Genomic DNA, 72,089 nt, shown 5'->3' with positions numbered 1-72,089 from the left:
GTCCTTACAATGCAATTCAACTGAAAAACTATGCTATTACATATTTCTAATCAATCTATCCTAACTCTAGAGTAGCAGCTCAAAAAATCTGATCTTCGAATCCATGCGATCGAAATCCATTTCTTCATGATCAGATTCAGCATGCTTCTTCCTTAAGCTTCCTCTCTTTTCTTCGATCCTGCAAAACATCAAAATGTAATCTTATCACATCATGTATTAAGAACCAAAAAATAGGAACTTATAGAGTTAGTTAATGGATTTTACCTGAAGTAGAGCCATACGTCTTGACTCTCCCATCTCTTAGATCTCTCAGGTAAACAGGGCAGCTTCGTCTCCAATGCCCCTTCTCTTGGCAGTAAAAGCAAATGGACTCCTTTGGTACATAGCAAGGGACAATCTCAGCCTTTTCTGGACTTCCAATATAGCCAGTGTCCAATGAAGTATGGGAGTATGATCGACCAATCAAGTTTGCTTGACCAGTGTGCCAAATCATCGTTGATTCAGTAGCAATAAGCAAATAGGTCAAATCAATGAGGGTCACGTCGTGAACCATCGCATAGTACTCTCTTACGAACTCACTATACGAATCAGGAAGTGACTGAAGAACCCAGTCAACAGCCAACATCTCTGAGATATCGACACCCAACATCCTTAACCTATCAATGCGTGACTTCATCTCTAAGACGTGTGCACACATAGGTTTCCCATCTTCGTGCTTACTTGCCAATAGGGATTGAGTGAGCTTGAACTTTTCAAGCCTTTGAACTTGTGGGCCAGGGAGAACAATTGGAGGAGGTGGAGGAAGTGAAGCATGACTCTCATTTCCTTGATCGTATCTTGGAACGCCATCTTCATTTGGAAAGCTTGTTCCAATGGATTTAGGAAGACCATTATTAGATTCAGACATCTACAAAACGGGAGAAAATTCAATTTAGTTGATAAGAATCCTTGATGTAACACCCAAATGAAACATCAAGGCTAGGATCCAACACAATACTCTACAACCTAGAAGAGGGATGTCGTAATCTAGTTGCAGAATATTTGAAGGTAGGTAAATGACGATTTACCAATTTCCACCATGAAAAACGAAAAAGAAATTTAAGTTTTAAATGAATTAAAACTCCTAGATCTTTTGAGATTCATTGAACTCTTCAATGGCGTGTTTAATCTCGATTATGCCCTTCAGGTTTGCGACTGGGATGCCGAGGATCACAAACAAGGTGTGAATAACCATACGAATCACGTAGTGCACCCAATGCTACTATCACCTAATCAATGTGCCGGTTAGCCACACACGCTCCATTGATCTATGATAAACATCGAGCCACCCTTCGCCACCAATGTCAATCCCAAATTAGTGTGCCGGTTAACCACACACGCTCCACTAACGTTTTACAAGGGTACGGAGTGTAATTTCATGGATTAGCATACAATTTCATATTTTGCCCAAAGTAACTAGAATTTGGGAATTTGTAAAAGCATGTAGTTACTTTGTACTTCATTATACTTTTAATGGAAGGTTTCGTCCTATCCTACCCGTTCGGCTAACGACCCTCCACTAGTCAAGAGTGTGGTGGGTAAGAGTGGATACCCATTCAATCGCCATATTATAGGCAATTTCCTTAAACACCCCTTATAGACTAGCTTCGTGAATGAGGCCTACTAACGGTAAGACTGACTGTGTACTCATACATATATATAATATTAGACTTTTAATGTTATATATAGTATAGGGTGTATTTTACACTTTTAAAATACTAGGTGGTCTAATTTAATAAATTATACTTTTAATTTAATTAAATGTAAACCAAAACTTTATGGGTTTATAAAATCTCCTTTAATTATACATCTCAATTAATAAATAAAACCATAAGGGTGTAATTTGAACTTTTTCAAAATACGAGGATTTTAGAATTTAACATTTCAAAATTAATCTTTTAATCAACTTTTAAATTCCAAAACTTGAGGGCAAGTTTTGAACTGTTCAAAACATTAGGGTTTAGAATTTAAATATTTCAAAAATTAACTTTTAATCAAAAATTTAAATTCCAAAACTTGAGGACAAGTTTTGAAACCTTTCAAAACATTAGGGTTTAACAATTCAAATTTCAAAAACAAAACTTTTAAGTTCAAATTTAAACTATAAAACCTAAAGGGGAAAATTGAAACTTTTTCACAAGATAATTCAAATCTAAATTACAAATAATCAATCTTTATCTAATAAAACAAAAGATTATCTAAATTTTGACAATTATCTTCTATTTTGGCCAGGATAATCATCATATATACATAAAATTCGGATTTTATTGATAAAAACTGTTTTGGTAATTATCCCACAGCAAAATAGGTAAGAAAATCGCAAAAACAGGCTGCCAGATCCATCGACTCGCCGAGTCAGGGACTGGACTCGCCGAGTCGGCCTGACTCGCCGAGTCAGAGATGCAGATGGCAAAAAACTTTGTTTTTTCATGCAAAAATCGATCAATCAAGCATCAAATTCACTAACAAACAGCCCTAGGCTCTGATACCACTGATGGGTTTCGAGCAATACATCATTCCTATGGTGTACATGCAAACCCTAATAGCTTTTGGATCTAGTTTGTCTAATGAACATGCAATTGAATATCCAAAGCTATAAACCCTAGATCTATCATATAAGAACTGAAATAAGGGTTTAGTAATTACCTTTGTTTTTATATAGTAATAACAATCAATTCCTTGCTTTGATTTGCTTCAGAAAGCTTAGTGCCTCAAGTGTTGCACCTCTAATGGAGTCACAAACACCACTAAGCAATTGGATGAAGGAGAGAAGAGAGAGGAGGCACCAAAAACGGCTGGAAACCCTAATCCAAGTGTTAGCCACGTTTTTGGTGCCCAAGGGTTCCTTGTATACTTAGGCTATTAGGGTTATCCAACAAGGAAACCCTAATTTGACTGCTTAAGCCCTAAGCAGCCCATGGACCCCTTCTGGAACATGCCTTGGACGATTTCTAATAGGCTTCACCATAGAATTCGTCCAACCTATTATTCCAAGGTGATCCATAGCCCAATTGCAATTATCCTATAATTACAATTCCAATCCCCTAAGTTTAATTAATCTCTTTTAGCCACAAAATTAATTCTTAATTAATTCTTGACTAATATCAAGTAAACATTATGATTTCTCCTTTAATATATTATTCTTATAATATATTAATAAATCATAATTAAACCTTTCTCTCCTTAATTCATCCTACATATTGCTATGGTGAAGGCAACCCAAAAGGACCATGCTCATAATCGGGTCAAGTACATTCGAAAATAGTTATGGACTTAGACACTAATCCAACATGTAACTATTGTCATGGCAAAAACCATCTTGCCAAGGAGTGTATGCTGCGAAGGCAGAATGAGAAGAATGAAGGAGAGGATGAGGAAGCTTACCATCTGAGAAAGCTATAGGAGATCAAAAGGAAGAAAACTAATGATAACTCTATGCATGTGTTAGTTGTGCAGGAAAATATAGCTGAAGGCGAGTTTGGAGGAGTGGAGGTCTGGTCGACAGATTCCGAGGATGAAGAAGTTCGTAAGCCCACACACGGAAGGGCATTTGTAGCAAAAGAGGCAAGTTTGCAGTTCTCAGGAAGATGCTTAATGGTGACTGGTGGAAGTTCGCAGATGCAGGAGAATGCTAGCGGAAGTGAGAAAAGGGATGATAGTTGTTTTGCCGCACGACCTGTTCCAAAACAAATCAATAAATGCGAAAAGTTGATCAATAAGGTAAATTCACCTTTTCAAGTATAGGCGATAGTTTAAAGCGAACCCGGTTGACAAACTATAACCTAACTAATCAATTGAGCAAGGCTACATCCAAGAGTGATGAGAGGCGTATGTGGATTCAGAAGATCGAGTCGGATTTGTCTAAGTCTAGGGATGAATCCATTTATTTGCAAAGGGATAATCTTATGCTTTTAAAACAGCGCAACATTTTTGTTTAATTGCAAAACGGCTTTACTTTAATATCACTCAACTGCACCTTGATTGTGAAATTGGTAAGAAAATCCACAAGATGATTTTTCCATTTCTCGAATTAAAGGAAGATGAAATAGACACAGACTGCTACAAATGCGAATCTATCGTTTCGTCTAAAGAAACCTCTGATGCGTACAAATATGGACTTGAACGAATCAAAAATTACATAAAGTCCAAGGACCACAAAAATATGTTAAAAAAAATCTTGGATGAGAATGATAAAAATCAGATTAAATCTGATACTGTATAGAAATTTGACTCATTGAATGCCAAGTTGAGTTCAGAAAATAAATTGAATGTTGAAAACACTTCTGAATTCGATAAGGATAGTGATATGAGTGAAGTTCGCAAGAATTTCTCAAAACAAACCAAAAATTTTGAAAGAAAAAGCAACTGTTTTTTCAAAGGTCCAAACTACTCCAAATCAAGTTTTTAAAGTTAATGGAGTGACCGAAACTCAAACTGTCGAATTAAAGTCCATTGTCGACGAGGATAACAAGGATGGTTGCGATGAGTTCTTCTGGTCATCCCCAATAGATAATGTTGATGAAACTGTTGGCTTATCTGAAAGGACCTCATGGAATGCAAAGGTAAGATACGTAGCTGAACCCTTAAACAATCACTCAACATTTGAAAAAGGCAGCCCAAGTGGTACCAAAGAAGTTCACAGCGAATCCAAACCAGTGAAGAGCGAATCTAGTGTGGCAAAACCAAACCAAATGTGAATATTCACAAGTCGTCTAAGCAATTTGCAGATCAAAAATGACAAAGAAATGAGAGATATAAAAGAAATCTCAATGAAAGGAAGCAATTTTGGCAATCCCAAAATTCTGGCTATGTTCGCAACGAAAGAAGGTTTAATCACAATGCGAAAGTACCTTCACATAGCATACCTGCACACAATAAAATGTTCATCCTTTTCACTAGGTAGGATGTAAATAAGTTCTTTTGTAGGGGTGTTACTTAAATAAGAAGAAAAGGACATTTAAATCAACATACGATGATTGTTTATAGGAAGAGTAATGAAAACTCATTCAGGAAATTCAACAAACACTTGGCAGGCAGCTACAAATTTGTATTATTTTTGAAAAAAGGAAAATCTTTTAAGGAACTCAGTTAAAGAAACGTACCAAGACGAAGTAACAAACACAATTACTCTTGGCTGGAAAGCACCAGGATCAAGTGAGATATTCTATCTTCAGCTTATGTTTAAAATTTAAATCATGACAATATAAACAGGAACCTCCAACAACTAAGCACCATCTTCTTCCTCAGAAGCGGACCTTGAAAACCCAGCAACTGAGTGAAGAATTTTAACAACAATTTTGAGAGAGGACTGACTTATATACAGAAGATAATGCAATCGAGTGGCATCAAATGGATGATTAAAAACGAATAGTTATATCACATCACGAACTTATAGAAACGAATTTTGGCTCGAAAGAATCTACTGCGTAGTTTAAATCGCAATAGCTAGCTCGTAAGATCAAGTCGATTCTCGTTAGAAAAGTCAGGTATGGTTATGCAGTTCTAATTGTTTTACCTGCACGATGAACAAAAAATACAGGGGATCGAGATAAATAGAAAATATAGAGGAAGTGGTGAATCGAGATGCTGAAATGGTGAATTCCCTGATGCTGAAGTGGTGAATCTAGGTCTTTTCCTCTCCAATGTATGTATTTCTTTATGAGAGATTTTTGAGTTGCCGATGAAGGTGAGGAAGAAGATGAGAGAGAGGGAGAGGGAGAGAGAGAGAGAGAGAGAAGGGGGTAGATGGAGTGATAACGTGGGTAGCGTAATTCCTTTTTTATTGATTTGAATTGAAAATGTATTAATATAAATTTAATAAATAGAAAAAACGAAATGAAAAGGGTAAAATAGTCATTTCAAATTGTTCATGGACTAAAAACACAAAAAAGCCTAGATTTTGGACCTTCTATGCAAGTGAGAAAGTTTTTGGACGTCATCAATTGTTTTTTGAATACCACAAGGACTAATCTTGCAGTTTTGTCTTAGTTTTTCAATAAACTAATTCATCTAATCATATTTGATTACAATTTCTAAAGTAGCTATGTATTCTTTTTTTTTTTTTTGTTTTGTAAACTGTGCAATTATGTTTTGCTTGGACCTCATTACAATAAAACTTACTCTTCATTGCATAATGAAATAATAATCCAACTATAATTCATAATTATTTCTATATGTTTTGAAGTCAGCATCTTGCATATCTCTTTAAATATAGATCTTCTTCTGAATTGATTATCTCACGTACATTCTCTTATTTCCTCTTGGGTACTCTTAGAATGTCCTTATAGTCATCAAGTGATGCAACATCCCAAAAATTAGACTAAAAATTTCGATTTTTAAATTAATAAGACCATTATCCAAAACAACATCATAGAAATCATGGTGAACCAAAGTATCCATAAACATCCAAGTACATAAGAATAATATAAAATGTGGAACAATGTGGTGTGTGCGTTGCAATCACCCTGAGCTCTTCTCTTTCGAACCAGAAGTACGTGAAATATAAACTGAAAACCATAAGCACAAAGCTTAATGATTTCCCCAAAATACCACATACCATACATATCAAGCATATAATGGGCCCCGCCCGGCATCGGGTCTCGCCCGACATCAAGCCCCGCTCAGAACAGATCTGCCAGTCATTGGGCCCAGCCTGGCATCGCTCCCTGCTCAGTATGCATACAACATATAAACACACACATAAAAATCACAAAATTAAATAGCATACAATATAATCATCAGACCCCGCTTGGCATCAGGCCCCGCCCGGTAAACATAAACACATAACACATGCAAGAGTCACGCAAACAACTAGCATCCTTAACATAATAAACCATGGGCCGACATTGGTGACTTCAACCCACTAAAAACAGTGTGGAAACTCACCTCTAGCTGTTGAGTCTCTCAGATAAAATCTCGGTCTGCTGATCTGGAAAATCCCCACGCTAAGATCATCAAATAATATCCAATTAATATTTGGATCTCGACCCATAATCCAAAATCTAAGTTTCTTTTCCAATATCTAGGGTAAAATACCATTTTACCATTTTCTTACTTAGCACATAACTAAGGCCCAACCCATTTGCTCAAAAGGCCCAAATTCCTAAATGGCATCCCAAGGCCTAATAAGGACCAACTTCCAAATTGGGCCCAAAAATCATCAAGGACCTAATCCCAAGAAAGTCCATAGTCTATACATGGGCCAAAGTCAGAAGTCTAATGGCCCAACAAGGCCTAAACCCTAAAAACCCAAAATATGGCCCAAACCCCATAAAGTCAACCCAAAAGTCAAACAGTTGAGTACTCTAGGCGTAGTCAGACTTACGTTTGGCGTACTCGACTTGGGGCCAGTACGCTTTGCGTACGAGCTGAGTACGCCCCACATACTCCGCAAACTACCAAACCAAGTCATTAAGCACTTATTCGGTTAAGCCAACATGCAAAAATCTCATATTTGATTCTAGAAGGTGACTTAACACGTAAAGTTGGCAACTTCACACCCATGCATGACTTAATAAGGCCCAAAATTTTAAAAAGAACTATAACAAAGAACCTAACTCATGCATGAACCAAAAGACCTCATAAAGGTTGCATTTTTATGGACAATGGACCTCATTTGAGTTATGATCTAGCCCTCATTACTTCTGGAGTAGACAATAAAGTCAACTTTAGCTCAAAAGGCCCAAAATTTCATAAATAACACCCCAAGTTGGATCTAGCATAAATAATCATCAAGATGGGAGCTTTTTACCTCAAATGACTTGCTAAGATGAAGATGACTTTAGATCTACAAGCTCAAGCTACTCCCAAGCAACCTCCAAGTCTTCTTCTTCTTCTACTACTTCACCTAAAACGCCACCAAAACACACTTTCAAGCTCAAAACTCACAAATGATACTTAGGGTTTCATTTTTATGGTAGAGAGTGATGGAGGATGATCAATAGAATGTCCAAAGGTGATATAAGTTGCATAAATAAGGTGCAAACCCTAAAAATTACAGTTTTTCCCTTGCATCACGTACGCCATTCGTACCCCTACGTACTCCCGTCGTACATGGGTGAACCCGTGAATCTGAAATGAGCTAGTACGCTAAGCATACTCATAGAGTACACCCCACTTAGTAGCGAAGGACCAAATTGGAAGAAATTTGCATTAAGGAGTTAAAAGGGAAACATACTAAATCTAGAATGTTATAATTCTCCCCCACTTGAATCAGACTTCGTCCTCGAAGTCTGCTCCTGCAAATAACTCTGGGTAGTGCTTCCTCATCTCGTCCTCCGCCTCCCACGTCCATTTTGAAACCTTGCGGTGCTGCCACTGAACTTTCACCAACTCAACAACCTTGTTCCTCAAGGTTTTCGTCTTCCTGTCAAGAATCGCCACCAGTCTCTCGATATAATTCAGGCAATCATGCACCTGAATATCCTCCAATAGAACCACTGTAGAATCATCCACTAATCATTTCCGCAACTAAGAGACGTGGAAGATGTTATGGATCTGACTAAGCTCCTCGGGAAGATCCAAGCGATAAGCAAGCCGGTCCACCCGAGCCAAAACCCTGAAAGGACCGATGTACCTGGGGCCTAACTTGCCTTTCTTCCTGAATCGGATGATACCTTTCCAAGGTAACACCTTCAGGAGAACCATATCCCCAACTTGGAACTCTAAATCTGATCCGCGCTTGTCAGTGTAGCTCTTCTGCCGGCTCTGTGATGTCTAGGGTCTACCCCGAACCTGCTGAATCAACTCGGTAGTCTTGAGTACTACCTCGGTAATCCCCATGACTCGTTGAACGACCTCACCCCAACATATCGGGGTACTGTATTTCCTCCCATAGAGCATCTCAGAAGGAGGTCGATTAATGCTGGCATGATAACTGTTGTTATATGAAAATTCCGCTAACGGAAGATATGTATCCCAACTCCCACCAAAATCCAATACACACGCCCAAAGCATATCCTCCAAGGTTTGGATAGTCCGTTTGCTATGTCCATCAGTATATGGGTGGAAGGCTGTGCTGAAATGCAGACGAGTACCCAACTCATCATGAAGCCGGACGTCCCTGTCAGAAACCACAGAGACCGGCACCCCATGTCGTGCCGCAACCTCCCTGATGTATATGTCAGCCAGATTATTCGTATAGATACTCTCCTGAATCGGAATGAAGTGGGCTCTTGGGCAATCAATCCACGGTGACCCAAATCAAATCCACTCCGTGCGCATTCCGATGCAAGTTTGTAATGAAATCCATGGTGATCTCCTCTCATTTCCAAACAAGAACGTCTAACGGTTGCATCTTTCCGTGAGGCCGCTGATGCTCGGCGTTGACTTTCCTTCAAGTCAATCACCTCTCCACGTGCCAAGCTACATCCCGTTTCATACAGGGTCACCAATAATCTGGACCAAGATCTCTGTACATCTTTGTCACCCCGAGATGAATGGAGAATCTCGATTTGTGTGCCTCTTCCATCAGAACCTGACGCACACCACCCCAATAAGGAACACACATCCTCCGATGGAGAGTCAATAATCCCTAGCTATCATAATCGAAGGAAGACACCTATACCACAACGCACTTACTCTTCCGGTGCTCTTCCTTCATAGCCTGAACCTGAGCCTCTCGAATCTATTCCAAGAGTGGAGTAATCTCTATCATCCTTATACAAACATCGCTGATTAGAGTCGCGACTAAGAGCATCGACAACCACATTGGACTTCCCCGGATGGTAAAGGATCTCACAATCATAATCCTTCACCACATCCAACCATTGATGCTGCCACATATTCAGATATAGTTGATCCATCAGATACTTTAGGCTATTTTGATCTGTGTAAATACTACATCGGACCCCATAGAGGTAATGTTGCCAAATCTAGAGGGCGAAAACCACTACCCCCAGCTCTAAATCATCCGTCGGATAATTCGTCTCATAAGGCTTCAGCTGCCTCAAAGCGTAAGCAATCACGCGACCCCTCTGCATCAGAACTGCACCCAAACCTGTGATTGACGCATCACAATAAACCACAAAATCCTTAACACCGTCTGGTAGGGTCAAAATTGTTGCCTCACACAGTCTCTGTCTCAGGGTCTGAAAAGTTGCTTGCTGCTCAGGCCCTCAGCGAAAAGTGACAGTCATCTTCGTTAACCGAGTTAGAGGACCGCTACCTTGGAGAAATCATGTTAGAACCTCTGATAGTAACCTGTCAATCCAAAGAAAATTCGAATCTCAAAATGAGACCCTGGAACCTCCCACCTCATCACGGCCTCGACCTTGGCTGGATCGACCATAATACCATTCCAGTTGACAAGGTGCCCCAGAAATTGCAACTCGCCAACCATAACTCACACTTGGAGAACTTCACATAAATTATCTCCCTCCTCAGAGTCTCCAATACCCCCCTCAGGTGCTCCTCATGTGGCTCCTAGGTATTGGAATAGATCAGGATATCATCAATGAATATAATCACAGACCGATCCAGCATCAGCCTGCATACGCGGTTCAAGAGGTCCATGAACGCGGCTGGAGCATTGGTGAACCCGAAGGGCATCACCACAAACTCGTAATGACCATAACGAGTCTGAAAGTTCGTCTTCTGCACATCCTCCTCTATGACCCTCATCTGATCATAACCTGAACGCAGATCAATCTTGGAAAACCAAGATGCACCCTGAAGCTGGTCAAACAAATCGTCAATCCTCAGGAGTGGATAATGGTTCTTAACTGTTAGCTTATTCAGCTCCAGGTAATCAATACACATCCGATGAGACTCATCCTTATTCTTCACAAACATGATCGATTCTCCCCATGGTGAACTGCTCGGTCGAATGAACCCCTTGTCTAACAGCTCCTACAGTTGTGTAGACAACTCTCGCATTTATGGAGGAACTAACCGATATGGTGATTTGGCTATCGGAGCCGCATCCAAAACCAGGTCAATCATAAACTCTACCTGCCTCTCTGGAGGCACCCCAGGAAAATCCTCCATGAACATATCCGGGTATTCCCAAACAACCTGTACATCGTCCACAGTCGCCTTACCCTTCTCCCGGGTATCCATAACATAGGCGACATATCTGGAACAACCCTGATGAAGATAACGTTTGGCCCTAGCTATTGAACATAGAATTAGCCCACGCTGATCTCTCTCTCCCTGAACCACTAACTCTCACCCACATGGGGTCCGAATACGTACCAACTGATGCTCACAATCAATCACCGCCCCATTAGGTCTCAACCAATCCATCCCTACAATAACCTTGTTCCCGCGTAAAGGAATGTAAACCAAATCAATCAGATACTACTCGTTAAACATCTCTAGAACACAACCCCTATGAACCCTCGATACCCGGACATATCGATCATCTACAATCTCAACATCTAAGGGACAATACATCTCCCCTGGAGCTCCAACAGACCTCTTGCTAAGCGCAAGTGATACAAAAGATCGGGTAGCCCCCGAACAAACAATATCAATGCATAGATATCGTTCACGAGGAACGATCCAAAAATAAAACACACACATATAAGCAGGAAATTCAATATAAATAAATAGATAAAGAGAAGATACATACACGTCACCACATCAGGTACAACACGAGCCTCCTCGCCCGTCAACTGAAAAGCCCTGCTCCTCACCACAGTTGCATCAGTGTTCCTATGGCGGCCATCAGTAATCTATAGAGTCGTTGGAGTGCGTGCTACCACTAGTCCTGCTACTGCCAAACTCGGAAAACTGGACTTCTTGTGGCCCCTCTGATTGCAATGGAAGCAAATTAGATCAGATATCGGGGTGGTGGTGGTAGTAGCGGTCCAATCCCTACTAATATGACCCGTACGACTGCACTTGAAGTAGCCAGAACCATCCACCCTGCACACCCAATCGTGCGTCTTGCCACACTTGCCATAACGGTTTCGGCCATGTTGGGCTCTCGATATCGAATCAAATACCTTGGGCCTCTTGCCCGAACCCCATGAAACCTGAGCCTGATCCAGTTTCCTTTCATTGGCTCTTGCCATAACGGTTCCAGCCATGTTGGGCTCTAGATTAATTTCCCTCTTTTTGGTAGTAACAATCATATACTCCAGTTTCTTGCAACTGGATCGGCTCACGAACTACCGAATATCGCTCATCAACATCTCATGGTATCTTGCCTTCTTCATCTCCTCATCTGCCATATACTGCGGAACCAACAGTGCCTTCTCACGGAACATAGCGGTGATCTCAGCCACCGTCTCAGTAGTCTGGCGCAGGTCCTGAAACTCCCTTGCCAACTGTTGCACCTCAATCACCGGTCCAAACTCAGCTCAAAATCTAGTTACAAAATCATCCCATGTCATCGAATCAACTGCCTCATCACCCACGGAGCGCCCAACCTGATCCAACCAATCTCGAGCTCTGTCTTTCAAAAGACATGATGCAAGTTTGGCCTTTGCCCCATCGGGGTAACTACTAGTGCGGTAGGCGTTAGCGATATCCACTAACCATCGCTTGCTCGCGATCGGGTCCTTCTCCCCGAAGTACTCTGGAGCCCCATATGCTCGGAACTCTCAGAAAGTCAACGTGTAAGGTCCCATGAGTGCCACCATCTCAGACCAAAAAGCGCTCAAGCGCTCATCCAAAATCTCCGGAATGCCCTCCTAGACTGTACCAAAGATCACATGATTCTGCTTAAGTATGTTGCGGGTAATCTCAGATGAAATGAACTCCCGTGTCTGATCATCCAACTGCCCGACTGCAGAACCCGAGCCTGAACCCTCACCAGAACCAGAACCACTAACCGGTCTACCTCGAAGAGTCACCATACTGAAAATAGACCATACAAACCATCAGAACATGCACAAATATATATATCGAGGAGTTACTCACTCTACAAGCTTCCTGGTTTCATTGCAACTATCCTTGACTCGAGTACGGATCCTATGTTTCCAGTAGTATAGGCCCATACTACCTTCCATATCTATCCGTATTCACAAGGATCGCTTTGAATCCTCCAAATCACTTCCTAGGTTTTCCTAGGGCAACCTCCACACTACTCCTCACCATCAGCTGCAGAAGGAACTACCCCTAACATCCTCTAACTAGCGCACGACTATAATCATATATCACTGACATCAGATAATTCTTCAAATGAAAGGTCTCACACTACAATAGTTGGATTCAAACAAGAGCTGCACAATAGAGTTAAAACCTAATCTTCTAAAATTATTTAGTCTCGACAATATGTAACTTAGTATATTCTCTTACTAGTTAGTTAAAGCTAACGGGAACTCCTAAAAGCACAAAGCAAGCAACATTCGAGCATCGAGTAATCGGAACAAGCATAACTTTAACATGCCATCCTATCACTGACTGATTAGTACTAGCATGCAAGACTACAAGCTCATACAAGAGGCATAGAAAGGCATCTCTCCTAGCATTCTATCATGCAAATACTGAGAAGATCCTTAGACCTAACTAGCATACGATTCACAGATTCACACATCAAAGAATATCATAAACTATGTATGGGTATTTTAGGAAAACTTACTTGAGCTCAGTCGATTGCATGCACTACACCCTTTCTCTTTTATTAGAAAACTTTTTTTTATAAAACATTTCCTTTTGAAAAAAATTCTACCAAACACTCAATTTGAGTTCAGACACACCCGACAGTATGCCTGAATCCCTCAAACGAAGGCTCTGATACCAACTTGTAACGTCCCAAAAATAAGACTAAAAATTTCGATTTTGAAATTAATAAGACCATTATCCAAAACAACATCATAGAAATCATGGTGAATAAAAGTATCCATAAACATCCAAGTACATCAGAGTAATATAAAATGAGGAACAATGTGGTGTGTGCACTGCAATCATCTCGGGCTCTTCCCTTTCGAACCAGAAGTACCTGAAACATAAACTGAAAACGTAAGCACAAAACTTAGTGAGTTCCCCAAAATACCACATATCAAACATATAACGGGCCCTTCCTGGCATTGGGCCCCTCCTGGAATTGAGCCCCGCTCGAAATAGATCTGTCAATCATAAGGCGCGGCATCGGGCCCCGCCCGGTATGCATACAACATATAAACACATGCATAAAAATGACAAAGATAAATAGCTTACAATATAATCATCAGGCTCCACCCAACATCGAGCACCGCCTAGTAAACATGTAAACACATAACAAATGCAAGAGTCACCCAGACAACTAGCATCCTAAACATAGTAAACCATAGGCCAACATTGGTGCCTTCGACCTGCTAAACACAATGAGGAAACTCACCTCTAGCTGTTGAGTCTCTCAGATTGAATCTCGGTCTGCTGATCCAAAAAATCCGCATGCTAAAATCATCAAATAATATCCAATTAATACTTGGATCTCGACTCATAATCCATAATCTAAGTTTATTGTCCAGTATTCAGGGTAAAAGACCATTTTACCTTTTTTTTTACTTTGCCCATAACCAAGGCCCAACCCTGTTTATCAAAAGGCCCAAATTCCTAAATGGCATCCCAAGGCCCAATAAGGCCCCAACTTCCAAATTGGGCCCAAAAATCATCATGGACCTAATCCCAAGAAAGTATGTAGTCTATCGATAGCCCAAAGTCAGAAGTCCAATGGCCCAACGAGGTCCAAACCCTAAAAGCCCAAAATATGGCTCAAACCTAAGGAAGTGAACCCAAAAGTCAAACAGCTGAGAACGTTAGGAGTACTCAGACTTACACTTGGCGTACTCCATCCGGGGCCAGTACGCTTAGCGTATGAGCTGAGTACGTCTCGCGTACTCCGCAGATAACCAAACCAACTCATTAAGCACTTATTCGGTTAAGCCAACATGCCAAACTCTCAGATCTGATTCTAGAAGGTGACTTAACACGTAAAGTTGGCAACTTTACACCCGTTGTTGAGAGAATAACTTAATAACGAGATAATATGTTGCGAAAATGTAAGTTAATCTCAGTGGATCTTTTGTTAGCTCAACAATAAAAGTTAGATAAAGTTTGATTGCGGAAAAGTTAGGAATGTAAATAGAAGCAAGTTATATAAATAAGCATAAAAAATAGACATTTTGTTGAATCATAACATGGTTTGCAGTCAAACGCAAGTTAGTAAATGATGAACAACAAAAGTGAAAAGGGGCTCGGAAAATATGAAGAGGAAGAAACTATTTATTGAAGTCCAGGAGTTACAAAGAAATAATAAACAACTACAAAGCTACTGACTTCGGTGACTCTGAAAGGTACACCGGATAATACTATGTTTACACGCATAGCCAATAAAGGTAACTTGTCACAGTCTTCAAGTTTAAAAGTTGTCTTCGGTCTTCTTCTCGTCTTCAAGTTCCAAATGATGATAAATAGTCTTCGACATCCTCCTCTCCGGTTCAAAAAAGCTTTTGGGTCTTCGGGTCCTTCTTAGCTGCCAACAGTCACTTTCATTTATCAACACTCATGCATGACTTAATAAGGCCCAAAACTCAAAAAGAACCATAACAAAGAACCTAAATCATGCAATGACCAAAAGACCTTATAAAGGTTGCATTTTTATGGACAAGGGACCTCATTTGAGTTATGATCTAACCCTCATTACTTACGGAGTATACAATAAAGTCAACTTTAGCTCAAAAGACCCAAAAATGCATAAATAACACCCTATGTTGGATCTAGCATAAATAATCATCAAGATGGGAGCTTTTTCCCTCAAATGACTTGCTAAGATGAAGATGACTCTGGATCTACAAGCTCAAGCTACTCCCAAGCAACCGACAAGTGTTCTTCTTCTTTACTTCACCAAAAACACCACCTAAACTCACTCTCAAGCTCCAAACTCACAAATGATACTTAGGATTTTGTTTTTATGGTAGGGAGTGATGGAGGCTAATCAATAGAATGTCCAAAGGTGATATAAGTTGCTTAAATAGGGTGAAAACCCTAAAAATTAGGGTTTGCCCCTACATCACATACGCCATGCGTACTCCCATGTGCGTCCAGCGTACGTGGGTGAACTCGTGATTCTAAAATGAGCTAGTACGCTAAGTGTACTCATAGAGTATGCCCCACATACTAGATGAGGACCAAATTGGAAGAAATTTACATTAAGGGGTTAAAAGAGAAACATACCAAATCTCGAGTGTTACAAGTGACTTACCCATGTATCCAAATGGTATCTTATGATATATTCATAACATCATCATATACCTAGTCTTGTGCATAATATGACATAAATGATAGATTCATTTGTCAATGCAAATGGATAATAAATCATTGTATCTAGCAAAAAACTATGTGCTTGGCCCTTTTGAGGCAGGATCAAAATGGTGTCATGTGGCAATACCAAGATTCCTCTAAAGGAATCTTTAATCTTGATCTTTTTCAAGATATTGTCAGCTTATACAAAAGAATTTAAAACTTTTAACATTCATCTTTATCTATCTCTATAGATTTTATTGGGTTTTAGTTTAAAAATTGTTTCCAAAAATCAAAGGATGGCAAACAGAAGACTAGAAACTATCAAACCAAGATAAATATATTACACCCACCAAGGATTATCTTGCAAGAAATATAAATAAAACATCAATCATTAAAGGGTGAAAGTAATAACAAACTTTGTTGCCTTTGGTTCCTCCAGGGGAGGCTTGGAAGTTGATGGAGAAGGATTAACCTTTGAGACACCAACAAGAACCCAACTTAAGGTAATACTAGCTACAACTCTTAGGCTTTAAGCCAAAAACAAGCTTGACTTAAAGGGATAATGCAAGTAACAATAACTCTTTCAATTTTTCAAGATAGAAAAATAAGAGAGTGGATGGAAATGCTTACGACTTTGGTAAGGTGCAAATGAAGGCTTGTAATCCTTCATAAAGTAATTCAATTACACACAAGTTGTTAACCACTTACGCACTCTTGTCCCTAGACCAAGATCCCCCTCCCCCATGCTTCCAAGACATGTTTTTACTTTTAATTAAATTAATCAAATGTCTATACTCCCCATATCCATGGCAATCTATGGCTTTATACATGGAAAAGAATAATTTCTTTTATCAATCTGTAAAACTTGTTTATAAATATAAATAAAACTAACAATTTCTAAAAGAAAAAAGTCCTGATCTTCAAAAATGTTGTACATGACTTGATAAATCATACAATGTGATTTAATATGTTACTTAATATTGAAATGTTTACTAAAATCAATTTCTAATAAACAATCAATTGTATCAAGTTGTTGTTAGTGTGACCATTTAGGATCAAATGTTAATTAGCAAAATCCTTTTAATATGACTCTTGAGCATAAAAAATCTTTCATATATTACATTCCAAGAATCTATCTTGTCTTTCCTAAGTGTTTCATCTTAGAAATACTTTCTGAATCAAAGCGAAAGGGCCTTGTGAAAGAGTCATTATACAATGATATTGTTAATGATATTTGATCATATAGGGTCACACCATATAGCAAGTTACTACCATTACATTATTTATTAGCATAATTTGATTATTAATAAATATAATCAACACTGTATGTAAATAGAAAATTATTATTTTATGAAAATAATATTTTAGTAATTAGGGATTTATATATATATATATATATATATATATATATATATATATATATATATATATATATATATATATATATATATATATATGTGTGTGTGTGTGTGTGTGTATGTGTGTGTGTGTGTATATATATATATATATATATATATATATATATATATATATATATATATATATATATATAGAGAGAGAGAGGTAAGTTCAATTGAGAAAATAAAAAAAAGTTGAGAATGGGGAATCATTCTCAGTCAATCATTTATTTTTGTCGCAAAAGCCTCCAACGTACCGGCGGAAATGGGAAAGGAATACACATGTGTTTTCCAACAAAACATGTTTCCTTACACTATCCTAATCATTACCTTAATATATACAAAAACATACTTTTTCGTTTTTTTTTAATTTTTAAGGAACTGTTTTTATCGAAAAATGATTTTAAATACATCAAAATTCATAATTTTTTATTCTCTCTAAATAGACATCCATGTTTATATAGTTTAAATAAAATAAAATTTTTATTTTTTTTATAGTTTCAGCTCTTGTTATTCATAAGTGAATAAAAATGTATCAAAATTTTCCTACAGTACATTCGTTATTTACTTGTGAATAAAAAGTATGATTCATTTTTTTTAGAGTTTAAATATCATTCATATATAAATATAACATATATAAACTCTTTACAGTTTACATCATCTCTCATCACAAGTTAAAATCACATATGAATAAAACGTGTATTAGTCTACCTCACAAGTTATATTCATATATGAAAAACACATTTATCATAATTTTGTTACGGTTCATTAGGTATTTATATATGAATAAGTAGTTCAAAATTTTAAAACACGTCGTCTTTTATTAACATACTACTTATTCATATTCGAATACCAAATGAACTATAATAAAAATCCGATAAAGTTTTTTATTAATATATGAATATAACATATGACGACCATTAATACACATTTTATTCATATATAAATATAACGTATGACAAAAGATGATTTAAAAAAATTTAGGTAAAAAAGGTTTTATTACGTGTTATATTTATATACGAATGATACTTAAACTGTAAAAAAGTTAAACATACGTTTTATTCATAAATGAATAACGAATGTACTTTAATAAAAATCTGATCAATTTTTATTCACTTATGAATAACGAGAGCTGAAACTCCAGAAAAAATAATTTTTTTATTTTATCTTAAAACTATATCAATATGGATGTCTATTTATAGAGAATAAAAAATTATGAATTTTGATATATTTAAAATATTTTTTTTGATAAAAATAGCTTTCTAAAATTAAAAAAACAAAAAAAAAACTATGTTTTTGTATATATTAAGATAATGGTTAGGATAGTTTAAGGAAACATGTTTGGTTGGAAAACACATGTGTATCCATTATCCGTTTCTGTCGGTACGCCTAAGTGTTTTGCGACAAAACAAATGTGTGGCTGAGAATGATTCCTTCATTCTCAACCTTTTTTTTTCGCAATTGAACCCTAATATATATATATATATATATATATATATATATATATATATATATATATATATATATATATATATATATATATATATATATATATAGAGAGAGAGAGAGAGAGAGAGAGAAAGAGAGAGAGAGAGAGAGAGAGAGAGGAGGGTTCAATTGAGAAAAAAAAAGGTTGAGAATGAGGGAATAATTCTCATCCACACATTTTTTTTTGCCGCAAAACACTTACGCGTACCGACCGAAATGGATAATTGATACACATGTGTTTTCCAACAAAACATGTTTCCTTAAACTATGTTAACCATTATCTTAATATACACAATAACATAGTTTTTTTTTTTTTTTTTTTTATTTTAGAAAGCTATTTTTATCAAAAAGATATTTTAAATATATCAAAATTCATAATTTTTTATTCTTTATAAATAAACATACATATTGATATAGTTTTAAGATAAAATAAAATAAAAAATTTAGAGTTTCAACTCTCGTTATGCATAAGTGAATAAAAATCGATCAGATTTTTATTAAAGTACATTCGTTATTCATTTATGAATAAAACGTATGTTTAACTTTTTTATAGTTTAAGTATCATCATATATAAATATAACACGTAATAAAACTTTATTTACCTAAAATATATTGTTTTTACATCATCTTTCGTCATACGTTATATTTATATATGAATAAAATGTGAATTAATGGTCGTCATATGTTATATTCATATATAAATAAAAAACTTTATCAGATTTTTATTATAGTTCATTTGGTATTCGAATATGAAAAAGTAGTATGTTAATAAAAGACGACGTGTTTTAAAATTTTGAACTACTTATTCATATATAAATACCTAATGAACCGTAACAAAATTATGATAAATGTGTTTTTCATATATGAATATAACTTGTGAGGAAGACTAATACACGTTTTATTCATATGTGATTATAACATGTGATGAGAGATGATGTAAACTGTAATGAATCATAGTTTTTATTCACAAGTGAATAACGAATGTAATATAGGAAAAATCTGATACATTTTTATTCACTTATGAATAACAATAGCTGAAACTATTAAAAAAATTATTTTATTTTAAAATTATATCAATATGGATGTCTATTTAGAGAGAATAAAAAATTATGATTTTGATGTATTTAAAATCATTTTTCGATAAAAATAGCTCCTTAAAATTTAAAAAAAAAACGAAAAAAAAAATATGTTTTTGTATATATATTAAGGTAATGATTAGGATAATTTAAGGAAACATGTTTTGTTGGAAAACACATGTGTATTCCTTTCTCATTTCCACCGGTACGTTGGAGGCTTTTGCGGCAAAAATAAATGATTGGCTGAGAATGATTCCTCCATTCTCAACCTTTTTTATTTTCTCAAGGCAAAATTGCAAAAATGGTCCCTGTGATTTGCCAATTTCTTTGGGTAAGGTCCAAAAAAAAGTTTATTAGCAAAAAAGGTTCTTATTTGGTGGTTTAGTTGTGGTTTTAGTCCCTATTTCGTTAACTTTAACATTTGACTGTTAACGTTTTTAAAATGACAATTTTACCCTCAGGGACTATTTTTTGCAGTTATCTCTTTTTACCAAATTACAAGAACCGTTTCTGCAATTCTTCTTTTTAAATTTATTAAATTATTATATATTAATTCTTCTTTCTTTTTAATTTTATTGAACTATTATACATTAATTCTTTTTTTAAATTTTTATTGGATTAATTTTTTTATCTGATTATTATATATTAGTTAATTTTATTTTTAATATATAATATTTATATGTTAATAAATATTATATTAGTATATTATTAATTTCTTTTAACTATTTTTAAATTTTTTTATTGGATTATTTTATTTTAAAAAAATTATTAGGTTTTTTATTGGATTATTACATTTAATTTATTATATGCTATATATAATAAATAATATTTTAGTGGATCATTAATTTTTTTAAATGTATACTATTAATTCTTTTTAATTTATTGGTTCTACCACAAAGTCTTCGGAATACGCAAAAGCACCGCATCCCATTGTCGAAATTCGTTGGGACCACCGCTAATCACCTTCATCGGAGGTCCGACGGAAACACTACCAACCTGTTTCACCCAACGCCGCTATCCAGTAGCCACCTACGAAAACCTCTTCACAATCTGTCATAATCCTTTATATTTGCCACTAAGCCGATCGTTTTCCACTAGAACCATTACTATTTGAACCACCAAGAAGTCCAACCCAAACAGCCCTGTCAGTTCCTCCATTTGTTTCCTTTTACCAGCTTACGCCACAACTACCTGGTCAGTTCCTCCATTCGTTGCCTTCCACAACCCATGCACAGCCTTATAACATCGAAGCTTCAAGCCTGCACTACCTGAAAAGATCTAGCGGTGGATCTGGTGGTTTGAAAACCCTATATCTAACATTGTCGCCATTGATGACAGTGTGGGTAGTCAATTGGTGTAGTTTTGGTTGAGAATGACGGATTGTAGGCAACGATGGACGATTTCCGACAAGATGATGTGGCGGCGCAAGGTGGTAGAAAGCAATGAATGGAGGAACTGACCACGGGTGTTTGGATCGGACCTCCTGGTGGTTAACACAGTATTGGTTGTAACAAAAAACGTCCGACTTAATACATTATTGGTTGCCACTAAGTCGGTCGTTTTTCTGTTACAATAAATAATGTGTTAAGGAGGACCGATCCAAACACCCTTGGTCAGTTCCTCCATTCGTTGCTTTCTACTACCTTGCGCCGCCACATCATCTTGTCGGAAATAGTCGATCGTTGCCTACAATCTGTCATTCTTAACCAAAACTACACCAACTGACTACCCACAATGGCGACAATGTTAGATATTGGGTTTTCAAACCACCAGATTCACCGCTAAATCTTTTCAGGTAGTGTAGGCTTGAAGCTTTGATGTTATAAGGTTGTACATGGGTTTGTGGAAGGCAACGAATAGAGGAACTGACCAGGTAGTATGATTTTGTGGCGTAAGCTGGTAAAATGCAACAAATGGAGGAACTGACAGGGGTGTTTGGGTTGGACTTCTTGGTGGTTCAAATAGTGATGGTTCTAGTGGAAAACGATCGGCCTAGTGGAAAATATAAAGGATTTTGAAGGATTGTGAAGAGGTTGTCGCAGGTGGCTACTGGATAGCGGCGTTGGGTGAAACAGGTTGGTAGTGTTTCCGTCGGACCTTTGATGAAGGTGATTAGCGGTGGTCCTAACGATTTTCGACAATGGGATGCGGTGCTTTTGCGTATTCCGAAGACTTTGTGGTAGAACCAATAAATTAAAAAAAAATAATAATATACATTTAAAAAAATTAATAATCCACTAAAATATTATTTATTATATATAGAATATAATAATCCAATAAAAAAATCAAATAACTTTTTTTTAAAAAAATAATCCAATAAAAAAATTTTAAAAAATAGTTAAAAGAAATTAATAATATAATAATATAATATTTATTAATATATAAATATTATATATTAAAAATAGAATTAATTGATATATAATAATAAGATAAAAAATGAATCCAATAAAATTAAAATTAAAAAAAGAATTAATGTATAACAGTCAAATGTTAAAGTTAACGAAATAGGGACCAAAACCACAGCTAAACCATCAAATAAGGACCTTTTTTGCTAATTAACTTTTTTTTGGACCTTACCCAAAGAAATTGGCAAACCACAAGGACAATTTTTGCAATTTTGTCTTTTCTCAATTTAACTAACCTCTCTCTCTCTCTCTCTCTCTATATATATATATATATATATATATATATATATATATATATATATATATATATATATATATATATATATATATATATATATATAGGCTTAGGTTATTTTGTTTAAAGTAATTATTGTGTTATTGTATGCATAAATGTGGGCCAATCAAATTTACTTATTTTAAGAAAATGATTAATATATATTATTGAATTAAATATAATTGAAAAAATCATCTTAATTAATTACAAGGGTAATTTAGTCAATTAATATAGATTTAATAAAGGAAAATTGCATTTTTTTAAGGGATCATAAATTCTATTAATTTTAAAAATCCGATTTTACAAATTATAATTCTTTTAATTCGGATATTCTGACAGAATATGTTTATGAGTATATTCAAAAATAAAAATATTCTTGAACCATAAATAATAAAAATATTCTTGAACCTATTTCTTTATCATGAATTTAAAAACTTCTAGTAGAATAACAAATTCTTAAACAATCAATTGAAGAATAAAAACAACAAATACATTATTTTTTATAGAATACGTGTAACAATTGTTAATAATTACATCAAAATCTAACAACGACTAATACATTCTAAAAGAATAATGTGGTCCGTTTCAATTTTGTGGTCCGTTCTTCAAGCATCAACTTCTGTGATTCCAACAGAATTGGAATTCCGTTTCAATTTTGATTTGCAAAAGTGTTGAACACGTATATTCTAAGGGTTTTCTGAATGCAAGGAGGGTTCTTGATTGCTTCTTGGATGTCTATCTTCTTTCTTGCCAAAGCAGAATCCACACGAGACTCGAACTCAAGAAGTTGTGTGTAAAGAGCAGACTGTGGAAGAATTGCAGCCACTCTCTCTAGCAACTGCTTCTCTGGAAGTTTCTGCTTCTTTTTATGACGTGCAGCTGGTGTAAGCTCCATCATCCTCATGGGAGAAATGGTGTTGTTAGGATTCGACACCCCAGGTGGTCTTCCAACAGGTTTTTGAGGCATTCGTTTCATGCCAGGATTGCCTGATCCGGGAAAAGAGGGTGAATTAGTAGTAAAAGGTCCATGTGATTGATTGAGAGACATTCCTTGGGCCTATAGCTGGGCTTGTAATTAAGCATGGTTGGCTTGAGCTTGGGCCATGGCTTAAGCCTGAGCTTTTGACTGTGCTTGAGCTATCGCCTGGGCATGGGCATGAGCTACAGCATACTGGGAGAGTTGAAACTAACTGGCGAAGGGAGATCCAGATGGTTGTTGGGGTTGGGACTGTGACTGGAGATGGGTGTTAGGGTTTGGTGGTAAAGAATTTCCGAAGGGGGTAGACACACCAGGGTTCTTTTGGGGATTATTGTTATTGACAGACATCACTTTATATAAGCACAAACCCTAACTCTTGCAAATGCCCAGCCCTTTACACCAGTTGCTACCTCAAATATATAAGAAGGTCTAAACTGGAAGTCGATATAAACTTCCAGAAATCCGAATAAATCCTCAACTTATGCAATGCCCTAAAAATAAAAAGCTCAAAAGGATGACACCTTGAACAAATTCAATTAGATTAAAAAAACAAAACATCTCAAATTTAAAAGCAGAATCATACCTGAATGATAGATACTTGCGAATGAGGGAGGCTGTAGACGGTTATGAAAAATAGAAATTAAGCAAACGTTTCTGATGTATGCAAAATCATGGATAAAAATTGTAGCAGAGAGTTAAAAAGACCGAACAATGAAGAAGATCTGGCAGCAGATAGAAGCTCCGAGGAAGACGAATCCTTCCCTGTCACTAGCGTAATTAGGCTTTCATTTTCGAGATTGAAGACGGAGCTCTGCGACTTCCTTTTTGATATTTTCTATCTTTTTGCCCCTTTTCGCCATTTGTGACTTTGTGTTGAATATCAATTAAACCCCGATGCTTCTTCCCTCCGCACCTCTTCGCGATTTCCAAACTATCACAGAAGCTCCGTCGACATTCCCTGTTCCTTCGTTTCCCTTACAGTCAGTGTCTTCCCTTCACACACTATGCCGGAACCGGGAGAGAAGCAGCCGAGAGCTGCTTGATTGTGAAAGTCAGCTTGATGCCGGAGACGTCGTTTCTTTACAACAATTGATTGTATTGGGTCTACAGCTAAGGATCGGTTGTTTATAGACTGGAGACGAGGTCGATTGTAGGGTTTAAACTAAATTACTAATTAAAAGGGATACCTAGGTAGCTAAGTCAATGGTTACCATAATTATAGGTTATTATTTGTGGAAACTAATTATCAAATTACCTATTTACCCTTATTTATGTATTTAATTATTTATTTTTATTTTAAATTTTGATTGGCTCACATTTATGCATACAATAACACAATACTTACTTTAAACAATTGAACATATCTCTCTCTCTATATATATATATATATATATATATATATATATATATATATATATATATATATGTACTAGGCGAATGCCTACGCGTTGCACAGAAACACCTATATAGTTTTGAAGTCTTTACAAATATTTGTTTTTTTTAAATATAACAATAACGTTGTTGTTAAATTTGATATAATAATTTGTATACTAAATTGATATAATATATTGATTATTTTGAATTATATGATAATATATACATCTATTATAACTGCATAATCTCAATCATTTGAATGACTTCTACATGCGAGTTACATATGAATAAAATTAAATATGATATATGGTTTAATGTTATTTATAGTTGTTATTGTTAATTAATTTTTTCAAATTTATTTGCTTAATGTTTTAATTTATATCATTATAATTATTTAAAACATCAAACATTGTTATTTGATTTTAAAGGTAACAATATAATCATTTATATAGAGTTATTTTAACTATTGTTATTGTAAGTTATTTTAAACTACTTATTTGAAAACTTTTAACGATTATAAAAATATCTTAGGAAATACTTTTTTTTTAAATTGAGATTACAATTTAGTTTTTGCATTTATCACTATAATTTATCACTTTTAACCAAGGTTGTAGAAATCGTTCGACTGTAGCTCGGCGGTGGACTAAGGTCAAGAGATTAATCGGCTAGGCGGAGATTAATCGGGGGATTAATCGGGGATCATTAATTATTAAAAAGTTAATAAATATAACATTAATCCTAAGAATATAAGTTAACAAGTTAACAAATAATAAATATGTAATGGGTTAAATGCAGAAAAACCCAATCTATTTGACATGTAGGATCACAAACACCCCTCAAGTAATTTTACAACCGATAAAAACCACACATTTCAGTTTTCCTTTTGATTTTTCCAAATTACCTATGATATCAGGTTTGCTGGTGATAAGCATCCATGTGGTATTTTTCTTCTTTTAATGTTAATTAGATGAATAAATAGTTTTAAACATTTCTTTAATCGAAATAGAGATAACCTGCCGGCCATCCGTTCACCATCCCCTACCATTTTCCAGAAACCACCACAACCACCAAACCTCACTTCCCTTACTTTCCAGCAATCCATACCCACTTTGTTCCCCCTCTGTAGTTCTTTTCCAACCCTAAACCTAGCGTCTTATATTAAATCATACAACGAGCAGACTTTTAATTTTGATGGTGCAAGTGGAGTAGGATGGGAGAAAAGGGGAAAACAATATGATGGGTTCAGAAGGGTGAGTGGTCGGTGGGATAGAAGGGGGTGACGGTGATGGGTTTGGAAGGGGGTGGATTTGAACTGATGTTGCAGAAGATCCATCCTTATGGGGTCGTCGGTGTTGCAGGGTCCAATGTATCCCCATTAGATTCTTATGTGTTGACTTCTTATCATCGAATGGCAGGCCAAGAAGTGGTTATAGAAACAAATAAATCACCATTGAAAACTGAAGCTCAAACATTCAACCTCTTGTTACGTGAACTAAGAAAAAGCGAAGAAGAAAAGAAGAACAAAGGACCACCTGTTATGTGAACAAAGAAAAAGAAAATAAGAAAATATGAGTTTTGTAAGGAATAGTTCCACATCCCACATCGTTGCTGGGGAAAAATAATAGGCAAAGATATTCTATAAAATGAGCGACAATCCCCTTCTAAACTTAAAACAACTGTGCTTTGGGTTGTTGGCTCCATTGGGCCGACGACTTCTTTAGAGTAGGCTGGAATGACTTGGTCCGAATTGGTGTCCGAGTTGGTCCGATTTAGTCCCATTTGGACCGGCTTTGACCAATATTGACCAAGGCCGATAAATTAACCCTCTAACACCTATTCGTAGGCGGTTAGAGGCCGCCAAGCGCCTAGGCGCCGATTAATCGGCCGCCTAGACCGATTTTTACAACAATGTTTTTAACTATTTACAAAATATTCTTTGGTTTTTTAAGTGGAACTGAAATTTATATTTAAGTTGACATTGTAATGTTATATTTAAATTAATAATTTAAGTATTTTGTCCAAACTATTCAAAAATTGTAGCTTTAAACTGATAATGGTTTACATACAACAACATATTAAATGTAATAAATTCAGTATAATATATTAAAAGCTAAAGACATAACTTTATAAGTAGAAGTAAAGATATTGTTTTAAAATTCAAATTTAGTATATATTTATGATTACACTTTAGGTTTGATATTTATTTAACCTTTTTAACCAACTTAGAATCATTATTAGAATGACACTACAATTAATCACTTTAAACTATTTACAAAATATTCTTTGGGTTGTTTAAGTTAAACTAAAATTTATATTTAAGTTGACCCTGTAATGTTATATTCAAATTAATAATTTAAATTTTTTATACAAATTGTTTCAAAATTGTATCTTTAAAATGATAATGATTTACATCCAACAATATATTAAAACTAATAAATTAAGTATAATATGTTAAAAGTTAAAAAAAACATAACTTTATAAGTAGAAATAAAGATATTATTTTAATATTGAAATTTAGTTTATATATAATTACACTTTAGGTTTTATATTTATTTAACCTTATTAAGCAACTTATAATTATTATTAGAAAGAAATTGAAAAGTCATGGGAGTTTCAAATGAATGTGGTGAAAGGAAATATGCATGAGAGTTTCAAATGAATGTGATGAAAGGAAAAATACTTCCTTTATAATATAGTATGATAGGATATATATATATATATATATATATATATATATATATATATATATATATATATATAATTGTTGACTTTGTGGTGACCTACAAGCTTGGTCGAGGCCTTGGGTTTAAACCTATTCGTCTTTTTTTCTTGTTTTCTTTTTTTTCTAATAGAGTGTATAAGTTAAATAACATTGGCAATTCCATATTAGCTTAATGGTAAAGCGGGTGTACACGTGTTCAAAATTCAATATCTGAAATTTCGATACAAATATAAAAATACTAAACTTTCAAAAAAATTATTTCTCTTTTATTTAAACACTATACAACATAATAAAAGATTGTTTTCCTTTTCATTTGATAAATTAATTTTTTCGGTAAAATATACTAAATTACTATAAAAAAATATTTTGTAAAAATTATTTAAAATAAAAACTTAAAAAATAAATGAAATGACATAAGTAAAGTCACCACAGTACTCCAAACCCCCTAACTCTCCCTATCTATTAAATTTTGAAATAAATTTTATTTAAAAAACTAAATGTTTCGAATATTGAATATCTGATATGTCCGTAAATTTAGAAAATGTCTATCTAAATCCGAAGCCTAAATATTGTATCCAGTTTTCGGATATGGAATACAGAAGAAAAGAAAGTAAGAAACAAGTTATTTATGTTAGGCTTTATTGGTATTTAAATGGCTAGGTGTGATACATATATATTACACAAGTTAATTAAAGAAAAGTTAAATATGAAAATTTGTAAAGGATAATTTATTTTTAGTTGACAAATTCATATATTATATGGGTAATTAAAAAATAATCAATTTATCTGACTATAATTTATGCTATTAAATATGAAATTGATATTCAATTTCGTAAATGATTACTAATATCGGTGTGTGAGACGTAATGGCAATATTGATAACATTCTAAATTAAAACTAAAAGTTAGTTCCATATAAAATACAGTGGGATAAAATGATTTCCTTGATGAGCATACATCATAAATATAAAAAACATAAACGGAAGGTTATTATGTACATAATTAACATATTAATAATATTAATTATTATGAGGTGCTATTTATTAGGTGACATTTGAATTAAAAAAAAAAGGATAATAAATAATTTAACATAATTAGAAAATGACAAATGTCTAATTACATGATAAGATAACATATGAAATAATGAATTTTGATTTATTAAAGTAGATTTTACAAATTAATTTAAAGTGTATGGTGTGACAAAAATCTACTTACTAACACTATAAATATCCATGAACTCTTTTATCTTATTACCAACCCAAACTAAATTCAAAGATACAAACATGTCACATGATAGCATGCCTCTTAACCAAGAGGAAGTTGTTCGTCCCACTGCCAACTTTCACCCCAACGTTTGGGGAGACCAGTTTCTAATTTATGAAGAGGTGCCTAATGTATTACAAACAATTTTTTTGTATGTGCTTGTTTATTAAAATCTAATTAATGGTAATTCATGATGGAATGTAGCAAGCTGAGGAATTTTTTTGTATGTGCTTGTTTATTACAATCTAATTAATGGTGATTCATGATGGAATGCAGCAAACTGAGGAAGATGATATAAATCGAATTGTCGGTGATCTGAAAGAAGAAGTGAGAAAAGATATACTGGCAGCTTTATATGTTCCAATGGAACATACGAAACTGTTAAAACTAATCGACACAATCCAACGTCTTGGAATAGCCTACTATTTCGACGAAGAGATTAAGCAAGCCTTGCAACATATATATGAGAAATATGGTGATAACTGGACTGGTGGTAGCTCTTTCGTTTGGTTTCGACTCATGCGACAACAAGGGTTCTACGTTTCATGTGGTTAGTTTGCATTCTAAAAACCATATTATCTATAAACAAGTAATTAATACATATATAACTATAAGGCTGTAATTAAAATCATTGGCCCAAACTACAAAGCATATATCGTTGGGTTTACAAGCCAATTTCTCCCCATAGATAACTTAGTTCAAGACTCTAGATAATAATAACGTTCATCAAACTCTCCATAAACATCATGTTTGCTTAAAAGTGAAAGGAGAAAAGGCAAAAATGATCAAAGACGATAATCACTATGTCCTTATATATTGACTCCAATTCCTATAGGTAGTGATCGATTTTGGCAGTTTTCATCGAATAAGAATATAAAAATTAATTGCTAACTAGAACAGATAATTTCCAGCAAAAGTCGTGCCCAACCTATCAATTAACGCGCGATGCCAGATGATTAATGGACTACATTACATATGGGACTCAGTCCTTTTCACTAACTATCTGGGACAAAAAAAAATGGGTTGATAAATATTTGTTTAACATGCATATGCTCAATATATTAATCCTATATGTAGTCGAACCTAACAATCTGTTATATTAACCATAAACAGATATTTTCAGTAACTACAAAGAAAAGAATGGAGCTTTTAAGGAATCGTTGACCAATGACATTCATGAGATGCTTGAGTTATATGAGGCAACATATATGAGGGTGAAAGGAGAAGTTGTACTAGAGGAAGCTCTTCTTTTCACAAAAACTCATCTTGAAAAACTAGCAAAGGATCCTGTTCGGTGTAACTCTACTCTTTCTATACACATACAGGAGACACTAAAACATCCCATACAGAGAAGGTTGCCAAGACTTCAGGCATTACACTACATTCCTTTCTACCAAAAACAAGCTTCTTGTAATGAGTCTTTACTTCAACTTTCAAAGTTAGGGTTCAATCTACTTCAATCACTGCACAAGAAAGAGCTTAGTGAAGTTTCCAAGTATATATACACCTCTTTCTTTTCTAGTTTCATATATCAATGTATCAATATTTTAGTCTTCTCCATGTGTATTAATCAATATTATTGTAGGTGGTGGAAAGGTTTTGATGTCCCGCACAAGGTACCTTATACACGGGACCGATTGGTTGAATTGTACTTTTGGGCATTAGGTGTATACTTTGAGCCACAATATTCACGTGCTAGAATTTTCTTAACAAAAGTGTTGGCAATGTCAACGATGATTGACGATACTTATGATGCTTATGGTCTTTTTGAAGAGCTTGAAATATTTACTGAAGCAGTTCAAAGGTATATGCACACGAAACATGAACTTAAATAAGCACATTTTAGTCCTCCTTAAGCCGAATAATTAACTTGACCAAATTAACCAAGAAATTTGTAAAATAACCATAGGTGGTCGACTACATGCTTAGATATGCTTCCAAACTACATGAAACCAATATACCAAGGACTCTTGGATGTTTACAAAGAAATGGAAGAAATCATGGCAAATGAGGGGAATGCATATCGTGTCAACTATGCCAAAGAGTTTGTAAGTTTCAACGTCTGTCATTTTTTATAATCTTTTTAGTTAAGATAATCTCATATGTAACTAACTGATGCCTAGATGAAAGAGTTTATAAAAAGCTTCATGTCAGAAGCAAAGTGGGTTAACGAGGGCTACATACCAACCATGGAGGAGAACATGTCAAGTAGATTCATAAGTGGTGGCTATAGCATGCTTACCGCAGCATCTTTTGTTGGCATGGGGGATATTGTGTCTGACGAGTCGTTCAAATGGGTTCTCACGGATCCTCCTATTGTCAAAGCTGCATGTGTAATTTGTAGACTCAAAGATGACATTGCCTCTCACAAGGTACATGTCTATTTGTATTCACATTGTTCTTGTACAGAGATTAACATCTTTATTCAACATCGAAAATATCCGGTGTAGTTTAGGCTAATTAATTTCGTTAATAAAAATACAGCAAGAGCAAGAAAGAATACATGTCGCATCTCTTGTTGAAAGTTACATAAAGCAATATGATGTCACAGAGGAGTATGTACACGACTTGTTGTATAAGCAAGTCGAAGATGCATGGAAAGATATATCCCTTGAGGCCCTCATATGTAAAGATGTTCCAATGCCTCTACTTATGCGTGTAATCAACTTAGCACGGGTGATAGATGTATTATACGAAAATAAAAACCATTTCACAAACGTGGGAGAAGAACTGACAGAAATTATCAAATCTCTATTTGTTCATGATATGAGTATGTAACTTATGGTTCTCCGACCTAGATGCACTCCACAGTTGTTTATCCGTTATTTCAATTTTCAAATATGGTTGAATAAAACAGTAAGTTATTTGTTATTGTATTACGTACCATGTTTATGTATTGAATTTGAACTCGTCAATGTATTTCCATCTTTCACAAATAAAGTGCTTCATGTTTTGTAAGATCTCGTATTTTGAGTGGAGCTAGCAAAATTTGATCCAACCGTCACTATAAGAAAAGTCCTTACCGACCAATTTTGGTAGTTGTACAAATTTAGTGACCAAAACTATGATTGTCACTCAATGGTCACTAAACCATAGAAGAAAGTTATTAGTATTATTTAATTTCATGAACAAGTATTAGTTTGTTATTAATTAGTGACTAAAAGTGGTAGTCACTTATTGGATATTTAATGACTAAAATCTAGGGAAGGACCCATGCTTTGCATGGGTGGATTGAATTTAAGAGTAGATATTACAAAAATAGGAAAACAGCCCCTTGAATGGGTATTTAAACAATTTTTGAAGAATAAATTCCAAAACAAATGAAACTATGATGAGTTTTGTTCTCCACGTCTTTCCAATGGCCTTCCATTCCTCTATCTCTTTGTTCTGAAGTAAATATAATCTACCATCCCAAAATGCTAGTGTTGTTTTCACATGAAAAAGGAAGCTTCCCAACAACCGATCATTTCTATAACAAAATGAAAATGTAAAATGAAGATAATACCAAAAGAGATATGAACAGTGAACTAACCATTTAGCTTTGAATGAATGGCTGCAGCTCTTGCTAGCCCTTTGTACTTTTCCTAGTTTGGTTCCACAAATAAATGCAATGAAGAAATCTTGTTTTCATTGGAAAGTATTGGCTTCAAAGTTAGAATTATATTGATTGCTTGGTCAAAACCTTTTAGAACTCCCTGAATGTAAATAGCTGTCATGAGTACAAGAATTAATGTGCTGTGAACAGAGATGAAAAAAAGTTTTTGAGTGAAAGACTGCATAATGTAAGAGGCGATCAACAGTAAATTCAAACCCAAGGCCACCAAACATTTTGGCAATACCACTTGTGATTCAATGGCTTCAGTTGAAGAAATCTGAGTAGAAAGTTCTGGGGTGAAGGAGGGAATAAATTAGTGGCCGTTGATAAGAAGTTTGATCGAATTTTTTTACCAGAATTCATTAAGGACTTTCATCGAACATGTTAAATGCATATAGTGTTCCAATCCTGTAGCTGGACTTTCAATTTGGGGGACCGATGGTATACAGGGAAGAGGTTTACTCCGATGATTCTTAAGCTTACTGATTCAATCGCAACTGAGAAGACACCAACGATGAACCGAAGGTGGAAACGATCTTCAGTAGAAAAGAGAGTTTTTCTTAAATGACGAAGTAGTAAGGCGGTGTCGATCCGTCAGCAATCTTGTTCTACCGGTGTATCCTCACCGGCATAGTTCGCCATCTCCAGCGTCGGCGCTCGCAAATAGCTAGATTCCATGACCTTGTGGTATTAATCGCATGAAGCAAGAAAGCAAGAATGATCAGAGGGAGAATGAAACGGTAGCGGAGGTGGGTGGCACATCCACTGCTGCCTATGTCGGTGGAGTTGGAGGTCTGGACGAAAATGGAGATAAAGAAGAAGACGGTGAATTATTAACCGATGATATAGCGGCGCAACAACCGGACGAGAGGGGTGGTCGACACTGTTCACATAAACTAACCCAGGTAGAGTAACCCGAAGACGAAGGCGGGATCCTTTGGATATTGTTGTGTCGACATACTAATGGTCACTGAAAAGATATTAGTACTAATAGTCACTAAATTATAAAATTGAAAAAACATTAGTGATTAGAAAATAATGGTCACTAGAAGTGTTTCCCCCGCGTTGCGGGGGTTGGAAGGTGTCGCTTCTGTGTTAAATATAGTACATTGTCTTAAAAACGCATAGAAGTCGAAGTAAAATGTCAACGAAAAATTTGTCTGTCAGTAGGTCAAAGTCTCTATGAAATCCATAAACATCTTCAACTCTTCTTTATAATCTCTGCAAAGTGCAAAATATAATGCAGTCAAAATACATTCATATAACTTTATGTTTCGGAATGATGAAAGACATAGACAACAAACACCAAATGACATAAAAGGGGTATGGAAAAATTCTATGGGTATTTTCCATAGCAACTTACGTGTTGCTTGTAAAATGAAAGACGTAAAAAGACAAAGAAGCCCTTGTTTTTATGTATTCCGAAAATGACCTTTGGACATCTGCTTGATTTTGTTGGAATTGTTGTAGTTTTATAAAAGGAATAATCTTAGAAAAGTCTTTCAAGAGTATGTACAGATAAGAAAATCTTTTGACTGTAATAATGACTATATACTTTTCAGTTTAATTTTTTTTTTCCCGCATTGTGGCTACTGTTTGAAAACTTTATTTTATACTAATTTAGTTTTTTGTAGGGCATTGTAATTGTAAAATCGTGTTGATTATAGCAACGAAATTTTGATGTATGTGATGGTCAGTGATTATTATTATAATCAGGTAGACTAATGACAAATTGGTTTATCATTTGAAATTGATTGAAACCAAATAACTTTTTGTCTTTCCTTCACCTTCTATTCTTAATTTCAAGTCCTTCTACATAGCATATTTATAAATAAGAAGTTGGTAGAAGCAATGTAGTAGTAATCAATAAAAAAAAAAGACCTTCACTACATGTGGGAAAAGTTATGAATAAAACTGAAATTAAGATGCTATAGTGGTACAACAAAAAAAGTTATGAATAAAAATGAAATTAAGCAACCGAATTAAGAGATAAGAAATAGATGAAGCTGTACCTGAAATTGAGGCAGAAGGTATCATAGTCTTTATGTACTCTTGTTAACCTAATCTGAAATATACAGCAAATTTGGCCATTATGGTAACACAACGTAACTGTTCATCCTTGGTTGTAATGAAGGGTAATTAAGTACTTTTACATTGAAGAGATGTAGCAAATTTCATGTACCTGCGATGTTTAATTTGAGCTTGTTTGTAGGGACTTCAAGGAACCTTTTGAGTTATCCTTTCCAATTCTTCCTATAGTGAAATAACATAAGTTTTATGTTAAAATGATTTGTAGGAAAACTAATTTAAAAAAATGTGTAAAAAAAGCACCTTAGAAAGCTAATTACATTTGAATAGAAGGATCCTTAGTTTTCTTTTGGATCATCAGACCACATGAGGTAGTTCTTCCAAAACACGGTACATGTTTGGTTGTTTTTCTCCAAGAAAGGTGGAGTACTGGTCGACCAATTTGACTTCCATGCATCCTTTGAATTGATTCTTGAAAAAATGTCCCAGAAACAATCAACTCTTAACAGATTTTTCATGTATCAAGTTTGTATTTTGACAAAAATAACACTTACCTGTTGACAAACTAAAGAAACTGCATCGTTTTGCTATAGGAATTTTGACATAAAGTATTTAACCGAATTGCAAGAAAAGTAACCTCAATTTCTCCCCTACAACACCAGGGTCAAGATTGCCAATATAAATCTACGACAACATTAAGAAAGAAGAAAGTTATCAAGAAAATGGGCAGAAGCGTATAATCCAAAATATCTAAGCTTACAGTTGTGTTTGTTAGAGCAGTGTCCATAACAATAGCAGTCACTGTAATTTTAAAACATTGTTAATATGCTTATATTGTGATTCCATCACTGTTTGGACCATCTTCAGGGGAAAAGATCATAACATTGAAGATACAAACAAATATTGAAAATATATAACATAAAGGAATTACATATAAAAAGTTTCTTGTGCTTACATGGCTGATTGCTTCTTTGGAGCTACTCCCAAAGCCTCACCATCAACAATACATGACATTGCAACATCTACAAGACAAAGAAATCATCACTAAATCAGCCTAAGATGGGACAAATTGGTGTGTACATGGTAATGACAAATTGGTAAATTCATGATTATGCATTTAAGCACCTGGGCCATTTTTAAGACCAACTTAAACATGTTCCTTTTCAAAACCAAATCTTTAAGACCACCCAACAACATTCAACAAAAGGGTAAGTTGGTGTTTTAATTTATGTCCATATTTTCTTACAGGATCCTTGTAAAACCATTCTAGTAAAGTAACTTCCATTCCAAATTTTGCAAGTATAAAATCCTTTTTAATCAATTAATATACATGAAAAACTTAGAGTAAAAAAATTATGATGCAACAATTCAAAAATCTCAATTTGGCATTTTAACAAACACTTGGTGGGCATAATTTAGTTGTGGTTTTAGTGAGCTTCAAAATGGAAAGCAAAAAAACAACGAAATCAAAATAAGAAGGATGCTGCCCTGGTCCATCAGTTGCCCTGGTCCATCACCAGCATTAATAACATAACTGTTAGCTGTCATGGCTACCCTTTTAGCAACAGAACTTTCAAAATGCGTCGGCACAATTATGCGTGAATACCTTTCAACTGTTCTTATTGTATCTGGAAAACAGTATGAAATAAAAATGAATCAAGTGGTGTTATTGTTATATCAAAGAAGTTAAAAAAAAAAAAAAAAACTACCTTCGAGTGTCTCTCTTTTTGCAGCTGATGAAAACTCCCGTGTGCATTTTCTGTAGTCAAAACCTCCCCACCCAACCGTTTATCTCTAACTTTGCTCGAATCCACTCGGACTCATACAAATTCATCATCAAAGCGTCTTCATAGTTCATACCCACCAAAAAACTGCATAAACCGGTTTTTAAAACAAAGAGCATAAACGAAAATGGAAAAAGGGAAAAGGTTTGATATTCGAGATGCTCTGAAGGAGTTCATCGGCTTCGATGAACAGTGTTTTACTAAAAAAGTCAAAATTGGACTTCGATTTCAAGAGGGCAACCACCCTTAAAAACCATCTTCTGAAATTGCGTCATCTTATCTGAGTGGAGTTGTTTACACGAAGAAAATTTGGATAAGAGGCTCAGATCTGCAAGTTTGGAACCGGAGAAAGGAGATCAAACACCGCCATGGCTGCAACACCATTTGTGCTGCACCACCATGGCTGCAACACCATTTGTGCTGCCCCGCCAAGTTACGGGCTGTATTTCACCCTTCGCCGGAACCCGATGCTCGGAGAAGTTAGATGCAGAACAATATCATCACAGCGTCGACATGGATATCAATGGAAAAAATTATAATTTCCTTTTACCTATGACAAATGTGAATTTAATTTTAACCGAATATTTTCTAAACAAATATAAGAAAATATATCACTATATAAACTTATACCAGCATTATGTATATAGAATTTAATTCAAAATATTAGATATAAAATTTGTCTAATTAAGTATTCTTTATGAAAGTTGTTGGAATTTTTCATTTAAAAGTATTCATAAACGCTTTTAACTCATATATGAATATTCCATTTAATAAAATTGAAAATTTATCTGTTGTTAAAAATTAGTATTTGATAAATGCCTTTAATTCGTATATAAATTTTCCATTTAATATATATATATATATATATATATATATATATATATATATATATATATATATATATGTTCAATCGAGAAAAATTTTAACCGCGAGAACATTTGAGAACAAATTTATACCACAAATTTTTTAAATGAAAAAAAAGAGTCGCCTCAATTAATTTTTAATTAAGACTGGTAATTTTACTTGAGTCTCTGTTCTTTGCTTATTCACACACAAAAAGAGCGACAATGCACCCTGATCTTCCCTCCGCCAACACCGCCTCCTCCTGCTAATCACATGAAATACACTCACGTGTTGAAGCTGGATGACCTAGATTCATCGTTGTTTAGATTTTGTCAGATTGATTCAGTTGTTGAATATTATGAGTATATTGGATCTACTAGTGGCGAAATTGAGAGCGACTCCTCCTTCAACGATGCAAACCAGTCTCTGAGCTCCATATCAAGGTACAAACATCAACTACCATTTCTCTTTCTCGCAATCGCACTATCCATTCACTTATCACTCACTCGCATACACTCCCCATTCATTTCCAAAACCCTAGTTTCCCTCGATTATTCACATCTTCATCTAAACTCACTGTTGAACAAAATAAAGTCACAAATCAATCCGTTATTACATCAACATTGATCGAACTATATTCAGATCCAATCAAAACCAGTGAAGATGTTATGCTCGAATTGAAGTCCAAACCCGACCTCACTAGTACTGATTATGTTAACGAGTTTTTTAACAATTGCAGCTTGGAACCTGGAGCTGCTAACACTTAAAAAATATTATAGCAATTCATGCAATTAGTGTAGTTGCATTGCATAACATACTTCTTCCGGCCCAAATTCAACACAGTGCTACATAGCATCAGTCACATGCCGCCTTTTTTCCCTTTTACTTCAAGCACCAGGTCTACTCAAGAAATAGGGACCATGAGTCAGATATAGATAACATATGAATATTCTAGGCTGCTTATCAATTTGAAAATCTTTTCCATCTTAATTTTTTTCGGAATGTGGAAGTTGTTGATAACCTACCTACCTACCTACTACATGGTCTTACATAACTTATCAACTATTGCCACATTCTATTCTATAATACATAATAATGATAAATGAAAGGTCTTGTATGATATAAAAACAAATTAATAACAATGAGAAATGAATTAAGACAGAGGTTGATGTTTGTATACTTACAGTCTGTGTCTGATTTGATCCAACATTCCCTATTCCCATCTGAATCATTGGTACAAAATTTTTCACGTTTTTTAGAAGTATCCACTAGAGGAAATAATGTGAGATGGTCAGACTTAGGTGCAGTAGTTTCAGGAAATAATGTGAGATGCTCGAATTCATGTAATCGGTTGTTAGGTATGTTGGGGACAAATGGTTAGGTGAAAGAGTTTTGGGATTTAGTTGATGTTATGAAGAAGAAAGGGTATGTAGTGAAGAAAGGTGCGTCTGTTAAAGCCATGGCAAAATTTGATGTTATGAACAAGAAACTTCATTCTCATTCTTCAAATTTATAGTGATGCATATTGTGACATCCCAAATTTCTCGGCCAGAAAAGACCGATTTAGTTTATGTTTTTTAAATTAAAATCAGAGTAATCATTTGATTAAAGTGTTGCGGAATTTGTTCCCAGAAAAACATGATAAATATGTTATCAAATCATTTCCGAAGAAATGTATTTTATTCATTTAAACCATTGGGATGTCATTGTCAATACAAAAACATAAGCATAAACAAAACTTACATTCATTTACACTAGTGATCTACTTCTCTTTTAATCTCTCAGTGTAAAGCAACTTCGTATCGATACATGGGATACAAATAAACTGAGTGGGTCGGGCTTGGGAGCCTGGTGAGCATATAGGGTTTTCAACCCACAATAAATAAATTTACTATGTTTAAACATCAAACAATCAACCCAATTACCCATCCCCATTATCTTCTTTAATCTTAAGGATCTACCCTAAGAATCATTTATCCTTCATTCCTAAGGATTGACCTAAGGAATAGGCACGAAGTCACATCGTCGCCAGGGTTTATACAACAAGCACTAAGTCCATAGCTGCCAAGGTAACCAAAAGAATAGGCACGAAGTCACATCGTCGCCAGGGTTTATACAACAGGCACTAAGTCCATAGCTGCCAAGGTTTTTAGAGTACATCTAATGAACATATAGTTCACACACCTACAGGTTGCGAGTCTGCTAGTGTTCCATGGACCGTCTAGAATAGTCCATGGTTGTCATCCATACTCTGCTGAATGACAGGGCCATCGCTTGGCTCATCGCTTCTCACCATAATTTACCACTCATATATCATCGCTCATCATTTATCTCATCATTTTATCACACATCAACTTATTTCACCTACCCATGTTATACCCAACATATTTGTAGATATACATACATATATATATATATATATATATATATATATATATATATATACATTTTAAATTATTTTAAACATGTATAAAACATTCTTTCATCTATCCATGTTTTACCCAACATATTTGTAGATATAAAATACATAACAATTTAAAATCTGTATAAAACAATCATTCAACATCTATCTCAAATAAACAAACAACATATATACACATAGCATATATTTTATATAAAATACTTCATATCTATGTGTAAGGTGAAAGTGACTATACACTTACTTGATCTAATGATAATCGGGCAACACCTCGTTTCCTAAAATGATCGTTTCCGATGAAACCGGGAGCTTTAATGAAAAACCGGGTCTTGCGAAGGTTGAGCTTCAAACCGAAAAGATAAATTTATCGGGCTCTTCGGGCACTTCGGAACGTATTTCGGGTGTTGGAAATGATTCTGGGGCTTCGGGGGATTAAAAATGGCTTAAAATAAAGTTTAGGGGTGAAAAAGGGGGAAAATCAAACATTACCGGGGACATCTCGCAACCCCCCCTTTTATAGGGTGCGAGACCGAAGATCAACGGCTGAGAGGGCTCCATGCGGCAGCAGATGCGAGGCTCGGATGCGAGGGGTGGGACGCGCGTCGGAAGCTCGCAGGCGAGACGTGGCTCGCCTCGGATACACCACGTATGCGACACGCGTCGGATTTCTACCGGACCACACATCGGACTCGTCATCTGATCGGACACGGGGTGGGTGACTCACCGAGATCGGACCTTATCCATGCGAGGTGACGTGGCCGAACCCCAGCCATGCGAAATTCCTCGGTTTTAGCATTTTTCTCGAATTTTGCGTCCCAAACTTCTAAAATCCATAACTTTCGCATACGAGCTCCGTTTTTTACGTTCTTTATATGCACGCGTAGGTAAAATTATGCTCTACAACTTTCGTTTAGACTTCGTCGGCTAATTTTGAATTTAATTTTAACATTATTATTTTTAACAGACCGGGACAGAAAAAATCCGTTAAAAATTCATAACTTGTTCATTATAACTCGGATTTCAGCGTTCTTTATATATCCGGAATCCTTGTAACATATACTACGAATTTTATTAAGACTTTTCATTCTAAATAATCTTCTATCAAAAAGTCGTTTTCGACACTTATTGTCTCTTAATTGACTAGCCCTGATCTACGGGCGTTACACATATTGCACACTATCTGTTTGACGAAATTTCAAGGGTAAAATCAAGATCTTTTTTCTCTATTGTCTCACATATGATATTTCACATCATTTTCTTGTTAAATTCTAATAAATTTCTAATTTCATTCTTTTAAATGCAGGAAATATGTTTTCATTTTATCTCAAATTATTCATTTTAATATTTGAAATTTTGATTTATTTGATGGAGCTTATGTTCTTTCACATGTTTTATTGAATAAGATGGTACTTGCCTTCATCCAACAGTGTGATTATTATTTTTTAGGTATATTCCAACATTATATAGTTTATCAAGTCCAAAATAAAATACTAGATTTAGTATTCTACATTATTAAGGTTTAATCATTTATGGAATATTATAAAAAAAACATGGGGTCGAAATTAAATGAGCGAATGAATTCATGTGCAAGTAGCATAAAAACTTATTAAAGGGACATATAGAAAACATATAGATGCTTATTACAAGAGTTTGAACTAATGTTGGCTACTACAAGTTCAACCGTTAATGAACACTAATAGTTTTTTTTTTTATGTAGGGTCATTATATATTAGGTCATAAATTGAAGCATATTTGTCGCATGCCCTTCGCCAGTATTTCACATGGTATGTATATTTTCATTATAAGATTTTTTAAAAGTTCTTATATTCATGAGAAAAATATTGAATCAAAAACAAGAAAAAAATATTTCCACATACATCATATATGATTAGATATATATAATCACATGTGATTAAATACATTGGACCAACTAATGAATCGAAAATGCAAAATGAATATATATATATATATATATATATATATATATATATATATATAGGGGAGTGTTCACTTGAGATTAAAAAAAAAGTAGAGATCTTGAGATTTAACCTCAACCACATATTTCTCATTGGTCGCTCTAATGCTCCAGCATACCAGCAACAACAATGTATGCCTAATCATAAATGATTATGTGGCAGAGATGTATAATCATATAGGATTATACATATTTATACGTATATGTCTAATCATAAATGATTATACATATATGTTTGTTCACAGATTGAGTAATCATCAATGATTATGACAGTTGGTGGCAGAAGAGGTAGTGGTGATAGAGATGGCGGTGGTATAACTAACGAAGGTGACTGTGGTGGGTTCGACTGGTGTCACAGGTGGTGGTGGTAGTGGTGGTGGCGGTGGCGGTTATTGTGGTGGGGATCGTGGCGGAGGAGAAAGGAACGGGCAACACTGTATAATCATTTATGATTATACTAGGTCTGTCGTGCCGGTACGTCGGAGGGTTAGAGCGGCAGATGTGAAATACATGACTGAGGTTGAATCTCAAGATCTCTATTTTATTTTTAATCTCAACGGAACCTACCTACCTCTCTCTATATATATATATATATATATATATATATATATATATATATATAATCACATGTGATTATATAGACAATAACAACTATTAAATCAAGGATACGAAAACAAATCTTGTCCACATAACTCATATGTGATTAAATACATATAATCACGTGTGATTAAATACACGAGACCAGTTAATGAATTGAAAGCGCGAAAATAAATATTGTCCACATAAATCATATTTGATTAAATACATATAATCACATGTGATTATATGTATCCAATCACATATGATTTATGTGGACAAGATACATTATCATGTTCTCGATTCAATTATTCTTTTTTTTTTCAACTTTAATCATATGTGATTTAATATATCTAATCACATGTGATTATATGTATCTAATCATATAAGATTTATATGGACAAAAAAGAATATTGTCTATATAAATCATATGTGATTAGATACGAATAATCACATGTGATTATATACACATAATCATGGGTGGTGGTGATAGGTGATGGTGGTGTGTGGTGATGTTTAGTGGTGGTAGGTAGTAGTGGTGGTGAAAGGTGGTGGGGGTGACATGTGGGGTTGTGATGGGGGTGATGGTGGTTTTGTTGGGTGATGGGTGGTGTGGTGGTGGTCACATGTGATTATATGTATCCAATCTCATACGATTTTTATGTGGACAATATTCATTTTCACGTTCTCGATTCAATAATTGTTTTTTATCAATTTTAATCATATGTGATTAAATACATTTAATCACATGTGATTATATGTATCTAATCACATATGATTTAATTAGGAAAAACAAATCTTGTCTATATAAATCACATGTGATTAACAACATATAATCATATGTTATTATATATAGGAGAACAACCATTGAGGTGGTGGTGATAGGAATTATGGTGGATGGTGGGTGGGTCGATGGTTGTGGTGTTGATGGGTGGGTGATTGTGGGTGGTGGCGGGTGGTAGTTTTTGTGGGTGGAGGTGGTGGTGACGGATGGTGGTGATAGGTGGTGTTGGTGGGGTGGTGATGGGGAGTGATAGGTGGTGGTGGTGGAGGGTGGTGGTGGCGAGTGGTGGTGATGGGTGATCAAGATAGGTGAGGGTGGCGGTAGGTGTTAATGGTGGTGGCGGGTGGTGGTTTTGGTGGGTTATGGGTGGGGATGGTGGTAGTGGGCAGCGGTGGAGGTGGATGGTGGTAGTGAATGGTAGTAGTCGGTATTGATGTGTGTGGTTTGGTGGGTGGGTGGTGGGAGATGGTGGTGATGAGTGGCGGTAGTAGGTGGCGATAGGTGGTGGTGGTGGGTGCTGGTGATGGGTGATTGAGGTGGGTAGAGGTGGTTGTGATGTTGGTGGCGGGTTGTGGTTTTGGTGGGTGATGAATGGGGGTGGTGGTAGCGGGCGGTGGTGTAGGTGGGTGGTGGTGGTCGGTTGTGATGAGTGGTGGTACATGATGGTGGCTGGTGGGTGGTGGTGGCGGGTGGTGGAGGTGGTGGTGGGTGGTAGGTGGTGGTGGTGGTCGGTGTTCGTTGGGTGGTGGTGGGTGGTGATGGTGGTGGTTTTGGTGGGTGGAGGTGGTGGTGATGGGTGATGATAGGTGATGACGGGTGGTGGTGATGGGTGATTGAGGTGGTTGAGGTGGCGGAGGTAGGTGGTGATGGTGGTGGCGGGTGGTTGTTTTGGTGGGTGATGGGTGGGGTGGTGGTAGCAGGCGGTGGTGGAGGTGGGTGGTGGTGATGAGTGGTGGTGGTCGGTAGTGATGAGTGGTGGTGCATGGTAGTGGGTGGTGGGTGGTGGTGGTTGGTGGTTGTGGCGGGTGGTGGTGATGGGTGGTGGAGGTGGTGATGGGTGGTAGGTAGTGGTGGTGGTGGTCTTGGTTGGGTAGTGGGTGGTTTTGGTTGGTGGAGTTTTTAATTGTTTGTAACTATTTTTTGATTTTTATGAATATTATTTTATAATTTTGATTAAAAAATTGTGTGGTCAAAATTTGTTATCAAACGTTTTCGCAATAAGAAATATTTTCGATTGAACGCTCATATATATATATATATATATATATATATATATATATATATATATATATATATATATATATATATATATTAGTTGTGAGACCCATGTATTATATAGGTTAATTTAAAAAAAAAGTAAATATAAAGGTCAAAATATTTTAGAACATTGAATTTATAAGAAAATAAGAAAAATAATGAATTATTATAATTGAAATGTTTTTATCTTTTAAATTTAAACAAATGACTTGAATAAATAAACAAAAGAAACTAATGAGCTTTAATTTTAGGAATTTTGAAATTAAAAGGTAAGTTGATTAATGAAATTGATATTCATTTATTACTACATTTCTTGTAATTATTACATTAAAATATTATGTGAAATTTAATAAAATAGAAAAACTCATAAAATGACATGTGAAAAAAAATTAATTCAAAATAACCACAAAATGACATTAGACAAATTGAATGAGAGTGTGACAACAGGCAAAAAAAACCTTCATTTATTAGAGTATATATATATATATATATATATATATATATATATATATATATATATATATATATATATATATGATTATATTTGAGAACCTATAGTTTCCCGATAACTTTATAACTAAAAGAGGAACATTAGATCAAAAATTGTAATGGCTTGGATTGATCGTGACGTAATTGTAATTATCACTTGTTTCAATGATACTTTAGACATTTTATAAATAATCACAAGGGCATATTACGAATTAAAAATATCATTCAAATAATCAATTTAAGAAATTAAAAAACAAACACTCACACACACACACAAAAACACGTCTTCTTTCTCCCTTTCTCTCCCATCCCTGAAGTTCTTCACGATGGCCTCCCAACTCCATCGTCCGCATACTACCAACGAATCTCTCCCCGTGCGATCTTTCTGACTCCGATTTCCACCAAAAATACCGCCACGTTGAGTATCGAATCGATGCAGAGACTAAGGATCACTTCGATTTGGCGAGGATTTCATACGAATCTAAGAATCAACCAATCTGCAATTTAACGCAGTGAACCAGATCGGCGAGGCTTTGTTCTTGGTTGCGTTTATCAACGACGCACCAGTCCAGAAACGACTTTCTGGAGGAAGCTGTTATCGAGGATTGAGAGCTTGTTTAAGAACGATCACTTAAACATGAAGGTGTATTACCGGATATCGTAATGAACTTGGCGTCTTTTTCACTGAGACTCTCTCACATATCTCCATGACATATTAGTCGGTTCTAAATTTGTAATTGATTACCGAAGTGTATCATAATAGCGTGGTTGTCATCAATTAGCCTGGTGATGAATTTAATATTCATGTTTTTTTTACCGGACTTCCCTTAAAACTACACATCACCGCCGACTCCCTGCAAACCTACACGATTAATGTAGTATGACTTCAAAGCTCTGTTAAACTGTTGAAGACTTCAAAATTTGAAATTGTAGATTTTTCATCTATTGAAGACGATCTCGACTCCCCGCCTTAAGGTATCACTTTCTAAGAGGGTGTTTGGGATTACTTTTCAAAGTGATTTTTTGGACTTTTGGCTTTTTCGAAAAACCAAAAGTTTGAAAAGGTGGTTGGTAAATCTAAAAGTTCTTTTAGAATGACTTTTTGGAAAGAATAAAAAATAGTTGTTTTAAAAGTCATGATTTTTTTTTACTTTTGGTGACTTTTGGCTCTTACTCCCTTAAAAGTTAATCCAAACACATTTTAAAACCTCCTTTTGGAAAAAGCTATAAGTCTAAAAGTCCTTTTGTCAAAAGGGACTTTTTAGACCAAAAAAAAAACAATCCAAAACACCCCCTATATTCAGTTTGTATGTTTGTTTTTCAATTGAACTGAACTTTAACTTAATTGTCGTGAATGCTAATATAGTCCATCGTGTGTGTTTTTTGCGTCAAGTTAATGTGAAAGTGAAAAGAAATTTGTGAATCTAGCTATTGTAGTTTCTTATTAACATTAGCAAAGTCAATTATATAATATTAGTGTTTGTACCTTTTCTTGATGTACATTAAGTACCTCCTTTTTAGCATGAACCTGAGCCCTCGTAAGAACGCCAGCATGAGGATCACCAAGAACTTGTTCTTTAGGATGATTTCGTGTCTATTTGTCCATTGGTGGATATGTAGGATCGAAATCCAAAGGTGCATCTTCGAACAGTTCGTCCGTTTCAGAACCTTCACCTACATTTGACACATTATCAGACATATTGTGAAAAACATCAGTTTGAGTAGTAGAAGTAGTTGATATAGATCCATTTTGCTCCCCCTCGACAATAGGATCAGTATTATTATGCTCCCCCTCGACATCTGCATTCATATGACCATGCTCCCCCTCGAATGTATGCTTCCCCTCAACATTAGGTATCAAATTCAAGTGCTCCCCTTCCACTTGATCCCCTTACAACACTGGGTGATTTTCGATATGTATTGGAGAATTTGTTGTGGATTGTGAAATATCATCATCCTGAGTTATAGTCGAATCATAAGAATGTTTCGAAACTTTAGAAATTTGATTGTCTGTAGCATGTACTTCTGCATTGACAGCCCTGTCAGGAACACCAAAAATTAAGTCATAATCAAAATCGAAAGAATTTTAAATTGATGACTCATCAAAATTTTCGTTAAGAATAGGCTTCTATTCGAAATTCTTTTCGACACGTTTAACATAGTAATCATCAAAAGTTAGATTGAATGTTTCTTCAATCTTCCTTGTTCGCTTATTCAACACCTTATATGCAACAAAATTATGTGAATATTCCAAGAATATCCCCCCATCAGCTTTTGACTGAAATTTCAAAAGGTCATCCTTAAGATTCGTAATAAATCACCTGCAACCAAAAACATGGAAAATTTTCACATTTGGTTTTCGATTGTTAATAAATTCATAAGGGGTGGTGTTAAAACGACGAGGAATAAAAGATCAATTTTGTGTGAAACACACTGTCGAAACGGCTTCGGCCCACACATATTGAGGTAAATTTGCATATGCGAGCATCGTCCTTGCTGCTTAGCATAGTGATCTGTTCCGCCTTTTGACAACACCATTTTGTTGTGGTGTGTAAGGAGATAAAAAAAATTAGAAGTTATTCCAAGATCAGTCAGAAATTTACCAAGAGCTTGATTCTTGAATTCTATGCCATTGTCACTTTTGATCTTCCTCACTTTCTTCCGCAAACTGAGTTCGATATGCTTAATGAAATCGATCATTACTTGAGCAGTCTCAAACTTCTGTCGAAGAAAGTACACCCAAGTGAACCTTGAAAAGTCATCAACAATGACCAACATGTACCTTTTTTTGTTGAGAGTCTCAACAGTCGAAGGACCACAAGGGTCAATGAGAAGTAGTTCGAGAGGTTCGATGATCTTCGAATCGATGACAATCGGATGACCTTGGCAATGTTTCTTCCCTTGTTCGCATGCTACACATAACAAGTCATTATCAAACTTTAAAACGGGTAAGCCTCGAACAATATCATTTGCCACCAATTTGTTTAAATTTTTGAAATTCAAGTGAGAAAGTCTGCGATGCCATAGCCAACTTAGATCAGACGACGCCTTCGAAAGCAAGCATACTGAAGGAACACCAACAATTGGCTTGATATCAAGAGTGAACATATCTCCTTTTCTTTTCAACTTGAGCAACACTTCTTTGGATTCTTTATTCAAAATGACACTACTTTCTTCATCGAAGACTACTTGATTGCCAGTGCCCACAACAAGTTGCGAGACACTTATCAATTTGTACTGAAGACCTTCGACATATGCCACTCGATTAACCGTGAACTTTCCATTTGTTACTTTGCCATATCCTTTAACTTTGCATTTATTGTTATTCCCAAAATTCACCACACCAGCATTTTCCAGGCTTCGATAATCTCGCAAATTTTCCTTCCTACCAATCATGTGACGTGAGCAACCACTATCTATGTACCAATGTTCATCGTATTGCTCGTCACATAAAACCTGCAATCAATGGAAAATTTTACGTCCCCAAGGATTTTTGGGTCTTTTGTGATTAGATTGAAATGCATTATGAAATAAATATCCTAAAACTCAATTACGAATTTTAGATTTCAAACTATCGATTAAGTCAAGCTCCACATACTTAAGTATCGAAATGAAAGCATTCAATGGTTTAGAGTCGATACCGAATTTCCCTTTACCATCGACAGTTTGTTGTGACTCAACTTTCACTTTGGGAACAACTTTCCACTTTTGAACATAAGGATTTGATTCCCTTGAAGAATAAATACCATTTTGAGACTCATTTAAGTATCTTTCATAAGCATATCGAATTTCCTCTTGAAAAAACTTCCCAGATTGATAAGGCTCTCCTTTGACTTCGAGCCAGTGATTAATATTCTTCACATCAGATTTCCCTTTGGCAAATTAAGCTCTAACTTGTTGTTTCAAGACAGGCTTCGAAAAGTGAGGTTGTGTGTGGTTCATTTCTCTTCCCATTGACTTCCAGCTTATCGAATTGTCGTTTTGGAAACGTCAGTTTTGCATGTGGTTGGTAACGGTTTTGAAAAAGTTTATTATAACCGACATTTGTTCGATTAAAACTTGTTGTTCATTTGAAAACCGTCTTTGAGTTTGAACTTGAGGAAAAAATATTTGTTTATGTTGCGGAAAACCATTTATATGAAAATTGTTTTGTGAAAACCTTGCATTTTGTTGATTAGGAACAAAAGTCCTTTGTTGTTGGTTTTTAACAAAATTTTCATTTCTTTGTTTTTGAACATATGGTTTTTGACTTGGTTTTTGAACTTTGGAATGGCTTTTTTGATAAATCATTTTGTTTTTTAGCGGGTTTGTTCCGAACAAAAGACTTATATTGAGAAGAAGTCTTAACTTGTTTAGCCTTTTTCTGTTCATATGATTTTGTTAACAAAACTTTTTGTTTCTTACGAGACTCAACATTTTGCCAATAAACCTTTTCTTTGCTTTAGACATCGAAATTCATTCATCTTTTGAAATCTTTTGAATTTGTTCATAAAATATTTGAGCTTTTGTGTTTTGAGATTGAGAAACTGATTCATTTGAAGGTTTGTCATCATTGACTTTTTCTTTCTTTACTTCCCAATCTCTTTTTGGTTTTTGCCTTTGAAAAGTGGATGGGTTTTTGTTAAGATTGTTTTCGACGGTACTTTGAGTTGAGAAAAATCATTCTTTCGAAACTGCTTTGTTGTGCTCAACAAAAATTCTGTTGATCTTCGGTTTTACTTTGTCACCATTTCTTGAGGTAACAAACACTTGATTTGGAAAGACAACATCATCTGTGCATTTGAAGTTTGGATAAACGACAGAGGTTGATTTGATATAATGATGGCCTTTTTCCTTCGTTACCTTTTCAAATTTCTCTGTATCCTTATACACTTGATCAATAACAACTCTTGAAATATTTGTTTCACTCGGAACATCTTCGTCATCATCACTATCGGTTTGACTATCTTCGACAGTCACATGATTATAGTCACGAACTTTCGATGTTGAGGGTTGGTCAGGGTCAACTTTAACCAAAGAATCATCACAAATTTCTTTACCCTTAGCCATCGAAGTGACATTAATGACAGATAGCTTAGAACAATCAACAACTTCATCCTCCTCAATTTCACTGATATTGTCAGAATCATCTTCGATATCAGGCAAATTGTTTTGAGAGTCAGATGTCGAATGCTCGGTTTTTTGCAAAATTTTCATTTGTTCATTTTTGGTCAAGGTCTTATTCACAATATTAACCAGATCATTTGCATCAAAACATTCATCTATCTTAAAAATATCATATGCATATGAATCATCGGGACCTTGTCAAATTCAGAAATCTTTTTCTCACAGTTATAGGTAGTCGAATCTATCTTTTCCCTTTCGAAAGTCAAGAAAGGTAAAAGTTTTATATGTTGTTCTTTGGTTATGTCCGATGAATGATGTAAATCAGTCAACTTAGCATAAAGTCTCTTAACTGATGTAACACCGTAATTTTTACAAACAATTTTTCACATTTTAAAAACATATTTTCATTCATAAACGTTATAAAATCTCATCGTTTCACATATCAATCCATATAACACAACCCAAGATCATAATGTATAAAAAAAACTCCTCATGTGTGTACTGATCATGTCGGCGCCTTCCCGCGATCCTCACTGGTACCTGAAACACATAACACCAAACACTGTAAGCATAAATGTTTAGTGAGTTCCCCAAAATACCACATGCAACACATATTAGCCACTCGAGACTATAACTCTGTATGACCCTCTGGTCAAAGTGTCTCAGTGGGACCCTCCAGTCCCATAACTCTGTGGACCCTCTAGTCCTAACTCTGTGGACCATTCGGTCCTAACTCTGTAAACTCTGAATCACATATAGCACATAATCACATAGATAACACATATCATATAATATACTCTGTCACATAACTCTAATTACCACTCTAGGTAAGGTATAGTGAGAAGACTCACCTCGGGTAACTCGGTAAACCTCGAACTCTGAAATACTGCACTAGCCTCCGCCTAATCACATAAATAATTACTCTAATTAATACAACTTCTAAAGGCTAAGCTAACCCCTCTCTATAAGCTCTCTAAGAAGGGTAAAAGACCATTCTACCCCTCTAATGGCTCATAAGTCCAAACACTGACTAAACCCTAAAAGTCAACAAAAGTCAACGGTCAAACTTTGACCCGACTCGTCGAGTGAACTCGTGTGACTCGGCGAGTACATGCGTGTCCTCTTCGCCCATGGTCCTCACTCGACTCGCTGAGTCAACCCCACACTCAACGGGTTATCACAGGTCGCGAATCGCGGGGCAACCCGACTTGACTCGTCGAGTCCCTTATGGGCTCGGCGAGTTCCTCCCATGACAACACTCATCTGACCTCTTGAGGTCAGATCTGCTTCTCTAATCTATAGATCTGACTTCCCCATGACCAATAAACACGTAAAGGTCGAATCTTGCTACACATGCAATGCTCTCAAGGCTTATTTTGGTGAAATCCCTTCTAACATGGCAACCTATGTCCATTTCCTCCATAGAATCACAAAAAGCAGCATGGTTCAGGCTCTCTGGACCTCAAAAGGTCCAGATCTATAGTTTAGCACTCAATGGGACACTATACACAACTAAACAAGCCATAAAAGGGTATAGAAAACCCTAAATTCAATGCCCTTAAGCAAAACAGAAGGATAGGATCAAATAGCTACCTCAAACTTGAAGATCCAAGCCGAAAACCCACTGAAATGCAATCCTCTTGACCTCCCCTTGCTGGAAACACTTTCTCCTTTGCAAAATCACACCAAAAATGATCAAAAGGCTCAAACTCTCTCACCCCTCGCTCAAAATCGCTAGGGTATCTCTCTCTGGACTGGTAGCCGCAAATGGAGGCCATAAAGGCCTTTAAATAGGGCACAGACCCCGAGAATTAGGGTTTCAATCCACAGCACGGACTCGTCGAGTCCATCCTTTCCGACTCGTCGAGTCCGTTCATTAATCCAGTCAGCAGTCGCGGTCCTACTCGACGAGTCTACGACTCAAATCGTCGAGTCCCTCTCTTTTTCTCAAAAATAAATGATAAAATATAATACCTGGAATTCCGGATGTTACAATTCTCCCCCACTAGAATCAGACTTCGCCCTCGAAGTCTTACTCCACAAACAACTCTGGATGCTGCTCTTGCATCTCTAACTCCGGCTCCCAAGTCAGCTCGGATCCTCTCCAATGTTGCCACTGGACCTGCACCAGGGGCACCTCCTTGTTCCTCAGAACCTTGATCTTTCGATCCACAATCGCAACTGGCCTCTCAACATAATTCAGGCTGGCATCCACCTGAATATCCTCCAACGGTACCACCACCATCTCGTCGGCTATACACTTCCTCAACTGAGACACGTGGAAGGTATCATGGATCTGACTCAACTCCGCAGGTCACCCTGAACGGACCGATGTACCGGGGCTCCAACTTGCCCCTCTTCCTGAATCGGATCACTCCTTTCCAAGGAGATACCTTCAGGAGTACGAAATCCCCCACCTGGAACTCAAGCTCGGATCGTCGCCTATTTGCATAACTCTTCTGGCGACTCTAAGCTGCCAACAACCTCTGTCTGACCTGTTGTATCTGCTCAGTCGTCTGAAGCACTAACTCAGTGCTGCCCATCACTCGCTGCCCGACCTCTCCCCAGCATATGGGAGTCCGACACCTCCTCCCGTACAACAACTCAAAGGGAGGCATGCCGATACTCGAATGGTGGCTGTTGTTATAAGAAAACTCAGCCAACGGCAAATACGTGTCCCAACTTCCTCCGAAGTCCATCACACATGCTCGCAGCATGTCTTCGAGCGTCTGAATAGTCCGCTCACTCTGACCGTCCGTCTGTGGGTGGTATGTGGTACTAAAATGCAACCTTGTACCCAACTCCTCATGGAATTTCTTCCAGAATCTGGAAGTGAAACGCACATCTCGATCTGATACGATCGAGATCGGCACTCCATGCTGCGATACCACCTCTCTCACATATAACTCTGCCAGCCTCTCAGCAGAAAAGCTCTCACTGGTAGCAAGAAAGTGAGCGCTCTTCGTCAGCCGATCAACAATCACCCAAATTGCATCGACTCCCCTCGCAGTCCTCGGCAATTTGGTGATAAAATCCATGGAAATCTGTTCCCACTTCCACTCGGGAACCTCAAGTGGCTGCAACTTGCCATGCGGACGCTGGTGCTCGGCCTTCACCCTGCGATAGGTCAAGCACCTCTCTACGAACCACGCGACATCCCTCTTCATACAGGGCCACCAATACTCCCGCTTCAGGTCTAAATACGTCTTAGTGGCCCCGGGATGGATCGAGAACCTCGATCTATGCGCCTCCTCCATCAGAATGGTACATGCCCCGCCTTCATACGGCACCCAAATCCGACCCTGAAAGGTCATAAGCCCACAACTATCGGCAGCGAACTCAGATATCTGTCCGATCACCCGCTATCTTTTGCGGTTCTCCGGTCTCATGGCCTCTACCTGGGCCTCACGAATGGTGTCCAACACCGGAGTCATCACTGTCAATCTTAAACAAACATCTCGTAACGGGGCACTCTCCGCCCTGCGACTCAGGGCATCGGCTACCACATTAGCCTTGCCCGGGTGGTACAGGATCTCACACTCATAATCCTTTACCACATCCAGCCATCTCCTCTGGCGCATATTCAGGTTGGGCTGGTCCATCAGATACTTCAAGCTCTTGTGATCCGTGTATATGGCACACCGGACCCCATACAAATAGTGACGCTAGATCTTGAGGGCGAACACCACACACCCCCCAACTCCAGATCGTGAGTGGGATATCTCGTCTCATGAGGCTTCAACTGCCTCGATGCGTATGCTATCACATGACCTCTCTGCATTAGCACCACACCCAATCCTGATATCGACGCATCACAATACACCACAAAATCCTCCATCCCCTCCGGAAGGGCTAATACTGGGGCTTTGCATAATCTCTGGCGAAGTGTCTCGAATGAGGCCTGCTGCTCTGGGCCCCATATGAATGCTACGCCCTTCCGGGTCAACCTGGTGAGAGGAACATCAATCTTAGAGAAATCTCTGATAAATCTCCGATAATAGTCGGCCAACCCCAGAAAACTCCTGATCTCTGAGGGGGATCTCGGCACCTCCCAACTCATCACCGCCTCAATCTTGGCCGGATCGACCAATATCCTATTCTGGTTGACGAGGTGTCCTAAGAACTGGAACTCTCGTAACCAGAAATCACACTTGGAGAATTTGGCGTAAAGCCTCTCCGATCTCAGAACTCCGAGGATCTTCCTCAAATGCTCCTCATGCTGCTCTCTGGATCTCGAATACACCAATATGTCATCGATAAACACGATCACTGAACGATCCAACATCGGCCTGCACACTCTGTTCATGAGATCCATGAACGCCGCCGGTGCATTGGTGAGCCCGAAAGGCATCACCACGAACTCGTAATGCCCATAACGAGTCCTGAACGTTGTCTTCTGGATATCCTCTTCACGCACTCTCATTTGATGATATCCATACCTCAGATCAATCTTGGAGAACCAAGACGCTCCCTGCAACTGATCGAACAAATCGTCGATCCTCGGTAAGGGGTAACGGTTCTTGACCGTCAACTTGTTCAACTCCCGGTAATCAATGCACATCCGGTGTGAACCATCCTTTTTCTTGACAAAAAGGACCGGCGCTCCCCACGGCGAGCTACTCGGCCGAATAAACCCCTTCCCCAGCAGCTCCTGCAGCTGTGAGGATAACTCCTACATCTCTGGCAGCGCAAGGCGATAGGGCGCCTTGGCGATAGGCGCTGCCCCCAGAACCAAATCGATACGGAACTCTACCTGCCTCTCGGGAGGCACTCCCGGCAACTCCTCGGGGAAAACGTCCGGGAACTCACGCACTATCGGGACCTCATCGACCGACCTTGGCCTCTCTGCATCTACTCTCGTATCCACCACATAAGCCACAAACCCGCTACAGCCCTGCTGTAGGCTCTGCCTCGCTCTAGCGGCAGAACATAATGCTGACCCAGAACGAGTACCCTCGCCATAAACCGAAAGAACTCCCCCACTAGGGTCTCGTATGGTCACCAGCTGCCGCTCGCAGTCGATAACCGCACCAAACCTGCTCAACCAGTCCATGCCCACGATGACACAGACATCTCCCATCGTAATCGGGACCAAATCAATCGGAAACTCAACGCCGAAGATCTCGAGTACACATCCTCGAATCACATCAGTGGCATACACCGCTCTCTCGTTAGCTATGGAAACTCGCAAAGGTCGAATCAACGCCTCTCGACAGATACTAATGTGCTGACTAAAGGCTAACGACACAAAAGACCGACTCGCACCCGAGTCAAATAACACCAAAGCATGTACAGAACTCACAAGAAATGTACCTACACATATCATAATATAAGCATAACACCACAAACTCAAAATAAATCGATCAAAGAATACATACCTGCCACAACATCTGGCGTTGCGCGGACCTCCTCCGCTGTCAACTGGAAGGCTCTCCCTCGTGCCTTCGGCGCCTCAGCCTTCACTGGCCGACTCTCTGCAGCTCGAACGGCAGCAGGGGCAGATCCCTGCAACTGCGGACACTTGGCCTTCCGGTGTCCGGTCTGGTTGCAGTGAAAACAAACTGCAAACCCCTTGGGGCAATCCTTGGCCATGTGCCCCTCCTTGCCACACTTGTAGCAAGACCCTGCTCTACAAACCCCCTCATGACTCTTGCCGCACTTGCCACAAGTGCGGCTCTTCTGGTTCCCTGATCTCGAATCGGCGGGCTTGGCCCGCTTGGCTGCCGGCTGGGACTGTGCCGGTCGCTGATCCCTCGTCTGAGACTCCGCCTCCTCCCTAGCCTGAGTCTCAAGCTCTATCTCCCTCTTCCGAGCATTTGCCTGAAGCTCGGCAAATGTCCGGTATGACGAGTTCGCCACGAACTCGCGGATGTCTCTCCTCAAAATGCTCAAATACCGACTCATGCGTGCCTGCTCGGAAGACACGTGCTCAGGGCAGAACATTGCCCTCTCATGGAACATCCTGGTGATCACAGTAACAGACTCGGTACCCTGCTTGAGGGTCAAGAACTCCTGGGCCAAACGTTCCCTTTCCACCGGGGGAACGTACTCATCACGAAACATAGCGGTGAACCTTTCCCAGGTCACCGCGGCAAGCTCTGCAGAAGAATAGTGCGCTGTCACAAACTTCCACCAGTCCTTCGCTCCTAAGCGAAGCTGGTTCAGCGCGAACCGAACTCTCAGATGCTCCGGACAAGAACACGTATAGAAGCATCCCTCAATATCAGAAATCCATCTCATCGCAGCGATCGGATCCTGCGTCCCGTCAAACTCTGGTGGCTTCGTGTTGCTGAACTCCCGGAACAGCAACGAATCGCCCCCCTGAGGTCTAGCAGCAGCAACAGCCACAGTGGCCGCAGGAGCCGCAGCCTCAGTAACCGCTGCGTATCTCTCGTCGAAAGTCTCAATCAGGGTGGTCTTAATAGACCCACACATCTCTGGTATCTCTGCGCGGATCGCCGCAGCCACCTCCTCGTGGATCATCTGGCGGAGCTCCTCATCACTCACTCCGCTGGGCTCTGGTCTGTGGCGTGTCCCAACCATGATGTCTCTGAAATACAACACAAAATATCAGAGACTCGCTCGAGTATGCACACACTCGATATCCCATTCCTACTCGATCCCTGGTACCCTAAGGATTCTTACTTGGGTTGCGCACTGCTCCGATGTCTTCAGTAGTAGGGGCCCAATACTACCGTCCACACCGCATCAGTATTCACCCCAAGTCCTCCTCCTAGGATCCCAAATCCCAAGTACTCTACTCTCACTATGCATAGTCTACTCTCTAGCAGATCTCTCATAAGCTCCTCGCTGCTATCTACTCACTCTCAAGCATCTCCTAGCAGCAAAACCCCTAGGCTAAGGCATCACATATCAGGCCACTCTAGTCCTAATAAGAATACCTAGCCTACTCTTACATACATACTATATTATCTCATATCTCATAACACATAATATAAGGGTATTTTGGGAAATCACCGTTCGGGCGTTGTTGATCGTACACACTGCTCTGCTCTACTATTTTCAAAACCTTTTTACTCTTTTAGAAAAATTTTGTTTTATGTCGAAAAATTCCTCAAATCCTCAGTTTGAGTTCAAATGCGCTCGAAGGTGCATCCGAATCCCTCAAACCAAGGCTCTGATACCAACTTGTAACACTGTAATTTTTTCAAACAATTTTTCACATTTTAAAAACATATTTTCATTCATAAACATTATAAAATCTCATCGTTTCACATATCAATCCATATAACACAACCCAAGATCATAATGTATAAAAAAAACTCCTCATGTGTGTACTGATCATGCCGGCGCCCTCCCGCGATCCTCACTGGTACCTGAAACACATAACACCAAACACTGTAAGCATAAATGCTTAGTGAGTTCCCCAAAATACCACATGCAACACATATTAGCCACTCGAGACTATAACTCTGTATGACCCTCTGGTCAAAGTGTCTCAGTGGGACCCTCCAGTCCCATAACTCTGTGGACCCTCTAGTCCTAACTATGTGGACCATTCGGTCCTAACTCTGTAAACTCTGAATCACATATAGCACAGAATCACATAGATAACACATAGCATACAATATACTCTATCACATAACTCTAATTACCACTCTAGGTAAGGTATAGTGAGAAGACTCACCTCGGTAACTCGGTAAACCTCGAACTCTGAAATACTGCACTAGCCTCCGCCTAATCACATAAATAATTACTCTAATTAATACAACTTCTAAAGGCTAAGCTAACCCCTCTCTATCAGCTCTCTAAGAAGGGTAAAAGACCATTCTACCCCTCTAATGGCTCATAAGTCCAAACACTGACTAAACCCTAAAAGTCAACAAAAGTCAACGGTCAAACTTCGACCCGACTCGTCGAGTGCACTCGTGTGACTCGGCGAGTACATGCGTGTCCTCTTCGCCCCTGGTCCTCACTCGACTCGATGAGTCAACCCCACACTCAACGGTTTATCACAGGTCGCGAATCGCGGGGCAACCCGACTCGACTCGTCGAGTCCCTTATGGGCTCGGCGAGTTCCTCCCATGACAACACTCATCTGACCTCTTGAGGTCAGATCTGCTTCTCTAATCTATAGATCTGACTTCCTCATGGCCAATAAACACGTAAAGGTCGAATCTTGCTACACATGCAATGCTCTCAAGGCTTATTTTGGTGAAATCCCTTCTAACATGGCAACCTATGTCCATTTCCTCCATAGAATCACAAAAAGCAGCATGGTTCAGGCTCTCTGGACCTCAAAAGGTCCAGATCTAGAGTTTAGCACTCAATGGGACACTATACACAACTAAACAAGCCTTAAAAGGGTATAGAAAACCCTAAATTCAATGCCCTTAAGCAAAACAGAAGGATAGGATCAAATAGCTACCTTAAACTTGAAGATCCAAGCCGAAAACCCACGGAAATGCAATCCTCTTGACCTCCCCTTGCTGGAAACACTTTCTCCTTTGCAAAATCACACCAAAAATGATCAAAAGGCTCAAACTCTCTCACAACTCGCTCAAAATCGCTAGGGTATCTCTCTCTGGACTGGTAGCCGCAAATGGAGGCCATAAAGGCCTTTAAATAGGGCACAGACCCCGAGAATTAGGGTTTCAATCCACAGCGCAGACTCGTCGAGTCCATCATTTCCGACTCGTCGAGTCCGTTCATTAATCCAGTCAGCAGTCGCGGTCCTACTCGACGAGTCTACGACTCAAATCGTCGAGTCCCTCTCTTTTTCTCAAAAATAAATGATAAAATATAATACCTGGAATTCCGGATGTTACAGCTGAATTACAATATATGTTTCTCTGTTTAAGCAGAATACAACTGTCTATTCTCAACCCATCCATATCACAAGTAACATTATTAAGCTCCATTTTTAAATGATCTACTCTACTTCGCTTCGACTCCAATCTTTTCTAAACATTCTAGTAGTAAGGATTTTGTTTTTTCAGTGTCACTACTAACATAAATAAGCATGTCATTAAAGCAAGATAAAATATTATCGAAGTCAGACAAGATAGCATCATATGAAGAGTACGTACCTTCGAAGTCATTGGAGACTTGTCGGCACCAGTAGTAATGAAGCATTTGTCAGTCACCTTCTCTTCTTCCTCCTCGCTTCCCTCCTCATACTCAATAAACATAACTCCATGCATGGGGTTTCGCATTTCCTCATCATCTGATCCAGATGACCAGATTTGGTACGTTCCATCCCCTTCGGTATTTCCTATTACAACCAAAGACATCCCTTTCGTATTTGCTTTGACTTCTTCTAGCTTTGCAGCATAATAAGCATCATCCTTCACTCTCTCTTTCTTTTTTCTTCTCTCTTCCTTAACATGGAGTCACTTGCCATATAATTCGCACCATTACAACAATGGCAATCGAAACCAGAGTCACCTTTCAATTTCTTCTCTGGCTTCGCAACCTCAGACTTGTTACTTTCTTGTCCACCTTTGTCTCCTCTCTCATTCCCTTAGCAGTAGAAGAGTTTCCCTTAAAATCTCATTTCCTTTATACTTCGAATTGAATGGCTTCTTGAAAAATTTATTCACTTTATTGTTTGAGTAAAAATCCATCGCTTTGTCATCAGAATTAACAATCAGACCTTCATCTTTTGATCCATCATTCTCAGCTGACTCAACCTCAACTTCTCTAACTGTCACCTTCGACATCAACGCTAGAGGACCACCCAAACTCATTTTTGTTTTCAAGCAATTTCATTGATCTCACTTTCACGAGCCTTCAAAACATTGTATAGATCACCAAGAGAAAAGTTGTCAAAACTTTGTTGTGTCTTAATCATCAGACTGATATTACGCCATTCTTTACGAAGACCCATCAGAAAAGTCAAGTTGAATTCAAGGGTTGTACGATTGACTCCATATCGACTGCATTTGAAGATAATTCATTTAGACGATCATAGTAGAGTTCAATATTCTCACCTTCTTTCTGTTTAAATTCTCCTAACTCAAGCAGACACTACTTAACAAAACTTTTCTTCATCTTCTCGCTCCATTGATACTTATCTTTCAAAGTATCCCTAATTTCTTTAGCAGATTTGCAACCACAAACATAGTTGTATACTACCAGTGGAAGGGCACCGCATAGTTCTCTCAAACATCGTTTATCATTTGCTTTGTATTTTTCAGTTTGAGTAGTAACATCTGCAAAAGAACCAACATTTCCGATTTCAGCAAGCATCGATGGACGAAAGTTTCCACTCTTGACACACCGCCATAGATCTTCATCAATCCCAGTCAGATAATCTTCCATCCTATCAATCCATTGATCATAGTACTCAGGAATCAACATAGGAATTTTGGTTGAATAACCAAAAATATGAGAAAATCCAGTCATCGTGTTCATATTGAAGTTCGCCATTGTTGTACGGACTTGAAAAATGAAAAGCTTAAAAAATTGGAATTTGAGGAATGAATCTTTCAAAATTCAAACACAAAACACTCGATTTAACAAAAAAAAACATAATTGAATCAATACAGATGATCTGAAAAGATTTTCAGAATCAAAAGTGCAGAATATTTGAATCTAAAAAGAGATTCAAAAACTTTTGAGAACTCGAGAAAATCTGAAATCAACTGTAAGAATCTTGCTCTGATACCAAATATAGTTCGTATTGATTGAGTACACGAAATGAAATCATAATTTGAATTGAATCTAGAACACAAGAAGTAAATATAATCTAGATTGCTCAATTATACTTCTGAAAGATACAAGAGAGTCTTTAGAGTAAGAACACGAAGTACCAAAGTTACTCTATCCCTAGCATCTATCCCTATTTAATGGAATGATAGAAGTAAGCAAAAAGTACATAATGGCTAAATCTAATATGCTACGACATACAAAAGTGACCTTATGAAATACATACAATGAACACTGCATTACATACTTCAAATCCTATCAAGCTACAACATACTTCGACACCTCACAACAACTATTCGAACTCAACAATAACTTTAACTTCTTGTCGGGGAACGTCAACATAACAACCACCCACGTCATTAAGATTTGTACCAACATCATCATCACCAACGTATTTGTAATTTTCAGAATCCACATAGTGAATAGGTGAATACCTCACATTAATATTTTCAGCAACACTATGAAATTGAGGTACATTAGGGATGTCGACAGGACCAAACGTGAGCGGAAATAACTGCCCCTCCCCCTGATCCTCTGTTCACATAGCCCCCGATCCCATCCCTGAATACATTTATTACCCCCGATCCCACCCCCGTTCCCTGTTTTATAAGCTTAAATTGACTTTTTTGCTAAAAAAAACCTGCTGAATAGAATTCAGCAACATCAAATAACACAACAAACATTGGATTTAACAAATCAACAACATAGATAACAAATCAACAACATCTCTTTCGAAAAAACAAATCAGCAACATCACAAAAAAAATATATGTTAATCATTCAACAAAAATCAGATTCAACAACACATGGAACCACATCGAATTCGGATGACATTAAAATCACAGATAACAAAACATTCTCCAACATCAAAACAAACCATACAAGTTCGGTGAAGTGTGAACTGTGAAAGAATCAAACCCAAACATTCATATGATATATTGTTAAAAGAAGTAAAATAAAACATTAAGCTGGAATGTAATGTAATCGACAAAATCATAAATCAAAATGTAAATGACAAAGACAAAATGTAGTCTCAGTGGTACCAAAAATCGACAATCACTAAAATGGAAGAAAGATCGAGATGATTTAAACTTCACAGAGGAAAATCGGGCTTTAATGTACCGGGAAACCATGTCGGCTGTCAACATCGACACTCGGCAGGCGGAAGGCAACTGGAGACGTGGAAGACGATCGGAGACGATGAAGATGACCAAAGGTGGCGAAGACGCACAAGCGATCGGGTAACGACGAAGCTGATGAGTCGGTGAAGCTAAAGACCGATGTGTCTATACTCGAGCGGTAAATCATGCTTTGGATGTTGGCTCTTGTTCGAAGTCGGTGATGCCCATAGATGCTCAGAAAGTCAATTGGAAGTTAGAACTTAAAAAATAGAAACCCTAAAATAATTATATATATATATATATATATATATATATATATATATATATATATATATATATATATATATATATATATATATATATATATTAAATATTAAATATTAAATACAAACGGGGCCCCCGCTGGAGTACGGTACGAAAATACCCACTCCTGACCCCGATTCAGAAATTAAAACGGGGGTTAATCCTGCCCCCGCTCCCGATTTTTTTTTTTTAAATTAGTCCCGTATGGAATCGGAGTCCCGCGGGAACGGGGTCCCATAGAAGTTTTTGACATCCCTACTAGGAGTCATGAAAGAATCTATTGGTTTGTTGCTCCCTTTATCGCTACATAAGTTAGCAACCGACTCATTTCCACTCTCGCCACCCTCCGTAACCGTATCACCTTCATCAACCACCACAAAGACTTTCACAACCATTCCTCCAATCGATTTGATTACGTTAATCAACATTCTAACATCCATGTCTTCAACCATGTCTATATAATGATTCAATTCAGGATGATGGAAACGAAGATTAATTTTATATATGTTTAATAAACCGATTTTCATTCTCACCAAAGATGTAAAATCACTATAACTAATATACTCGGAAAATATCAAAGCGAATTCAGAAATACCTCCTTGTGGACATACGTATTCATGATTTGTTTCCACAACTTTCCACCTCCCACCGGTTATAACGCAAACCAAATATTCATTCATTTTATTAGAGATGTTTTAAACAAATTTTCCAAAAAAATAACAACTAAACTGATAATTTGTTGCAAAACTTTATATATAATATGATTGTTTTGTAGTCAAACCCTATCAATTTCACATTCAAAATAAATAAATAAATAAATAAATTGCACAAAATCGCAGGTGGATAGTAGAGGAAATTGCAGATGAACTTAGTTCATCTGCGATTTTAGTGTGAGGTTGCAAGTATTTATGCGGGAAAAAGGTGAAAAAACTAAAAAAAAACCACCTGTGAACGTACAAGTCACTAAAGCGTACCCCTGCTTTAGCGACTTGTACGTTCATAGATGGAAAGGTAAAATCGCAGATAGGCTTAATCACTCTGGGATTTTGATGACTATTTTTATAATTTGGGTTTTTTGCTATTCTCTACAAAGTAATTAAGGGTTTAGTCTATTTTTGTAATTTTCTCTAAAAGTAACCCTTTGTTGAATGTTCCTTTGAGATATCATAGAACATGTAAAACAACATCATAACGGCATTGTGATGGAGTTTGATTAAACTTGTTGAGGTACTGAAAAAACTATACCAAGCCTCGTATGAATTAAGAAATTCAATTTGCCAATTAACTGAATGTAAACGGCGGGATCTTGTAACAACCTTTCCGTATTGGAATTGAATGTCACTTTTGATGGTAGATACATTTAGACAGGAACACAATCGTCCAAATAATATGAATGTAAAAATTCCTTGATGTATTTTTGTTGATGAACAACCATGCCATTTGACATGCTGTTAAACTCTAGTCCCAAAAAAACAATGAATTTGTCCCAATTCCTTTATTTGAAATTGAGTATCAAGGGATGATTTAATGGTTGTAATTTCCTCTCCATCTTTCCTTATAACTAGAATGTCATCAACATATACAATAATAATCACCTTTTTATGAAGTAGATTGATAAATCATTTGAGTTTTGAGAAATTAAATATAGTTGTTGTTGTCAAGGTATTGTTAGATTGATCATACCTTTTATTCAACAATGTTTTTATCAAAGGAATTGAGAATCCAACTTATAGCCATCAAATTAGCGTGATGTCATCCAAAATATGTAGGAGAATCACTGGATGGTGGACAGATGGTGCCATCAACAAAGGAGAGTTTGTTTTTGGTCGAAAGAGATGATCATAGATCTCTTCCATGTAAAGAAGCGAACACCATCGAAGATAGAGGTAACAAGAACTTGACTCGGGTTATTAGAAGATCCAAGATACTAAGGACTAGTGATATCGATGACCAGTGTTTGAGGAGATTATTAAGATGATGAAGTCATTGGAACAAAGAAATTGAAAGGAATTGAAAAAAACTTAGTGAAATTTATGGAAGAAGATGAATGATCAAACTGATACTATGTTAGATTGAGAGAAGATCGAGTGATGATTGAAGTTTTTCATATATGAGTTCATTCTTATCATTGAAACAATTAATGACTCATTACGAGTAACTAACTAACTATCCTCTTAACAAACATATAGCTAAATTATATGAATGCCCTCAATAGTACAAAAAAACGATTCTATCCTTACAGTTAAGCTTGTTAAAACTGACAATATGAGATTTCTTGAGACCTATGCCAATTAGGGCGCCGAAATGAATTAATCAAATCAGGAGGAATGAAATGGTCATGTTGCGAAAGATTCAGCAAAATGGATTTCCCGCCAACTTATCGGCCATTCCCGCGATATTTCTGATGTGGTCACATTTTTTTGAAGCCACTCCCGCCGGGTTCCACTCTTCTTTAGCCGCCTCCCACAGCCTCCGATTCAAAACAAAACCCTAACGCCGAAAAAACATTAGCTCAGAAGAAGGTTTGGCAATGGAAGCAGGTCTCGGATCTCGGAAACGGAAGCATCAGTCATTGAAATCCGGTGGCATTTTCACTCGAAGCAACTCGCAGATTTATGTTCGCCGACGCAGATCTGGTTACGCTCGAGCCGACTCCGTTCGAACCAGTAATCCTATCTTGTCGCTTGAAGCGACAACGAACTCACCGATGGACCAAGATCCGTGGGGATGCACGGCTCATCCAATTACAAGTGAAGTCTTAGTCAAGGATCTTCGCGTGAGGAGGATATTTTCTCCTATGACGGTTCCAGAAGAGGATTTAAGTGTCGGAGCAGTCGATTTGAAAGCAGATTTTGATGTTCGTAAGACGAATGATGGAAACCCCAACGTGTCTTCTTCTGAAGGTGATCCTGGTCATTGTGATTTGGGGGTTTCTAGCTCTGTTGTCATCGATCCGAAGCCTAGATTGCAAAATATTGTGGATTCTTTTCTGGTAAGCGAGAACAATGTAATGGAAGCTGATGCGTTTGTTAAGACGCCACCAAGAGTCTCAGATTCCGACCAAAACAATGTCGCTGCCGAAAATAATGGTGTCATTTCTATTCCAAACGAAGTCGGCCAATCATCGGTAAGAGAAGATTAACTGATATGATTTTACGTAATTGTTACTTCTTTCATATCCATGACAACTGCAAATCCATTACATGTTTTCATCTAACTAATGCTGTTTATTATACGATTATTAACTATATAATGATTATCGCTTTGTGTAATCAAATGACAGCTGACGAGTTCGCGTAGCAAGAAGAAGGTGTTCATAAATAGGGGCTCATATAATAGCTATAGAAGGTTGCTCCCTTATCTAACGGACATAGGAACAGATGGTACATATGCAACTCAATTGCTTCTTTATCTATACATTCACATATCAATCTCTTGTGTTATCCCACTAGCGTCTGCTAATTCTCTTCATTCATTTCCTTCAGATTCTCCAAGTTTCGAGATAGTTGAGGCCACAATGACCAAACAACAGAAATCAAGTACCATTGTTCCTAACATGGTTGCCTATAAAGATAAAGATATCGATACAGTATCCAATCTTGACAGTTTGGCAGATTGTGCATTTAAAAGCCAGGAAGATGCTGTCAGTGACACATTGGATGAGTGTGAGCAGACGACACCACCAGATTCAATATCAGCATCCAAGATGGTAATGTTCAGTCTTCATTTTTCTACTATGATTGCTTTCAGTTTCATGTTTTATTTAAAGGTTCCTGATTTGGATCTTGATGGCTGAATGCTGATCTTCTCCTACTTGTGTATTTTTTGTTCTATGTTAGGCACTTAAACAATCTTCTAGAATGAAGATGCTGCAAACTCCAACATCATTTAGTCATAGAAGATTGCTTCCATACTTGATGAGTGTTTCAGAACCTGAGAAAACCTCAGAGGAAAACCAACAGAATATTAGTATCTCCTTACAATCAACCACTGTAAATGAGAAATCAGATTCTCCTATTCCTACTTTGACTCCAGTCAAAGCACCATTTGAAAGCATAACAACAATTACTCCAGTTTCAAATGACAATCTTGTGGATACTCATGGACCAGATACAAAGTTGACCGAGTCAACTTCACATTCAGAGATGAAATTACAAGCTGAAGCTGACAGTTTGATGAAGCTGGAACATGAATCACCTATTAAAGATCTGAAATTAGTCGAAGTAACAACTTCTAATCTTGAAATTGTGCCAAGTGTTGATACAAATGACAATCAGAAGGCAGTTAATGGAAGCACACATGAATCTTTATTGCAGATTGCACCACTAAATTCTCCCCTAATTAATCGGGATAGAAATGGGATTTTGAAAAGAACCCCAAGAGGATGCAGAGGGATTTGCAACTGTTTGAATTGCACATCTTTTCGTCTGCATGCAGAAAGATCATTTGAGTTTTCAAGAAACCAAATGCATGATGCTGAAGAGGTTGCATTGGAGCTCATCAATGACATGAATTCTCTCAGGAACATTCTGGAAAGAACTGGTGGTGATTCTAATGAGGTATTACATCATCTTTTCAAGACTCCTTTCATTCATTTGTTTATTACATCATTCCATTTAACATTATACTTTCAACTTATTTGTTATTAGGTGAAAGAAGTGTTTGCAAAAGCTTTGTATAAGGAAGAAGTAGCAAGGGCAAAATTGGCACAAATGAATGAAGATTTAAGTAATCAATGTAGAAGCATGGGAAAGTAAAAAACATTCATTTCTTTCTCTTCTTACTATGAAAAAAATAAATAATGAAACATTGCATTGTACTCATTTCCATGATCTCTTGTTTCTTGGAGTAGATAGTTTTGCATTGTAGTCATAGTTTTATAGTAAACCAATCATTGTATGTTGTTATATTAATGATGGTTTGTTTATACTAAAGAATATCAAGTAGAATAGCCATAAATACAAATGAGCAGTTGATGATATTCTTATCTTTGTGTTTGATTTTTCTTATTAGGAATAAATTATTGTTAATAACATATGAAGATCATAATTAACAACTATCAGTAGTATGCAATGAAAAAGGTTAAATGTGATGGTAGTTTTGGTTTTATAATCATAACGTTCATTTTCGTTGTCAATGAAAGACATCCAATTTTGACAATTTATTCCCATGTCCATCCCGTTGATCTTTTATGATTTGTTATAGCAGTTTACAGTGGTTACAATAGAAAATTGTCATAATTTAGTGGAATGTTTAGTGTCAAAATATTATTAAAGCTAATAAAACTATTACAAAATTTTATTTTGTGACTACTTTAATTTCTTATGGGATGTCAAAACCAGTAAGAGCTGTCGACATAGAAAAAATTGTAAAACTTGGGATGTCTTCATTGGTGAAATTGAAATATAATAGATTGAAAATGATTAAAATATAATGGTTTTTATGTAATTTGCCCTTTGTAAAACCAACTATTTCTAAACAATTTGGAAAAGTTGGTGAATTTGTCATTTTTAGTTCTCAGTTGAAAATTTCGAAACAGGTTTGGTTATACATGAGTTTTCATTTTCAATTTTAAAATAATGAAAAATGTGTTTTGGATGTATATTTTTATCAGGTTTATTATTATTATTATTATTATTATTATTTATTTATTATTCTTTTTTGTTGTTTTAAATATATAATATTTAACATAATTATACATAAAGTGAAACAAAAAATTAATATAAGAATCAATATATATATATATATATATATATATATATATATATATATATATATATATATATATAAGCTTAGGTTATTCTATTCAAAGTAATTATTGTGTTATTGTATGCATAAATATGGGTTAATCATTTTACTTATTTTAAGAAAGTGATTAATATATATTATTAAATTAAAGATAATTGAAAAATACCATCTAATTTCATTCTAAGGGTATTTTAGACAATTGAGATAAATTTAAAAAAGGAAAATTTCATATTTTTTGGGATAATTAACTCTCTTGATTTTAAAATTCTAATTTTTTTAATTACTTTAATTTTAATTATAACGTAATTTTTATAATTAAACCCGATTTTATTCTGTTAGAATGACATTCTTTTTATAATGATATTCTATTAAAATACAAGTCATAAACTAATAAAGAGACTTACTTCTCGCAGAATAAACAAATTTTTAGATACAAGTTAAATTTTTTCTATCACATCCTTGAAAAAATAAAAAACTTTACATGATAAAATGAAAAAGATTATTCTATTGGAATATACTATTACATATACTCTTATCATTCTATTATAGATTAATCTAACAGAATATAACAATGAGTAGTACATTTTTCTGGAAGATCGGTGACCATTGAGGATTGTTCATGTCTATCCCACACGCATTCATCCAACCTTCGGGTCATTGATCATCATGTACTTCATTCATTCTATGAGAATAACTGTCATGAAAATGAATTATGTAAAAATAAAACTATGTGAGAATGCTTTTATACGACAAAAATAAAACAAATTTTAGTAATTATAAGAGAACTCATACAACATGATAAAATCAAGTAACACAAATAACGAACTCATAAATTATTTTTGTGTTCTTCAAGAATTTGAACATCAAGTTCTCTTTCAGACATTTCTACAAACACCTGGTGTGCAATATTCTCATAGAGTTCTCCCATCTTTGGTTTCCAACTCCACTAACAAAAACAAGTAATAAACATCAGATGTATAGATATTTGATTTGAACAATTTAGATACGAAACACTATAACAGGAAATTTTGAAAATAACTTTCATAACACAAAGCACCATTAGAATTGTTGGAATCGACCACACATATTGAAACATCCCAAAAATACAACCCAAAAATTTTTGTTTTAACATTAACTAAAAACGTAATTTCGAATATCATATAATCAAGCCATGTGTCGTGTATCTCAAAAAGTCATAACAATATATCAAATCAAAACTGATGTCATGAACATGTGGAAAATATCTGAATAAAACTCCCAGGGTAAACTGAAGCTGTGGTGTGTGCCATGCCATCATCCCGAGCTCTTCCCCTTACTAGCGAAAGTACCTGAAACTAAAAACTGAAGCTGTAAGTACAAAGCTTAGTGAGTTCCCCCAATCTACCACATATCATACAATAACATATAAAACAACTACTGGGCCTTGCCTACTGCATCAGACCGAAGTCCGAAAACTGCATCGGACCGAAGCCCGGAAACTGCATCGGACCGAAGTCCGGAACTAACCAGGGCCTTGCCCTCTGCATCGGACCGAAGTCCGGAAACTGCATCGGACCGAAGTCCGGAACTATCCAGGGCCTTGCCCTCTGCATCGGACCGAAGTCCGGAAACTAACTGAACATAACATATCATAATCATAACTACTAGCATAAAACACATATATCGCATACTGCATCGGACCGAAGTCCGGAACACATAACACAAAACATGCTTGAATCACAAAGACATCAAGCACACTGAACTACTGCATCGGACCGAAGTCCGGAAACTACTGCTAAGTAAACGGGCCGGCATTGTGGCCGTAGACCCGTTCCTACTGGAAGGAAACTCACCTCGTAACGCTGGCTGCTGAGGTGCTAAATCTGAAACTGTCCGACTGCTGCTCCGGAACTCCCCGGCTACAAATCCCATAAACACTAAATTAGATACTGATAACTACTCTCAGGGTAAAATGACTATTTTACCCCTGGTCAAAGTCAACTTCCTGGTCAAAGTCAACTTCCTGGTAAAAGTCAACTGTCAGTTGACCTGACTCGTCGAGTTGGGCCGTCAACTCGCCGAGTCCCTATCCTTTCTTCCAAATCTCTATACGCTTCTACTCGCCGAGTTTTTGCACCGACTAGACGAGTTCTTACTCAATACTAACACTGAGTCCGTCTTCATCTGACTCGCCGAGTTGTATGAACAACTCGTCGAGTCCTCCTTCATCCTATGAACGTGTCCAGACTACGACTCGCCGAGTTGTATGAACAACTCGTCGAGTCTGTTCTTGTGGGTAAGAAGATTGCCTTGGACTCGCCGAGCCAGGGCGTTGACTCGCCGAGTCCCTCCATTACTAGATCTGTGACTCAACTCACCGAGTCCAATACCCACTCACTGATTCCACTCCTAAACTCTCAACGGGGAAAAAAATCGGGGACTCGCGACCCGACTCGCCGAGTCTGAAGAACAACTCGCCGAGTCCCATGCATGCCATTTTTATACAGACGATTTTGCTCGATTCCAATGCATCTAAAAGATAGATCTGGGCTCCTAGGGTTGGTTTTACTCGTAAAGTTTCCAACTTTACGTGCATGCATGACATTATGAAGCTAAAATACCCAAAATGAGCTAAAAGGGGAGATCTAGGTTTGGAATGGGATTTTAGCTCAACAAAGGTGGCAACCTTGAGCTTAAGGAACTCTGAGATGCTTAGATCTGAAGCCCATTCATCTTAACTAACCTTAAATCGACCTCAAAGTCTAGAAATGGCTCAACAACAACAATAGCAAGCTTATAAGGAGATCTAAGAGATAATAAGCAAAGATTCGAGCTTTATACCTCAATGGAAACTGAAATGACACCAGAAACTCGGATCTTCTTTGCTCCTCTTGAAAGCTCCTCCCCTCTCTTCTTCTTCTAACTACAATATGCACCAAAATCCTTCACAAGGTGAGAAACACTCCAAAAATGCACAAGGGAAGGCTAGGGTTTAGCAAGGGACGTTCTGAGGGTGATGGAGGCTGGTTAGGGCGCATAAAGTTGTTTAAATAGGGTGCAAACCCTTGAAATTAGGGTTTCATCCAGACTGGCAGACTTGCCGAGTCCGAGAATATGGACTCGTCGAGTCGCCAACTTAAACCGCGTGTAAATCCCGTCTCTACTCATCGAGTCGGGCTACTGACTCGTCGAGTACCCCTTAAGAAATGAAAATTGCTTTATTTAAATCACATACCAGAAATGGGGCGTTACACATATTATCCACGGTTCTAGATAACAACGAACATAATATAACTCACTCCAGTGTTTAGCACCTCGAACTTTCTCATCATTAACATATGGTCACAGTTTCCTAGGGTTTTGAAATCGTTGCATAATCAAATTGATCTCTGCATTTGCCATTATTTAATATTACAACAATCAATTAGTCATTATCAGGACCGAATTTCCTCAACTAATAAACTATAGTGAAATGAAACACAGGCATGTTGATAGATAGATTACATCAACAACGATAATTAAGAGGAAGAAAAGTAAACCGAGATTTAAAATTACGAGATATCGGAAGTACTGAAGCACCAGAGGATGAAGAAGCACAACATAACGACAAGAGGAATAGATGAATCCGTTTCTATTTAACTACTGATCTCGTGCTCCAGCTCTGACTCTCTCTCCGGCCAATGGTGGAAGCAGGATTGTAGATGGGAAGCTCGCCGGTGATGTCTGTCGCAGACATCGACCTCTTCCGCCATGATCGCCCCTGGATCGGTGTTGTCCCGATGCTTCTTCCCTCTGCACCTCCTCGCGATTTCCCAACTATCACAGAAGCTCCGTCGACATGCCTTGTTCCGTCGTTTCTGTCTAGGGATTTAAAGTTGTAAATGTAAAAGGTTTTGCCTAAAATAAAGGGTTTATGATTTGAATAATTAATTACCAAAATTAATTAAAAGCTAAGATTACAATTTTAGCCCTATCCAGGTTTTTAAAATGATTAGTCCACATTTATGCATACAATAACACAATAATTACTTTAAACACCTGAACTCTCTCACTCACTCTCTCTCTCTCTCTCTATATATATATATATATATATATATATATATATATATATATATATATATATATATATATATATGATAATTTTTACCACTTTAATTGTATCAAGATTACAAAAAACTCGATGTTTCATGACATAATAGCAACTAAATTATGTTCAAAGGAAA

The 72,089-nt window shown here is 36.8% G+C and overlaps 2 protein-coding genes and 1 long non-coding RNA gene across 6 annotated transcripts; 2 read left to right on the top strand and 1 right to left on the bottom strand.

The window, feature by feature from the left end:
* Positions 1-29,176: 29,176 nt before the first annotated feature.
* Positions 29,177-32,114, top strand: LOC145119507 (beta-caryophyllene synthase-like). The gene is made up of 7 exons (XM_079055173.1): positions 29,177-29,311; positions 29,466-29,739; positions 30,303-30,684; positions 30,775-30,993; positions 31,099-31,237; positions 31,313-31,561; positions 31,674-32,114. The coding sequence occupies exons 1-7, from the start codon at positions 29,210-29,212 to the stop codon at positions 31,965-31,967; spliced, it is 1,659 nt and encodes a 552-aa protein (XP_078911299.1). The 5' UTR covers positions 29,177-29,209; the 3' UTR covers positions 31,968-32,114.
* A 214-nt stretch (positions 32,115-32,328) lies between these two features.
* Positions 32,329-37,189, bottom strand: LOC145119758 (uncharacterized). Of its 4 annotated transcripts, none has more exons than XR_013713981.1 (9): positions 36,522-37,189; positions 35,768-36,440; positions 35,573-35,613; positions 35,367-35,496; positions 35,116-35,283; positions 34,967-35,037; positions 34,797-34,849; positions 32,722-34,005; positions 32,329-32,658 (listed from the first exon to the last, which is right to left on the bottom strand). It is a non-coding gene; the product is annotated as an uncharacterized LOC145119758 (long non-coding RNA). The 4 variants fall into 4 exon arrangements; XR_013713978.1 differs by having other exon boundaries at positions 35,133-35,283; positions 36,522-37,188; XR_013713979.1 differs by having other exon boundaries at positions 32,329-32,637; positions 35,133-35,283; positions 36,522-37,188.
* Positions 37,190-64,482: 27,293 nt separating this feature from the next.
* On the top strand, positions 64,483-67,118 carry LOC145119027 (uncharacterized). The gene is made up of 5 exons (XM_079054674.1): positions 64,483-65,266; positions 65,423-65,522; positions 65,625-65,848; positions 65,979-66,698; positions 66,789-67,118. The coding sequence occupies exons 1-5, from the start codon at positions 64,670-64,672 to the stop codon at positions 66,894-66,896; spliced, it is 1,749 nt and encodes a 582-aa protein (XP_078910800.1). The 5' UTR covers positions 64,483-64,669; the 3' UTR covers positions 66,897-67,118.
* Positions 67,119-72,089: the final 4,971 nt, after the last annotated feature.

Source organism: Lactuca virosa, chromosome 6 (assembly GCF_052849685.1).
Source record: "Lactuca virosa cultivar CGN04683 chromosome 6, Lactuca_virosa_CGN04683_v6, whole genome shotgun sequence".
NCBI classification, from domain to species: domain Eukaryota; kingdom Viridiplantae; phylum Streptophyta; class Magnoliopsida; order Asterales; family Asteraceae; genus Lactuca; species Lactuca virosa.
Note: the sequence above shows the minus strand (reverse complement) of the source record. Positions and strands in the feature narration are given on the sequence as shown.

Excerpts from the sequence above, each read along its gene's own strand:
- LOC145119507 (XM_079055173.1), top strand. The coding sequence starts at position 29,210 with ATGTCACATGATAGCATGCCTCTTAACCAAGAGGAAGTTGTTCGTCCC. Across the intron at positions 31,238-31,312 it reads TCAACTATGCCAAAGAGTTT|ATGAAAGAGTTTATAAAAAG; the intron begins GTAAGTTTCAAC and ends ACTGATGCCTAG. Across the intron at positions 31,562-31,673 it reads ATGACATTGCCTCTCACAAG|CAAGAGCAAGAAAGAATACA; the intron begins GTACATGTCTAT and ends ATAAAAATACAG.
- LOC145119027 (XM_079054674.1), top strand. The coding sequence starts at position 64,670 with ATGGAAGCAGGTCTCGGATCTCGGAAACGGAAGCATCAGTCATTGAAA. Across the intron at positions 65,523-65,624 it reads AACGGACATAGGAACAGATG|ATTCTCCAAGTTTCGAGATA; the intron begins GTACATATGCAA and ends CATTTCCTTCAG. Across the intron at positions 66,699-66,788 it reads CTGGTGGTGATTCTAATGAG|GTGAAAGAAGTGTTTGCAAA; the intron begins GTATTACATCAT and ends ATTTGTTATTAG.